At 44.0% G+C, this 56555-nt stretch overlaps 3 protein-coding genes and 1 long non-coding RNA gene across 5 annotated transcripts; 2 read left to right on the top strand and 2 right to left on the bottom strand.

Annotated features, from left to right (window-relative positions):
* Positions 1-2415: 2415 nt before the first annotated feature.
* Positions 2416-16808, bottom strand: LOC119212445 (G protein-activated inward rectifier potassium channel 1-like). 2 transcript variants are annotated; one of them, XM_037462831.2, is made up of 3 exons: positions 13590-16808; positions 8211-8427; positions 2416-8068 (listed from the first exon to the last, which is right to left on the bottom strand). In XM_037462831.2, the coding sequence occupies exons 1-3, from the start codon at positions 14352-14354 to the stop codon at positions 7434-7436; spliced, it is 1617 nt and encodes a 538-aa protein (XP_037318728.2). In that variant the 5' UTR covers positions 14355-16808; the 3' UTR covers positions 2416-7433. The 2 variants fall into 2 exon arrangements, with proteins under 2 accessions (XP_037318728.2, XP_037318729.1); XM_037462832.2 differs by lacking the exons at positions 2416-8068; positions 8211-8427 and adding an exon at positions 12032-12513.
* Positions 16809-17198: 390 nt separating this feature from the next.
* LOC119212444 (zinc finger protein 281-like) lies at positions 17199-24575 on the top strand. The gene is made up of 6 exons (XM_037462829.2): positions 17199-19446; positions 19576-19689; positions 19829-19952; positions 20496-20579; positions 20674-20792; positions 21099-24575. The coding sequence occupies exons 1-6, from the start codon at positions 18994-18996 to the stop codon at positions 22704-22706; spliced, it is 2502 nt and encodes an 833-aa protein (XP_037318726.2). The 5' UTR covers positions 17199-18993; the 3' UTR covers positions 22707-24575.
* Positions 24576-31347: 6772 nt separating this feature from the next.
* Positions 31348-33927, bottom strand: LOC119213199 (G2/M phase-specific E3 ubiquitin-protein ligase-like). Its single transcript, XM_037464334.2, has 4 exons — positions 33655-33927; positions 33331-33506; positions 32949-33108; positions 31348-31361 (listed from the first exon to the last, which is right to left on the bottom strand). The coding sequence occupies exons 1-4, from the start codon at positions 33815-33817 to the stop codon at positions 31348-31350; spliced, it is 513 nt and encodes a 170-aa protein (XP_037320231.2). The 5' UTR covers positions 33818-33927.
* Positions 33928-37252: 3325 nt separating this feature from the next.
* Positions 37253-38709, top strand: LOC134107868 (uncharacterized). Its single transcript, XR_009942842.1, has 2 exons — positions 37253-37376; positions 38430-38709. It is a non-coding gene; the product is annotated as an uncharacterized LOC134107868 (long non-coding RNA).
* Positions 38710-56555: the final 17846 nt, after the last annotated feature.

The raw sequence follows: 56555 nt of genomic DNA, 5'->3' as shown, positions 1-56555 counted from the left end.
AACATTTTTTTATCAAGCAGCATAATAATAAACTCAGGTTTATTTTCACGCCTCCAAGGGGATGGAGAGACAGCTGATTGGATTCCCAGGAGTGCGACGCAATCCAGTCGTCTTGCAATCATCCAAATTGCACAAACCAGCTTCTTTGGAACAATTACCTTACAGTCTAATTGAGCCAGATGGCAAATAACAAGACTCTGGAAATGTATTTGAGAATGATCCTTTTCCCCTGACAAGTATCTCCTCGTCACAAACAGTCAACAGCGGTACGGCGGTGGTTCTCGAAGGCATCTCACTCACTAGTCTAGAGCCGCTCTCTTCTTCTGCCGAGAACCACCACCACGTGGCGCGCTGAAGTAACATTGACACAAGACTCCGGGTTGGAAAACAGCGTCATAAAATAGTGGCGTGTGCAGATCACACCGACCCGCTTTACTGCCACGAGGTATTAGTCACTGAAGCCTCCCAAGGACATACTGTAAAGCTCTTTTAGGATGTATTTAGTCTCCTGCAACAATAGACTCATAGAAGATCACATGTTATACACTTTATTTATTATCACTCTATTGGTGCCGTCCATTAAACGGTCACTTCTGGGAAGTCGCAGCGCACAGTACAATTTGATCAAAGTTAATCTGTTAAAAATGAAAGCAGGCTGGGCTTTGAGGACAGGGCGCCTTAAGATGTGCTTTCTAATCACAGATGGCCATTTTTCTCACCAACTGGGGACTAATGGGAATCCCTTGAGTACAGGTTTTGTCACTGCATTAGTTCCTTTAATATGACCCCCCCGGCCCCCCTCCCCATGGCTTTCAGTGTAGCCACAGATGGTCAGTGCAAGTGCACAGCAGGATTATGTGAACAACACGTGGCAGAGAACTGTCGACCATATTTGTTTTTATTTTATTCTTTATTGAAGAAAGCCTCTTTTTTTGTGTCCCGGGGATAAATGTCGCTTCTGAATGCTTTGCACCGAGCTTATTCTTATTTAAGCTTTTTCTTGAACGAAAAAAGAAGGCTTCTTCAGGGTGAAAACTGTGCAGAGCTGAAAGTTATAGTACAAGCAATCAGCGCCGTGAAGTGGACGACAGATGCGGCGATTGGCTGTCGTCGAGGTCAATCCCAAAGGGACCTGCTGGGTAAATAATGCACAGCTAATTGATTGGAGCTATTCCCAACTGCCTGGGATACAGCAGCCGCTGTAATGAATTAGAGAAGTCCATTGCTCAGAGACATAAGGCCCAAAAGGAGTGTACACACACACACACTCACACACGTGTAGATAGTCTTTAAAGCGTTTTCATTCTAATCGTATGTCAGGTCTTGACGTTTTCCCTCCTGCCCGATGTCCCACTGAGTTCACAGCTACCCTGCTCTGCTGGCCAAACAAAGAAAAGCAGCCGGCTCCGCTGTTCCAGCAAACCATTACCCTGATAAGGGGATAATTTGGATGTAAAGGTCAGTCCCCGTGGTTCAAATGACTCACTGCCGTACCAATTTGTCCCCAAATCATGCAGCGATTAGCCCCCACCCAGAGGATTGAAATCAGCCCGACAGGAGTCGGATGAGTGGGAGGGTTCAGATGCAGCTCTGTGGCACAACTTATGTGCCGGCCAGCGCTGCCATCCTCTTCCCCAGAAGACAGGCCGGCCACAACGCCGTGTGTGCACTCAGCATTACTGTTGTTTGCCAGATTGGACAGAGCGTGTTTGCGCAGCTGCTGTTTTTTTTTCTTCCTCGAAACTGGCGAATGTGCAAGACGGCGTTTTATTGGTCATCATCGTGCTGCACTGATAGCAAATCTGTTCAGAGTTTCCAGATCAGTTTGCAGTGGAGTGTTTTGTCCTCGGAAGTGAAGGAGGGGGGAGGGGGGAGGGGGGCTGATTCTGCAGTTTTTTGCAAGGGGGGTGAACATAGAAAGAAAGAAACCAACTCAATTTCTTTTTCAATTTTACTAAAAAATGCAACGCAATCAGCAATGACGCCTGAACACGTAGTGCAGTTGTGAGTTGATGCATACCTGGTGAAATAGTAAATGAAGAATTATTTAAATAAATAATTTACAGTACAAACAATTAAAAAGGTTAGCTAAAAGTAATTGATCAATAGTTGTCACAGAACAAAACCAATTTCAACCAATAAAATAATGACATCCATCCATCACTCTCCAACTTTCAGACACAAAGGGCCATTTAGGCCCGCCCACTCTGTCCTGTCCAATCAAATGCGTAATATTTCACAATCTCATATCAGCTCTTCTGGGAATTGCTTCCTTGCGTCTTGGTATAATTAAGGTCTGAATTATTTATCAAATTGAATGTGCATGAAACATCCACCTCTCAATCAGCCGTCACGGCACTGCGCTGAGTACATCTGTGTGCTCAGCTAATCTGATTTTTTTTTTTTTTTTTGAGGTAATTTAATTAGACAGGATACACCTGAACAAAGCTTGGAAATACTGATCAGTAGGGCCCATTAAAGCCAGTGTACCAACATGCACTATTACCGACATTTGAATGCTGGTCATTTGCATCGTACAGTCCCTGGAGATCATTCCGCTTTCACTGCTCCGCTTGCAACAATGACTCAAAAAACCTCCCTCTTCAAAGTTTAGACAACGATGGAAAACAAGGCGAGGAGCTGCGACGTCTTCATGTGCCAGAACGTATGCTAATTCTCTGAAAATATGTAAATCATCTGGGCCACGAACTAGACTTCGTTCTCGAGCTTTCGAGTCTTTGAAGATTACTAAATGATCCCACGGAGCATTCACTGGATTGTCTCACTCAGGTAATACAGAGAGGAGAAGATGGGTTCATTTGACAAAGACTGCAGACCGCGTGAGCAACAAAAAGAGGCCCTTTTCTGTGAATCCAAATGCTTCAGTGTCATCGACAGAGGTCGCCGAGTGCCGGAGCTGCATTTTCTTCTTCTATTTAGCAGAGACAGGGAAATGTTGCCTTTGTCACTCACCCAAGGTCTCAACTGAACGAGGGCTTGAAGCAGAGCTGCAGCGACATTTGAAACCGGTGCGATCTCGCATGAATGTGTGATGAATAACACACGTTTACAACACAAGTGACCAGATATTCTCCAGTTTGTTGCAGAAAGAAACCAATTAAATAGGATCCCTCTTGGACTAACCTTTGCTCCACGAAGCTCTCAAGCATTGCTCTTCAGCATCCACTATTCAGGTCATCTTCTTCAAACACTGTAGCCGAGCGAAGTCACGCTTTGCAGAAAGGCCTTCCCCGGGCGCTGCTTTTTACTTATTAAAGGACCCAATCCAATATTCATGAGGCACGGCCGCATTTTCACGGGAGAGACGCGTACGCGCTCTTATGTTCCTGCCGTGTGTAGCAATTTGATTCCGACAGGCCGTAAATGGTTCTGTCTGCCTCGCTGACTCGTCACCAAAAACCACCGGGGGGGGTGGGCCGGGGATTCCCTGAGAAGAAGAAAAAAAATAGAAAAGTGTGTGTGGTGAAGAAGCTGCGCTCCCGAGGTGCACATCTGCTGATGTGAGTGATTTTTGTATTCGCGGCGGCGGGGTTTGAGAAAGTCTTGGTGGGAAAAAACCCAATTAGGAGGGCAAGAGGGGGCATGTAATGAGATTCTGTCACTCTGTAATGGAGTGACAGGGCTCGTAATGAGACAGGCACGCGTCGAGCGTTGGTCTCTGAGCAGATTTCAATCGTTGTCCTGGGAAACGCGAAGCGGGGTACAACACCCTCCCCTGCTGGTTAGATCATTGGGGGAAAGCGCCAACTTCATTTCATCGCACAGTTTCTACTTAATAATGACATAATGACCTACATAATATGTTGGTTTGTTCGTCGATTAGTCGGTTGTCAAAAATAAACGAATCGAGGAAGAAATACACATTTTTGTTTACAGCCCGCCAATGATAACGGTTTTCAGCACTAAACTCTTAAATGAAACATCAATAAGGCTTATTATGAGGGAATTGTTCACTTTTCTTCCCGTGCAGCAGACACAAAGCAACATAAGCGTTCACTTGGAGTCACATTTCTGCCCATCTGCTGAATGTCAGACCAATATTTATTCTCCTTTTAGCTCTTTTTTTTTTTTTGGTGTCCCCTAGCTGCCGAGGGCTGTGTAGCTTGTTCTTTTTTTATAACTGACAAAAATCTGCAAGCGGTGTGTCTGAATCAAAGTGAAACCCAAAGTCACATGCAAGTAAAATGCTCCAGAGACGAGTTTTTCTGACCCAATTTGTTTATTGCTCAGGTTTATAGCAAACATTTGAAAAAAAACATATTTTGTTTAAGTACTTTAAGTTATCATACTGCTGAAAATGGAGTCGACCGTTGAAAAAACACTTCTGATATTGCATTGCTTTCAGTCTTATGTGATATGGTTGAAAAAGCTTGGACGGATCTGGAAATAACCACTTTTTCCAGCAAAGACATTTCTTTCTTAGACGACTCATCTTACATCTCTCGGTGTGGAAGGACATCAAAGAAATAAAGAGCACTTGAACTGATGCGTTGTGACATTGTGAGAAAGCAAAGAGAGGGAAAGCAGTCGGGAGAGCTGAGTGCTATTTACCAAGGCTGCCCAGAGCGAGCCTGTGGGCACGACACAGCTCATATCCACATGCAAATAACGCCGGCTCTGACCTCTCATATTGATCAAAGGGACACTTTGGAAATAAGAAAAGTTTCTCCAATGACCATTGGGACACTATCAGCGAGACAAAAATAGAACGCGGAGATTTTCTATGTAAAAGATGACAGTTTTCTCCCCCCTTTGCAGTGTTAAAGGAGTTTTAAATGTACTTTTACCCATGTCAAGAGGTCAAACCACAACAGCGCTTGAAGCCCTACAAACCGTAATGGTCTCTCAATCCGCCTCATTCGAAGGACGGAAAAAGCTACAATTTCGGTTGCTTCATCGACTATGGATGAGCATCTGGTCAATATGGACGTGTGATGTAAGCGCCGGGCTCCCTGTTTTTCTGCATCTCATGGAGTGGACTCCTCTGATAGGACACCCAGGTGATTTATTAATGGGACGCAGATGCCTACATGATAAGATTTCCAACGACGTGTGGACCTGCAAGGAAACATGTAGTTCTATATGCTGCTATATCACTGTACATTCATTAATGTAACATTAAGGTGAGCAGAGGCCACATTCTCATTTAAAGAGTTTGCTTCCGCAAACAAAAGTCAAGTAAAGGAGTTGTGTGATGACTCGGCAGAGAGCCTCGAGGGACCCATCAATTGATCTACGGGGGTAAAACATATTTAAAAACAAAACACAATGCAAAACAGTAGTATTGCATTATATTTTATTCATTTCGAGTTGTCACCTCGTGCCTGAACTGAACAACCAGGACTTTGAATGAGATTATGCAGCGTTGACTTCAGACACAAAGACATTTGAACGATTCCCATCGCGCTGAAAATAACAAATATTTCAGCATTTGCCAACTAAAAGAGTCATATAAATGAATGGAAATCACCCATTTCAAACCTAATTTAATGGCCTGATTAAGATGAGAAAATAGTGCAAAACACATATTGCATGTATGTACAATTGAATTGAAAATGTGACAAAACCAAACAGATTTTGATCAACATTTAAATCCATCATGGTGGGGGATCTATTCTTTCCACCCCTCATTCCTCTGAGTTCATAGTATCTTAAGCTTAAGACGTGGACGAGTGAGACCTTTTGCGTTTTTTTTTAACTATTCGTCGCAATTTGAGTAATCGACTGTTCTGAAACCTGCCTTCCTCTTCTGGGGCACTTTCGTCTCGACAGTCACAAACAAGAGGAGAATCAGCCACTGACCCCAAACCGGTGACTTTGCAGAAGAACTAAACTGATTAAGTGGAGCTGCACTCAGAAAAAAAGGGCTTTTATTTCAAGTGAGCTTACCAGACACGGTTTGAATACCCACCAGAGGATTTGGCCGTGAGTTTCCTTTCTGACCTTCTGCCCTCTTGAAATTTGCATCAAAATGAAAACTTGCAGTCCCATTTAATGCGTCAATATTTAATGCATGTTGGTTTAACCATCGCAAGGGTGACACACAAGCTGCTGGGGTATTTTATAAGGCTGAAATAACACCAGCTGCAAAGCAAAAGATGTACCCACAGACACACTTCTGATTTTAAATAATTTATTATCCAGCACTTGCATTATGAAGTTTTATATCCACTTTATATAAGTAATAATACATACAGTCCCCTGATGTCAACCCTTCATTCCAAAATATACAATTTTACATTTTAATAAATCAGTTTTCAATTAAAAAGTCCAAAATGGACCTGTGATTACATTTTGTCATCCAATGGTTGTTATGGGCTAATGCAAACAGGGGTGAAAATAGTTAAAATTGTACAGTAGAAATTATAGAAATAAAATGAGCATTCAGATTAACAAACAGTTAGGAAATCTCGGGTTGATTGACTGCTTCAGTTACTGTAGATAAGCCTGTTCAAATATGTACTTTCGCACACGTAAGCAGTTCGCAGTGATAACAACTCATGTATGTACCACTACATTTTTATCACAAAGGTAAACAAGGAAGGTTTTTTAAGCGGTTCCTTAGCTAATTAGTAAGGCAAGGCTAAGGAATTTAATGCAACTCGGCCTCCAGCTTGTTAGCCAGACAACTTACTTTGGAGCACATAAACCCTCCTTCTCCATCCACTCCTCACACCTTTGCTCCAGTGGTTTTGATTTTGGAAAGCAACACGGCGCCATCGAACACCTTTAAATGCAGGAGGGTGTCTCCTACGGTGAGGATCCACTCAACGGAAACAAGTGGATTTTGCCATCGTTCTCGTGAAGTTGAAAAAGCTCATCTTGAACCGTTTTCCAATCATTGCCTCTCGGTCCTGCAGCGCCAACAACACCGCGTGAATCGATCCGCTCGGGTCTCCAAAGGTTGAGGAGGAACTTTGCGCCTCCTTGCTTTCGTTGCGCATTAAGTCCCCCTGAAGAAACCTCACGCTCGACCGGCCCGCGGTGCCCCACAGTTGCTAAGCTGTCGACAAGGGGGAATATTCAGGTCTTCTTCATGACTGCCACTTTTGTGCTGTAGATTCAATTTAAAAAGTGGATATATTGGTCTTTGATGAAACTCTAAGGACAGATATGAAAGAAACAAGAACCAGGGCAGACGTGTTAGAAGTTAGTGAGGGGTGGAGGGGGGGGGGGCACAGATGGTGATCTATCAAAAATGACTCACAGTATGAGCGGAAGGATGGCTTATTGGCGTTGTCCTGCCACTGGTGGCAATATACAACTTAGTAGTAAAGAGCCCGTGAGTCAATGTAAATTACTTGGCCAAAATCCACAGAAAAGAACTGATATCTCAGTCGTTTTTATTTGTATGCAATGCCCACAAAGGCCCGATTAGATCCTTCAAAGCCTCAAAGCGTAGCCTGCAGGAGTCAGCGGTCGGCGTTCATTCTGCGCAGCTTGGCCGGCAGGTTGTCCTCTTGCCGGCTCCCCACGAAGAAGATCTGAACCGGGGCCGGGGTCGGCGCGTCGACCCCCCGGCCCCCCGCGTCCAGGCACAGCAGCTGGAGCTGCTCATCCGGCTGCTGTGCCTGCCTCCCGACCGGGATGGAGCTCGACCTCAGCCTCTGGATGCTGAGCGGAAGGTCCCCCGTGCTGGAGGCCTTGCCCCCGGGCAGGGCCGGCCCCGCGTTCAGTCCCCGCCTGTGGAGCTCCTCCTTGGTGGAGCTCATGCGCTGGAGTTTGCTGGGCAGCCTGGAGGCCTGGTCCTCGGCGTGGTCGGCGTAGTCAGCGGACAGCAGCCGCTCCCTGCGGCCCGCACGCCCGCCGTTGCCCGACTGAGGGGAGGAGGGGGCGGCGGCGGCGGGGAGGGAGTTGGGCGACGTCAGCGAGGACTTCTCCTCCTGCTCTTTGACGCTGTGGGGAGGCGTGTTGACCGCAAAGGTGTTGTGGAACTGGGAGTAGTCCACCCGGAAGAAGCCCTCCTCCAGGGACATGACGGGGAGGAAACGATGGCCCCACAGAACTTCGTCTTCGGTGTACGATGTCCTCGCCTGGCACGTCATACCTACGTAAAAAGAGAAGAGTAGGTAGTGCTGGGAAATAGTTTTTGGAGAAGATCTTGTACTATTGAATAATCAAAGAACATGAAATGAAATAGTTTAAGTAAATAAATGATTGAGAAATGTTGAATAATAATTTGCACTAACCGGTGGTTTCCACGATGCCCTCAAGAATGACAACAATCTCAAACTCCTCATTCATTAGTGAGCGCTGCGACAGATCAAAGAACGGGCTCTTGGTGTTGATCTCATGGCAGATGGTTAGAGGCGACACCAAGAAGAGCTGGTCCGCCCCCGTCCCGAAACCCACGTCCAGCTCGCACTGGTCCAGAGGCAGGAACTCGCCCTCCGGGGTCTGCCGAGACTGGAAAAACACAGATGACCAGGACATTTATCCCTTTCACATTCTCCTTTAATGAGGATAATTCATGATCTTTCTTTAAAATCTTCATTTGTCAAAGTGTTTAAAGATGAACCTCCGATTTTTTATACCCGTACCTTCAAAACACACCAGCGGGAGGAAAAAGCATGTTTTATTTAAAGAAATCATCATCGCTGGAAGATGTGAAAAACATAAATGTTATTGTGGGATTGTCATCTTTCCGACGGTCATGGACACATCACGTGTGAGGTTGCTTATGTCAGAAAAAGGAACCAAGGCAAAATGTATTCTACATGAATACATTTGAAAAAGATGAAATTATGCACCAGCTCAAAATATATACCTTTATATATACTATGTATATGTCTATATATACATATAGCTTCTGGAGACCATTTGGTAACACCTATGCACACACATAACCCACATGTTGGGTGTGTAAACCCTGTTGTTTACATTTCTTTGTAAAATTAATTATCAAAGGAATTTAACGTTTTTTATTCATGTTCTATGGCACAAAATACATGCCGATTCCATAGAGCTGCAGGATTTGTACATTTCAGGTTAAATCAAGGCCAAAGAGAGAAAAAATATGCGAGAAAGGGCCCATAAACACCTTTGGGTTCGGAGGGTTAAAGTGACGGGTGGCTTTTTACAGCCTGTTTCCCGCTCAGTTCTCACATTATTTCCCCTCTCTGGCCTTTGCTGATTCGTTTTTTTTTTACTTAACTTTAGGAGACACGTGACGCGGCTGCATGTTCAGGGAGCACCGATCACTGCTGCAGCACGACGGGGGACTCTGTCCCTCAACAAGTCAGGGATCTGTGCGCACAGACGTCTTCCTGTGAAATGTCACACCCTTCTTTCCTCGACATCGCTGTGAATACAAATTGCCAGTTTGTTTGCCATCTGCGGACCGAGTGGCTCTCCGCTCACTGGCCGGGGAGGTTACTCCGCATCAAAGTTGTTTGAACGCAGCCATGAGACAATGACACTTACTTTAGGTTATGAATATGCTTTTTTTTTTTTTTTAACGGGTGTTGATGGTAGAATTCAAAAGGGTCAGAGCAGGGTTTTTTATTTTTTTATTCTTTTGCCGTCCGGGTGAAACGACCATGTTTTCCTTTTGTAAATCATTCACCCCTAAAGTATCAGCTTCCGTAAGAGGCTTTCAACTGACAGGGAAAGAGGTTTTTGTAAGCTCACTGAGAAGTTCAAGGCTTCTCCCTAATTCCTTGTTTTAATTTAACAGCGGAAAGAGTCCTTCATCCCACGGAGGGTTTTGAAGGGCTCTACTGGCAATGGGAGGAAAATGTTAGTGTCTCTAAGTTCACATGTTTGCGTGTGTTCTCTGACGGAGATGTTGGAGACCAAGGCCAACCAGGGTGTGCATTCAGGTCGCATTATTTTGCAGCATCCCTGTGAAGCCTGTGGCATAAGACACAAACAAGACCCTCTGGTCCCGAGGCTTTTTAATGCCTGCTATTGTGCTCTTAACTTAACTCACTCTTAACTTAACGTCCAATCGCCCTCTCGTCAGGGTAAAACCTCCAACAAATCCTTCCACACATTAGCCGTCGCTGCCAGTTATCCGTGGGCTACACCTTTTTTTATCTCGACATTTGAATCATTTTTGCGGTAAATCTTTCCATATTGTCCGTTGATCTCTTTTGGTAAAAGCGTGACATCGTTTTTAAAAGCCTGTTGTGATATGACGATTAGTTTCACCAAATACTTTTAAGAGGTAAATTGTCATGCAGCTACTGCAGGCAGTTGTCCCATTTGCCTGCAATTCTAACACACGTTAATGAGATTGGAAACCAATATCCTGGGAAGACTTTTTTTTAATTTATCAAATTCTAATCATGGAATCCCATACAACAAAATGATCCCTCTGCCAAGGATGGAGGAACCTACTTGACGCTGAATGGTTTAAACAAGGGGGGGGAAGCTTGGTGTTCTCTTACTGCCGCTAAGCAGTCACTGCCACGAGGGGGAATTTAATGGCCTTTGGAAAAGGCCCTGCTTAAGAGGGAGCGCTTAATTTACCAAGCCACCTGAGATTCAGGTTGAGTGAAAACAGACCCTTTCCCTGGTGAGTCACTTCCTCCTCAGTGACAGTGTGTGTGTGTGTGTGTGTGTGTGAGAGAGAGAGAGATGCAAAGGAACACACACTCAATGATGTTGAACATCGGGAAGGAGTGCGTCGTTGGTCCTGTCCACTCACCTCCTGCTGAGGAACAAACAATTGAGACGAGCATCCGATGACATTGACGGGCGCCACCCATCTGGCCCCATCTCAATCTCGGTCTTTTTGTTTGAAATTTGTATTTTTTATTTGACAAGTCTTTTTCCCTCCGTGCCCTGGCGGCATGAGCTCGTTCAACGTGTTCCGTCAGATGACAATCGTATTCCGCCAGTGCTGCAGGGGTCAGTGCACCACTGCATTCTGTTGATTTATTAATGAAGGCTGCAAGATTAATAATTCATATTCAATGACAGTTATCTCTTTAAGTCAATATGCATTATGGATGGGGAGAAATGGACGGCTCGCTCAAGGAATATTGTTTCCACTGATGACAAAGTTTGTTATGGAAGTCGAACTCAAACTACAATAAAAAAAATAGCATCTGCTGAAAAGGTTGGGTCTTTTGTGTGTGGGTGCATACATCAGTTTAGAAAAGAGGTTGCTCTAATTATTTACTACAAAATGTTTGGCATTCACTGCCAGGAGTATTTGGTTCTAAAGCCGTAAGTGTGTGTGATCGTACATTTTAATGAACTAAAAGATCCCAATCACTTGTACTACTCATTTTATTGTAACAGCAACATGCGGATGCTGAGGAATTGGGTGGCTCAAAATATTCAGTAAAAACTTGGCAATGTCAGGGCGAACACTGTCGTTGACAGAAGACTGAAAAACACACTGCATCGTGGGTTCGATTCAATCACCGTTTCCAGGATCATTACGAAAAAAATGGGCACAAAATGAAGTTCAATAGAGCTGGAATATTGCACCAAAAAATACGCTTCATTCTTTGACTCCATACTAGTTGTTGTACATATAATCCTTTTGTTGCTGTTTAAATAAAGATCATGACCAACTCCATCCACGTATCCAGGTCCCACAAAGATTTACGGCCCGCGCGTGCCCCTGGAAAATTGATTGCAGCGTCCTTGTCAGAGTGCGTTTACAGCTCCGTCGTTAGGATCTACTGCGCCATGCCTCGTTTCCACAGTCAGCTCTGTGGGACTCCCATCGCGACGGTGACCTTGAGCCGTGCATCCCCTGCACACAAGCCGTGGCGATGTTCCTGCGGGTTGATGTACAGTACTCGGAGTATTTTGACTACAACAGCCCACTTTAGTCTGACACCACGGCGCTCTAATGCATCACTGTCTTCTAACATAAAAAAAGACGCATCCTGCACAATAAAGCCTTCTTGGCAGCAGACTTTATCGAAACTCAAAATAAATAAGTGTCTGATCTTTAACTATTTCGAATATTGTCCCACGGTCCATGAAACATACAAACCTGAGAGAGTGAGCTTAGAAAGCACAACTTGACTCTGTTTGCCCTCGGGGGGGGGGGGGGGGGGGGGGCAAGATTGTTGGCACATGCACGTGATGCTTTTTAGGAGATAATTAGCAACATCCCGGGCTGTCTGACCTTCAACCGACACGTGAATAACTGCTCAGAGGTGAATTAATGAAATATCATCCTTTACTGGCGGAAATCCCAGATCAGCACCATGACATAAATCTGACTGCTCTTTGAAAGAGAGCCAAGGCCTGGAAAAACAGATGGGTGAGAAAACAGCAAACGTTCCCCCTTTCCGGTAATTATATTATTCTCAGGCATAGATTAGTTTACTTCTTAAAACATCCCCCCCGGGGGTAAAGGCAAGATTGAGCGGGGTGCAGTGCATAGCTCAAGTACTGGTTATAGCTACTCTGCAACAGTGCTGCAGCAAAGCCTGGTCAGCTTTTAATGTGTGAATCAGACGGGCTTTCGACAAGTTTTCCCCTTTTCCACTTCAAATAAAGACCATCAGCTCCAGGATTAGCCTGTGAGAAAGAGAAAAAAATTCTGTTGGGGCTGCATGTGCTAAAAGGACGGGATTTTACTGAAGCGATTGATATCTGTAATATTGGGTGAGACAAGACAATTTTGATCAAGGTCAAACATGACAGCATGCCCATGCACAGGTAAATGTCTGCTTTGGTCTGTTTGAAATCACCAGATGACGACTATCACAGAATATTAATCTCTCTTCATTTAACTATTAGCCTCAGGAGAGGTAGAAAAGTTGATGATTGATTGAATTGTGCCGCTATTATGCTGTGTTTTATTGAAGGTAATTAAAACACAATATTTTCAGTGCCTTGCTTAGGATTTTAATTAAAAAGTAAATCCTAATTAAATTAAATCAAATACTTGCTGTAGAAAAAAGCTGGAACATTCTCGATAATAAATCATTGAGTCGTGGTTTTTCATTTCCAATGTGTTAAACTGAGAGACTTATTTCTGTAATGGACGCTTGCACTCTAATCAGATGATAAATGACTGACCAGAACGCATTTTAAATGATATCATCTGTCCGGATGAAATCTGAGAACGACCCAAAGCATTAAATACAGCCACATGAATAACATACTGTGATTCTCCCTTCAGGACCAGAAAGTGAACTGTCAGTTGGGATTGTCTTGCAACTCTGCAGAGACGAGCAAAGGCGCCCTAACCCTCCCTGTCACAACAAAGCACCGCTGCCCTTTGGATGTGCACAACATGTGGACACTGCGTCCAGGACCGATCCAGCTGCTGAAGTAGTAGCTGCAGGGGGGCAGATGTTAACGGTTACTCATTAAAAATAGCCCACGTCTTATGTTAGAAACAAAGCCCCTGCAAATCACAGTGATCCTCGGGGAATGCAACCAATTCTGGGGGTGAATGGAAATGCAACGCTTGACTTGGAGAGCCCTCCTAAAACACAAAGAGCAATTTTAAAAACAAATGAAGCGGGTTCCGGTTGAGCTGAGTCTCAAACCCGGCATTCCAAGAGTCTAAAACTCCAATGTGTGCCCAAAACGCTCCCTCGGTTGTTTTTTTTGGATACATTGCGCACCTCGGCTGCGTAACGTACCTTGATGAGTTTGCACCGGATCTGCGCAGAAACCATGTGGCTGTTCCGCAGGTTGCCCACCCGGAACATGAGGCACAACTTTCCGTCCCGCTGCGAAATGACCGCGTCCTGGCTGAACATCAGCGTCTCGGCGCGCTTCTTGGGCTGCGACATCTTGATGAACATGCAGCCGATGAGAAAGGCGTCCACGATGGACCCCAGCAGCGACTGGAAGAGGAAGAGGATGATGCCCTCCGGGCACTTCTCCGTGATGTAGCGGTGGCCGTAGCCAATGGTCGCCTCCGTCTCGATGAAAAACAGGAACGCGGAGGGAAAGTTGAACACGTTGGCGACGCACGGCGTGTAGGACGAGTCGTGGCCGCCGTGGCTCAGGTCGCCGCGGATGTACGCGATCACCCACCACATCGAAGCCATGACCAGCCACGCGACCGTGTAGGTGAGGATGAAGATGAGCAGGTTCCAGCGCCACTTGAGGTCCACCAGCGTGGTGAAGAGGTCGGAGATGTAGCGGCTGGTCTCCCCGCCAAGGTTACCGTGCTGGACGTTGCAGCGGCCGTTCTTCTCCACGAACCGCTGCCTCTTTTTCTTCACCTGTGCGGAAAAAGTCATGTCCTGGTTGGTGTTTACCACCTGGTAGTCCTCGCCAAATTTCCTCCGTAAGGCTGCCATGGTGTCAATCGCCCTGTGACAGGCGACGAGTACTCGTGGAGGAGCGGGGTCTTTGCGCAACTTTGGTAACCCCTGCCCAAACCCGTGCAGGAACATTCAGGGCGCAACTGGCATCGTGGAGGTGGAGATGCGCCTCTCTCCTGAATCGTAGAAGAGCAGAGATTCTGCGCCACGCATGCTTCAGACTCTGTCCTTCACGCGAACGAGTGGTGACAACTTTTTGTTCAGGTCTCATCCAAGGAGGGATAATACAAATGAAGAAAAAAAAAACCACTCACACCGTCAACATTGAATTGGAAACAAAAGCTGCATTCAAGCAGCTGGGTGCAATGGCCGTGTCCTTGGTAGATCCAGGTGCTGCTTCAATAGACCCGCGGATGTGAATAGTTCTGCTATAAGCGCTGTGGCTCCACTGAAGGCTGTAGACGAATTACAGCCGGGGGGCGAGTTCCTATTGCAGGGTGGAAGTGGGGTGGGGGGTGGGTACAGGGAGGATTCTTTTTTTTTCTTTCATCGTGTTCCCCAAAATCATCAGTGAGTGTTCAATGCAACCGCGGAATAAACCTTGGGCATCTTTTTATTCGTATTTATTTATTTCTAATGATCCCAATCGTGAGGAAACACAATACTATGAAATTCTTTATTCTCAGCATCCGTGGTAGATATTTGGTTCCCCCTAGTGCTACTGGAGGGAAATTAAACCTGGAGAGGGAGGTTTAAATGTGACCATTGTACACTGAATGAGGGTGGTCCAATTAAATGGCCAGCCTCACAATGATGTCTCCCTATGAATATTAAGGATAGATGTGCTAACAATTTTCCTCTTTAATCATATCAGAATTTTCAATTTTTCATCAAGATTCAAGTCAGTTGGAATTTGGCCTAAAGGCCCTGCGGAAAATGAAGCGTGCAATTTCCTGTATGAAAACAAAATGTATGAGCAGAAGACTTGGCATGTTGTAGTTGAACAGCAGCAGAATCAGATCAATGAAGTCGCATTTAACTTTATTGTTTCAGCTCCTTCAAAGCGAACATGTGATTGTGTTGTGTTGGTTCTAGTGATTTAAGATAAAATGTTTTGCTTTAGCCCCCCAACATTCTCAGTTATGCACACTGTGGAAACTATATAAACATCTTGGAATCAGATTTTGACACGGTACTCTACAATGTGGGGGCCACAACATGAGGTCCTAAGGCGGGACTCACTTTGATTGATTTTTACTGCAGTGGTACGAATTCCCTTGGGAAATTATGACATAAATCAAATGACCTTAAATCTATTCACAGTGAAGCTGTGTGGGCGTTCTGGGGCTCTGTGGTGGTTGTCTGGCTGTATTTTTATATATAGATACACCAGTCGGACACACCAGATTGGTTTTGAAAGTTAAAAAAAAGGTCACTGCAAATGTGCCCAATGTACATTACAAACAGTTTCTTCATCAGATTTATTATGCAGTTTGGTGTTTTTCCTTTGTCTAAAAAAAAAGAAAATGTTATTTATGTCTATTGTGATTGTGGCCCTGCACACTCTCTGACTTTATGTTACCTGAGCTGATGAAAGTTATTTTGTTAAGTGGGAGAGCATTGGTCTCAGATTATATCTGATGGATTGAGTTGAGTTATACATCCATCCATCCATCCATCTTCAAACAGCTTATCCTGCACACAGAGTAGCCAACTTCTGGGGCGAGAGACGGGGTACACCCTGGATCGGTCGCCAGCCAGTCGCAGGGCTACACAGAGACAAACAACCATTCACACTCACATCCACACACCTAAGGGCAATTTAGAGTTCCCAATCAACCTAATCCCCAGCACATATCTTTGGACTGTGGGAGGAAGCCGGAGTACCCGGAGACTCCACACAGAAAGGCCACTGGTGCTAACCACCACACCACCGTGCCGCCCTGAGTTGAGGTATCTAAGGGCAAAAAATAGAATCTGTGCAAGCCTGAGTAGAAAGCTATTGAGGAATAAAGAACATTGATAATAGTGTATTATGAAGCTATAATTACAAAATACAGACTAAATTTAGAATTTGGGCAGCCCAATCGACGGAAAACCCAAATCTTAGTCAAACATATGAATAATGTACCAAAAAAAATAAAATAATGTGAAGGTTAAAAATGAAAAAGACAATACAAAAATAAACAAACAAATTAATCAATCACGTAGATAACTCGTATTTCCAATACTAATACTTTTACAACAACTTTTTTTAAAAATCCACATCATGGGGATTTAAGGAGAAACATTAACGCATATTTGTTCCGAATTACGTGCAAAGACAAAGCGTCGCGCGACGTCACGTCTCTCTAAAATTACGGCGTCTGCTCCGGTTAATGTGACGTTACCATACGGGACGTAAACAAAAAAAAAGAAAAAAAAGAGGTCTCCCTCAGACCACCTCGAGCAGTTTCTCGCCTGTCTCCTCTCGCGACCCGTCCGCGCGCGACACCCACAATTCCCCGCGCCAGGACAAGATGGACGAAAGCAGCGACCGCCGGAGAACAATGTTTTGGCAATAAACCCCCCCCCCCCTCATCCCCTCAACCCCCCAGAAAGCGGCGAATACGGAGGGAATACAGGCACGTATAAAACCATCTGCGGTCATGTGTAGGTGAGTGAGAGAACAAAAAAGGGGCTTTTATTTGCGTGCGAAGATGCGAGGTCCACGCGGCGTGATTGTCCGGCTCCAGCGCTAGCTGGGTGATGCGCCGAGAGCATCATTGTTTCTGTCGCACGGGCCGTAATGCGGGTTTTTGAGACGGAGCGAGCTAGCTGCTAGCTAGCTAGCTAGCTCGTGGCAGCTTGATTGTTATAAACACAGCTGCTTCGAAGCGTACGGGTTTTTATTTAGCCGGGTCACTGGACGTGAAGTCCACATGTACCGCTATTGCCGTCGCCATTTGATGTACCGGTGAGCACTGCCCGGGTGTAATTCACGCTTCATGTTAGGCTAACAGTTAAGCGTTGCTCGAAACCAGACATGTTTGATTTCACGAGCGTCATCAAAGCTTGGAAATTGGAGAATGAGCAATTATGCTGTTGACCTGACCCATTTGCTAACTTGCTGTTTAATTTCACTTTATCCATACCTGTGCTGTTTTTTCGGCTGATTGGGCCCTCTTGCTTGGTTTTCTGGATGTTTACCCTAAGAAAGTAGTCGTTTAAATAGACAACATATGCGTTAAAAGCTTGCATTTATGAACCCTTTTTTAGCATGGCTAGCTTTTTAGCATCGCTATGTAATAAGCTAAACGATACGCCGCATTGATCATACCGGTTCAAATCTGACCTTTTTATTGACGACATATGTGGCTCATTTGTGACCAACGATTCGTTTACTTTATTTATAAGACATATCTGGGTTTAAATTGTGTCTTGGCGTGTTGTTTTGATGGAAGACGTAAAGCTGCGTTGATTGTCTCATTGTGGCTAACCAAACCAACTAGCTTGCTAGGCTAACTAGCCTGCTAACTACTATGCATCACAAAAGCTCCTCCGCTTGCTGTAGGATTTGGTGTCACGTAGCCAAATGGTCGGCCGGTCTAGACTAAACAATAACTTCTCATTCCTGCCTTTCTGAGTTGGAACCTATGTCTCCAGCTTTTTCTCTCACGTTGGCTCGTTAGCTAAAGACGACGAGCGGTGGAGTTCCGCATGCATCAAAGTGCGAAAACAATGGGGATGTATTTCCGACCGCGATCACATCATTTTGGTTTGGCTGCAGTCAGAGACACATGTGCTGCTAATTGCCACTAGCTGAACAATACGCGATGGGATTGAATATTTCAGAGGCAGGTTTTTCTTTCTTCTCCCTTTGGTTGAACCGAATTCTAAGAAACGTTCCGGTTCTGAAACTTGTACCTTCGTACAACACAAAATATTGGATGTATTTCATTCATAATGGGGTTTGTCCCTCTGGAACTTTAACCACATTGTCTATTATATAATTATGGGCCTAAGAATATATAGATTTAACGTTATATCAGTGTCTTCCATTAATACGAGAAAAGATTGCTTAATATTATTGTACATTGCAATGAATCTTGTATTTTATTGATGGTTGACCTCATTTTTAGTATGAAAATATTTCCATTGTCATGATTAATTCTCCAAGTATTTGTGACATATTGATTTGAATATAATCTAATCGTAGGCCTGTTAAATAAACTGTGCCAAGCCTCACATTGAGAAATTAATGAAATTGCCTCAACTCCCATGTATTTAGCTACGTATTCAGTGTATTAAGTGTTTAGTGTAATCTACACTTTTGATGCAACCATTTCAATATGTATAAAGGGATATATCTATTTCAGTATGCTCTGCTATATTTCACAAAGTTACTCAAAGTAACATGTTTATTTTAATTCTAAGGTTTCTGAAAAAGTTTCCATTCACTGTACGTAGTGCTTCAGTTATTTAAGCCTCATACATCCGATTAAGTAATTAATGGGTTGCAGAACATTCTACTCCACACAGTACACACAAAGCTATGTAGCAGTGACTAAATTTACTTCACTGGGAAGACTTACTAGAGAGGAGATCTAAAACCACAAACTACAAAATGTGGACGTTACTTTGTATTTGTTTGTCTACTTCAGGTCTGAAATCATCACTACTTACCAAGACATAATGGTTTATCTCCCCTCTCTTATAGGATATTCTTCTCCTGCATTCTTCATTAGATTAATTGCCCTCCTTCTTCCCTGCACAACACAAAGCCACCACTATGAGTATTATCCAAGACAAATTAGGCAATGAGTTTTTGCGCAACGGCGGCATGGATCCCAACTTTGCACCAGGTATGCTTATGTTTAGTCACCTGCCGCCTGTCACCAGCTTTACACGGCTGGCCTCCCAGTCCGTTATGGGCGAGCTTCCTCAGGAGATGATCCTGAAGAAAGAACGTGACTCGCCACCAGAACACCAGGGCGCCACCGCCTTGAACACTGGGGGCTTCCTCCACAGCATGGGCATAAAGCAGGAGCGGCTAAATGAGTTGGATTACCATATGCCGCTCTACGGCGGAGGAGTTGGGGTGAACTGTTCTGGAGGGGGTGCGGGGAAGAGTGGCAATGACATGCCGGACATGTCTTTCGGCAACCACCACCATCACCAAAACCACCAGAACATGCTTCTACACGACCTCAGCCTCAGCAACGTCCGTTCCCTTGGAGAACAGGTGAGAACGACTTGTTTCAAGGTAGATATTGCTAATATTATAAGATACTTGTTTCCTCTGGCAACAGTCCGTATTCATCATTATCAATAAAATATATAAATAAAAAATAAACTTTTTATTCGTCCTCAGATGCCCGTAAGACCGGGCAAAGAGCCAAAAGAGCCTTCAGGGAGAAGAGGGCGAAGAAACAACGGGGACGGGCAGGGAGGCAAAGCACGGAGGAAACGCAGCGATGCCGCAAAGGTTATTTTAATCATTTCCTCCCTTTCAACAGAAAAATAATTTGTGCACATCATTTAATCAGTTGGACTTCATCACATCTGCGCCAACGTGACTAGTAAAATTCAACAGTATCTTACTCAAGCTATTTTTCCCCTCATAGGCCATGATGTTGGATGCAGATGGAGCCTGCATGTCCCCCAACTCAAAACCACATATCTGTGAGCACTGTAATGCGGCTTTCCGCAGCTCCTACCACTTGCGCAGGCATGTGCTCATACACACAGGTGAGAGAATTTCGCTGCTTGTCAACCTTAGTTAATAAACATGTCACTTTGAGAAGATTCAGACATTACATTTCACTCTTTACTACCCTCCACTCGTACTTCTTGGAGCCTGGGGCCTCACATGAAAACAGACATCTCAAAAAGCCAGAGATGATTCGATGGTTACTCATGTATTTCTGGGCTTCTTAGTCATTCTTTTTGCTGGGAAATCTTCACTTCCTACATTTACTCATGAATTAAATGAGGCCATTAAAGGAAAACTCATCTCTTTTTACAACCTCAGTTTATGTTAAACCCATTCCCTTGTTTAGTCATTATTTCTTTCAGTGTAACTTTATCTGGTATAAGTTGGTCTAGAGTATTGATATATCAAACATGTGTTCCCATTCGCATTATCTCGTTTTCATGTGTTATCATACACCAGGTGTTTGATTAAATGTCAGAGGTTCATGTCTCATGGCGGCCATATGGTAAACAGCGCTATTAGACAGGCTGGTAGTTAATTAATGTGGTGAGCGGATTGTTGTACTCTTGATCGCACAGGGGAGAGGCCTTTCCGGTGCAGTCGGTGTGACATGAGCTTCATCCAGAAGTATCTGCTCCAACGGCACGAGAAGATTCACAGTGGTGAGTTTCAGCATGTGGAAGTTTTTCAGGATGGACGAGTATCCGTTTGTATAAACCTTTGTTGTGACACAAGATCTCGTCTGTCTCTACGTAGGAGAGAAGCCTTTCAGCTGTGACCAGTGTAACATGCGCTTTATCCAGAAGTACCATATGGAGCGACATAAAAGGACTCACAGTGGCGAGAAGCCATATCGCTGCGATACCTGCCAACAAGTAGGTCATACGCGAAGTAGTACCCCTGTTTTGTACTTCAATATGACTTGTGCAAGTTGGCTTTGTGCATTTTAAAATCTATTTTATTTAGTGTGTGAGCATTACTATCATCACCATGTGGGAGATCCTAAATTCTGTATTTCTCACATGTATTCCCGTTATTATAAAGCCCTATCTCAATGGGATTGGTTTTATATGCAAAAATGATCAATCAATGGAGATTTCAGACTTTAGAACTGCGTCTATTCATCCTGTGGAAACTAAGTAAATCTTTCTCCCCTTTCGCCCCCCCCTCTCCACTTTTAGTTTTTCTCAAGAACAGACCGGTTACTGAAGCACAAACGGACATGTGGAGAAGCCATAAAGAAGGGCCTGGACCCAAATATGCTGGAGCTCAGCGAAGCAGAGCTAGGACAGGGCAGCTATTCACACTCTCAGGGAAACCCTACCACCTCCGGACGCAAGAGGGCCAAGTCCAAAAATGGTGAGGGCAAGAAGAAGAAGAATGCGTCAGCGGCATCGTCGTCAGGGGGGATGGCCCTGGGTCTGCAGGACTTCAGCATGGAGCACCCGTCAGGCTCCGGCCCCAACATGCAGGGACGCGCTCCGAAGTTGGTCTTCAAGAAAGCCGGCCGCAAGGCCCAAGACAAGGGAATGCTGTCTGTGGGCGATGGCGCTGATGGACAAAAACGCCTGTGCCAGAAGCCCGACTCCATGGATCACTCGGAGGTTACTGGCCTCGATAACATGGGTCTCCTCCAGGGAGGCGGGGGCAACAAGCAGGGGCCCACCACCAGCAGCAACTACGACGACGCAATGCAGTTTGTGAAAAAGCGGCGCTACCTCCATGCCGTTAACAATGACTATGGCGCCGGCTCACTGCACATGGCGTCCCAGGGCGGAGGTGTCATCCAGGGCTCCTTGGGGCCTGAGCCCACGCTGGCCATGCTGGACTCCTCGCCTTTGGACCTCAAGCACGACAAGTCAGGCATTCCAGATGAGGTCCTGCAGAGCCTGCTGGAGCATTATAGCCATAAGCCGGAGGGGACACACCACCACGACGTGACTTTTGACCTGTCAGACCACCCGCATCACGTGGACCTCCAGCCCGCAGCCCCGGTGACCCCCGAGCTGGAGGACGACTCCCCCAACGGTGGTGACAAGACGGCCGTGATGAGCGAGTACTCAAAGTTCCTCCTGCAGGCGCTGGAGCGCACCAGCCACAGTGGGCCGTTCCCCAGTCTCGGTCCCACGGGGCCTTTCCCACTCCTGTCCAGCAGCTCCAGTCCCACGGGGCCCCTGTTCTCGGACAAACACGTGTACACGACGTCCCCGCTGGATTGCGTCTACCCACCCGCTGTCTCCTCTCCCCTGCCCATCGTCGCCCCTCTATCAAACTCCTCCTCGACCTCCTCCAAGTCCCACTATGCCATGCTGGTCGGCTCCCCCTCCCATGCAGGCTACCACCTCGGCTTGGAGCCCGGCAGCCACCAGCAGCTGACTCCATCCCAGGAGCTGACCGAGCAGCTGGAGAAGCAGCACTCCCCCGGCACCTTCAACCTACCTCCCCAGGACCTGACGGCGTCGTCAGAGGGCTCCAAGGGGCAGCAGCAGCCCAAGGCCGGAGGGGGGGGCGCCGCACCCGCCAACGGTTCCAGTTACCCAGACCTGTCCCCACTGAACCCCCCTAAGGAGACCACGTACCAGATCGAGAACTTCGCCCAGGCCTTTGGGTCACAGTTCAAGTCTGGGCGGGTGACCCCTCTGAGCTACGGCAGTGATCCCGGGGCAGAGGTCGACCACCGAATACGGACTCCAGTGTCAGAATTCTCAGGGTATACCAGTTTGTTAGCGGATGTCGGCGAGCCAGTGAGTACAGGATCAAAAACCCAGACAAGCCAAAGTTTCAGATAAGGGTCAAACAAGGTGAATCCGGTAGGCGGCGGTCCTGTTACTGTCCACAGTCCCTTCCTAATTTTGTTCTTGTAGCAAAGTTTGTTTTTAAACACTGCCATTAAATGTTAATACAAGAATGACCAGGGAGGGTCTTTCATGGCCTCAAATGCAATTTTTAAATATTCTCATTTTTATTATGTATTTAGTCGCTTATTTTTTTGTTTAAGAGTAGTGATTTTGATATGAACGTACCGTAGATTTAAATGTAATTTAAAACATTTAGAGGGTAGCTATGAACTTGCTTGATTTTTTTTTTCTCAGAAACCTTTTGTTTTATCAATCATCAAACCATTGTAAAGTAATAATGAATAATGTTGAGAACTTCAATAATAACATTTGTTGCAGGGAAAGGCCCAGAATTCAAATTGCAAAAAAAGTATATATTGTCTGTTACAAGAAACTCAGGAAAAAAGGCAAAATTGTGTAATAAGACTTTGTATTATGAGATGCAATTAGCACAGTTTCTACAGGTGTACTTTTAGACTACAGAGCTTTGATTTAGTGTTTTTTGTTTTGTTTTTTTAACTCGTCGACAACATATTACAACAAATGATCACGTGTGGTTTCTACTGCATGGAGCTTTTGTTGAGTTTATGGTACTGCTGTGTCAATGTGAAGACATCGTGGACACGAGGTAGTCGACGCTGTGGTGGAGTTCAGCGCACAGCGCGTTCTCCAGTGAAGAGGACGCTCGAAGCGGCACGTCAGCTGACGGCGCCCGTCTAGCCGCGCACTGCGCGGGTTGTGGCCAGTAAGAAAAAAAATGAATAAATAATCAACCCATTGCTGTTATGGCGGCCGTCTCTGAAAGTAATGAACATCCACCCCTGATCTTTTTATCATGATGTTGCTGAATTGGTTTAATTTTTTCTCTCTAAACAAATCACCACTTTTCTACTCCGCTCCTTCCCGTTCCTTTTTGTGTCAATGGAATCAAACAAGCACTTTTTTTAAACAAATCATTATCGGAAGCAACAACAACCCATTCAATTTGCAAATGTGATACGTGATTATTATGCTGATGCTTATTATTTTAAGAGGAGAAAACTGTGAACTGGGCTTGGGGGGGGGGGGGGGGGGGATTATTGTTTAATGGGTTTTGATAGGGGTTTACTAGGCATGACCATGGGTGTCTAAATGTGTTCTGTTGCTTTTTCTCAAGGGTAGAAGAAGAATTTTAATTGTATTTTGTTTTCTTACGGTTTATCGGGTGATGTAAAAAGATCTGCCATAATTTTGTTATACAATATTTTGAGAGTACCTCTTTGTATTTAAGTATTTTTGAGCGCGGGGCTGACATGCTGGAACCCTTGTACCTTTGAGCCCGTGGGTCTGCTGGATGCACCCCAATCCCTTTTATTTATTCTCCACCAGCCACAACAGAACTTTACTGGCAAGTAATCGCCAGACCTGCACCCCTACTCCATATTCCATCTACTCAATGATTTCCTTTAACCTCACTTTGTAGTAATCGCAAGAAACCGCTTCGATAACACAGTTGGGGAAACAGAAAATGTAAGTTATTCCTGCCCACCAACCGACCCATCGGCCCAAAATGCAGCCCTGCACTCACGAGAATAAACAATGGCCTTGTTTGTCTTCTGTGGCTGAAGCCATTCTGTCCCGGCAGCCAGGGTTGATATTTAATTTAGTTGATTTCCTGTGAGCCCCCCCCCCCCCCCCCCCCCCCCTTTCCCTACGCCTGTGAGCTCCACAGCCAAGAGACTTTGAAGCTGTTCAGATCGCAGGGAACAAAGACTGACTGACTGACGGACGGACCACCTCACCCCAGACACACTATGCTTTTAAAGGAGAGAAAGTGGGTGAGAGTTGGAAGAAGAAAAAAAAATGAGACAAAAAGATTGACCTAAATATACCTCATATCACTAAAGCGTAAGAAAGCAGGGACATGCGTTTCATGTATGTAGTGGAAACATTTTGTAGTATAGGTTTGACATATTGTATAATCATTTAACACTGCCTGTGTTTACAATTATAGAGCAACGGACTCGTCGAAAATGGAAATGTATTTTTTTTTTTTCTGTTAAAACAAACGCCAAGCAGTGTTGCATTCTAGATGCCTCATAGAACATTCATTTCTCTCAATTATATCCCTTATTTTTGTTACTTGCCATTACGTGTTTTGATATGATCTCTAGAAGGATATTGTTTACAAAAATGTACAAAAACACTAAAAATGTGTGTTCTCAATTTCTTTTGAGTTTTTCTCCGGTATGCATGATAAAGGCATTTTTGTATGGCTTTTTTTTCTGACTGTCACCTCAATACCAAATTTTGTAGCAGAGGCCTCCCCATCCCTTTGTCTAATTTGTTCTAGACCCACTTGTGATATGATTTCCCAGGCTGTACCTGTTATTGAGATGATGAATGGATTAGAGAAGCCAATAAAAACTTTTTGTTACAAAAACGTACACTGTTTGTGTTTGCTGAAGAAAAGAAATGTGGTAAAATTGTCTAAGTAGCTGAAACTCAAATAAGAACTAATATTAAAAAAATCACAGATTCTTTATTACTGAAGTACAACAAGTATTGGCCATGTTAAAATGGTTTGCATTCTCATTCGTTTGCAGGTAGAGCTTTTTGCAGAGTTTAAAACAAAGCATTTGATACATTTCAGTGGAGCAAACTAAAATTAAAGCCATGGTGTCATTTCTGAATTTTTCGCTGGATGCTACGAGCTGCTTCACGAGAAACTATTCTGAAAACATGATAAAAACAAGAGCATTAAGATAAAAACATAAAAATGTCATGCTGACAAATGTGTACTAATCCAAATGATCGGTCATCATATGCTACATATATAAGTGTAGCTGGAGCAATGTCATGGCCAATCGATTAAAAAGGGCCTTAATGTTGTCACATTTTTTGCAGGCTTTTAAATAAGTTATATGTCAGTATAACTTATATGTTTAGTGTTTGTGCTTTTTGTTCCCCTGTCAATAGGATGAAGTTGATGACAAGTATTCACAAATATAATACATTAACAGGAGAAATTGCGGGCCAAAAAAAAATCTAGAGGTTGATGCCTCAACAAAAATAACTGCTCTGATGCGCCACAACTTCACAACAACCGGGAGTTTTTCGCGCGTCATTGACTTAGCAGGCTGTGATTGGAAATCGGGACTGGAGCTGTCCCGAACGGGACAAATTACCCATAATTCGGGATGTCCCGGGTAATACGGGACGGTTGGCAAGTCAAGGAGGGACAGAGTGAGCAGGAGAGTGTCATTGAAACGGTAAGCAAGTAGCTACATGAACAGGGAGGGAGTGTTAATCAGGGCGGAGATGATGACAATTTAACAGTTACCTAAATTAATGAATATTATAATAAGGCAACAAACATAATCATTGTCGGCAGGGCCGGGTCTAGGCAGGGGCAAGAGTAAAATAAATGTTGTGCCCCCTCAAACTAAAGTGTCAATTAGACATGGTAAAAGGTGCTGGAGCCCAATGCCCCCTCAAGATTTGTGGCTCCCCCCTCATACATGCCTGTCTAGACCCGGCCCTGATTGTCGGTTGTTGCTATTATAAAGTCTGAGTGTCAGGTTGTCATTTGTCAAATTGTCACTTAAAAGTTACTGCAATGGCCACTGAGTTAGCTAAAGTCAAATAACACAGCATAAGCTATTTTGCACTGTTTTTGTAGCTGGCAGAGTTGAGAGTTCACTTATTCAATTGCAACTTCGGTTATTCTAATGTAAACATTTAAAACTCATAACAGCCCTTCTTCTCTAGAAAAAAACTTAAATGATGCCATTTGATTATTTTAATTATTTACACGTTAGAAGAGGTCGCTAACGTATGTTATTTGGGGGTTAAAAACCCGCTTTAACTAGATATTTTCTAATGTTGCATCTGAATTTCCAATATCATCAATATGCAATATTACGGCATGTGAATACTCTAAATTGTATTTATATATTATCAGGACGTTTTGTGTGAGTAATTTGTTTGTATAGGTTTTTGTACATCTTTTTTGTGTATCTCAACAATTAGAGGTAAATTTTGTTTGGTGTCATATTAAAGAGGGGTTTGTGCTCTTTAAAGGGATAGTTCATCCATAAATGAAAATTGTGTCATCATTTACTCACCCCCAAGTTGTTTCAAACGTGTATGAATTTCTTTATTCTGATAAACAAAAATATATATTTTGAAGAATGTCGGTAATCAGACAGTTGATGGACCCCATTGACTTCCATAGTATTTATTTTTTCTACTATGGAAGTCAATGGGGTCCATCAACTGACTCGTCCTCGAAAGACTTCAGACTCGACTCGGACTCGAGCTTTGGGACTCGTGAGCATCTCTGGTGTGCTGTCATTGTACCCACGACGACTCGTTGCAACATATTCATAAAACCCGCCGGTGACAAATAGCTAGTAGGTTTGGAATGTCCACAGGAATATCCACTGTTGTACTACTGGGATGTTAAGCTGGTCCCAAAATGAGTCAAATGGGGACAATTGTGATTGTTGTTGGGTGGAAAGTCAGGTACATCATTGGAACTGTAGAATGTACAATTGAATAAAAGCCTTGATGATTTATGTATTTACATACATGGTTCATTTTGTATTTATAAATATAGATTCATATAGTTCAACAGTTTGACATACAGATTGTATACGAGGATTGTTTATATCTCGGTTAAATTAGGCCTAATCCAACTGATTTAACTGATGTAAGGCAGAGAGGAAGAGGACGTTCAAATCCATTTTTCCAAAGATTCTAAAATACATTGTTTTATTCAGTATCGTTTTTTATTTCATGTGGAAGCCTTCACATTTCACCCATTTGTTCTTTTGGCCCAAATGAATGGACACCGGTGCTTGAACCATTTCCCACCCTTTTGAAAAATACCTGTTTTAATCTGGATGCAATTTCAACGGATATTTCCATCGAAGCAATATAATATTCAGTCCTAGACTTAAGTCCTATATTAATACGCATCTGGGATCAAAGTCGAATCGCAGATAACAGTACTTTCCTGGCTGTAATGGAATGATCCCCTACAAGTTCACATTCAACTATGGAATTATTTTGCAGTATTAACTGGAAAATGTAAAACACACTTCTTTGTAAAGCCCTCTGAGGCAAATTTTGTGATTTGCGATTTTGGGCTATACAAAATAAAATGAATTGAATTTAATTGAATTTTGTTTCAACTATTAAGTTGATGTCTTATCAACCTCACATTTTAGCTTGTTGTACGTGGTATACACCAATACATTATTGTCTCACATCTTGTGATATATTTGTATCAAAGGTCACATTATACTTCCTTCTACTCAGTTTTATTGACCTGCAGATCTCAGCGGGTCGAACCGCTTTCTGTCATAAACACATAAAAAAACGTGCAAACAATGTAATCTTTGTCCCTCCCATTCATCGCGCCCTCCATAAAAAAAACGCATGAAAAGTGCTGCATGCTCCAGAAGAAGCTGAACATCGTCTTTGTAGTTGTCCAAAAAAACATCCGCAGTTTGTCAATACAGTATGAGGGGCCGTTTAGGACTTAACTACTGAGACACTCTCATACACACTACTGAGACACTCTCACACACACTATTGAGACCCTCTCATACACTCCTGAGACACTCTCATACACACTATTGAGACACTCTCACACACACTATTGAGACACTCATGCCATCTCACTAGTGTGCGTGAGAGCATCTCAGTATACAGTGTGAGAGCATCTCAGTATACAGTGTGAGAGAATCTCAGTATACAGTGTGAGAGAATCTCAGTTACACCGGAAGGCATCTCAGTTACACCGGAAGCGCTGGGACTAAGCAGTCACCCCCCTCTTCGGCCGTAACGTCCGTGCAACCCCCCTTAACCTGAAACAACTTTGACACCCCTGATTTACAGCCTCACGAAATATTGTCCTCTTTTATGATTTAATCGATTATTATCCTTTGAAGTCGCTTTGAAGCTGATGTCCTGCTGCCGGTTTCCATGACGGTCTCCCCACGAGACCTTTAATTAAGACACGGTTAGTTTTATTGCACAATGATAGACAGTACAACAAGCGCGCACACTATGTATACAGTATAGTTTACGTATAGTTTATTAAGGTTATGAATTTAAACTCTGCTCGCAAAATAGCTGGTAAACAAACACCAGTCTCAGATTAAAAGTTATGAACACTCATTCTAGTTATACTATCGTATATATAACCGCTACGGAAAAGTGGATCGAAGCGGAGCATTTCACAGTCTGGCCGAGAACAGGCTGCTGTCTGCGGCGTGAGATGAGGCTGACCGCCCGGTGCTGGGGGCATCACGTGGTCCCGTTAACTACACCTCACGTCTCCGACATCCTCCATGGAATTTTTTACGATGGCTGAATGTTAACAAACCGACCGCAGAAATGTTGCTTAAACACCTAATTTCTCGCCTGAAAACGTCCTAAAATGACATTCTGTCGTTGAATATGGTAGTATTTATACACTTGGAAGGGCGAGGCATATGAAGGAAGGGCGTATGATTGGCGCATTGCGCTGTTCAAAATCAGCGCTCTTTGCTTCCGCCTTCCGGTGTAACTGAGATGCCTTCCGGTGTAACTGAGATTCTCTCACACTGTATACTGAGATTCTCTAAACACTGTATACTGAGATTCTCTAACACTGTATTATGAGGGGCCGTGAGGGACATTATTCAGAATACCCTCTCACACACACAACTGGAATGCTCTCACACACACTACTGGAATCCTATACGCTCACACACACTACTGAAAAGCTCTCACACACACTACTGGAATGCTCTCACACACACCACTGGAATCCTATACGCTCACACACACTACTGAAAAAGCTCTCACACACACTACTGGAATGCTCTCACACACACTTGTTGAGTTGAGCTGCAGACCGAGCCCCTCTCTGGCTGAGAGGCGGGGCTTGGGTGTGTCTCCCAGGCTGGAGGCAGGAGAGGGAAGGTAGCAGGTGGAGATAGTTTCAAAATCAGAGTGAATCAGAGGAAATCACACACAGGACGGTGAAAAGCAAAAGAGTGAAAACCGACATGGGAGAGCTGGGAGGAAAGAGACTGCAGGAAAAAAAAGCTTGCAAAGACTGGAGAGGGAGCCGGTGAGCTGTACTCGGGTTATCATTATCAATTCTAAGTACAAGAGAAATGCTACATGGTTTTTGGAATGTGTGGGTTGAGGGTTCAGCTGGAAAAGATTGGGTGAATTGTTTGTGTGCATTAACTTGGGTTAAAAGCTGCAAATCTTTGTAAAGGTAAAGATCACCATTGGATAGCGTTAAATTTATTTATGTTTGCTTCTACTTACTTTAGGCTAATTTCCAATAGATTCAAATTAAGTATGTGATGTTGGGTATGTGAGTTGATTATGGGTTCTTGGGTATAGTTTTTGATATTCTATTTTGTGTTTGTATTTGAAGGTTTTTCAGCTGGTTTGACCTGGACAAATTTTCATCCTTTTTAAGAATAAAAAGCCAGAAAGCAAAAAACTGATTCTTGGTCATTTTGAGTGGAACCCAGTGAATACTCCGTGCAAGCTGCCCTTTCAAGTGGGGAGCTGCAGTTTTCGAACCTCACAAAAGTGAGAACTTGACACACACTACTGGAATCCTATACGCTCACACACACTACTGGAATGCTCTCACACACACTACTGGAATGTTCTCACACACACTACTGGAATGCTCTCACACACACTACTGGAATGCTCTCACACACACTACTGGAACGCTCTCACACACACTACTGGAACGCTCTCACACACTACTGGAACGCTCTCACACACACTACTGGAACGCTCTCACACACACTACTGGAACGCTCTCACACACACACTACTGGAACGCTCTCACACACACACTACTGGAACACTCTCACACACACTACTGGAATGCTCTCACACACACTACTGGAATGCTCTCACACACACTACTGGAACACTCTCACACACACATATGAAATGCTCTCACACATACTAGTGAAATGTGCTCATGTTGTGGAATATAACGGTTTAGTGGTGAATACGAGCATAACAATTAAAAAAGAAGGCCTTCCTTTCAACTGAAGGAAACAGGAAGTCCACACCAGGAAGTGCATGTGCTCTTACTGGATTTGAGCTAGTACTTCAACCACAATGCGTGTTTACCTGATCCTCTTTTTTTTCCACGTCCAAACTTCATTTTCTGAGGTGAGAGGAAATGAAGAGGATATTGTACATTTTTTTACTAGTGCTCTGCAATGCATTGAATCATTGCAAAGTGAGGAGTCCAACAATTCCAGTGAGGAGAAGCTTTATAGAGAGCTTGATGATCATACACGAACTCTATCTGCATTTTTTGCTGTGTCCAGATATGGTCCTGATGATGGTGATGTGAGTAATCTACTAGGATCATTGTTTAGATGCTTCCGCAACTTGCTTCATGAACATGAGGCCAGACAGAGATCCAATGATGTGATCAACATTTTGATACCCCCAACAATTTTGACTGGCCATCCAGGTCGGCCCCAATACAGCATAGCCGCCGAACAGATTGCTCACTGTGTATCCATTGGTATGACATGGCAGAGAATTGCATCGTGCTTTGGAATCAGTCGAAGAACCCTATACAGACACAGACAAACTCTGGGAGTTGGGCCATTAAGATTTGCAATATTGTCAAATCAAGACCTGGACAGCGTTGTGACTGATATACTACAGAACACTCCAAATGCAGGTGAAGCATACGTTCCTGGAAGCCTGAGATCACGTGGCTTAAGGGTTCAGCGTTGGCGCGTCAGACAGAGCCTCGATCAAGTGGATCCCATCGGGTGGTCATTTAGACGCCGTCATGCCATACGCCGAAGGGTCTATAGTGTTCAGGCCCCCAACCAATTATGGTAAGTTGATTTGTAACTGTTTTGTATTATCAAAAAAAAATCAACACTTTGATATACTTTGCAAGCTTTACATATATCCTTTTTAATATAATGTACTTTATATCTCCCAACAGGCATTTTGACGGCAACCACAAGTTGATGCGATGGCGGATGGTCTTTCATGGCTGTGTTGATGGCTTCAGCCGGACCATTATATACTTACAGTGCTTATCTAATAACAGAGCCTCAAGTGTCTTGTCATTATTTTTGGGAGGAGTAGAGAACTTTGGTTTGCCCTTACGGGTCAGATGTGATCATGGTATGGAAAATATACATGTTGCCCGTTTTATGTTAGAAAGAAGAGGACTGAACAGTCGTAGTGTTATTACAGGGGTTTCAGTACACAACCAAAGGATTGAGAGACTATGGGCAGAATTGAATAGAGTTGTATCTAGACACTTTATTATTTTTTACTTCATGGAGGAACATGGTATACTGGATTCATTGAATGAACTACATCTATTTTGTCTGCATTATGTTTATTTACCAAGAATTGAAAGGGCAGTAACAGAATTTATCAACCAGTGGAACAACCACGGCCTGTCCACACAAGGGGGGGCGACTCCTCTTCAGCTGTGGCATACAGGGGTCATAAACAATGTCGGAATCCACCCCATTATAAACGGTATTTTTATGACGAGAACTACTATGGCATCGATGAAGAAGGGCCATTACCTGAACTTCAAACCAATAATAACGTTAGAATTCCAGACATTGATGTAACCATTATTGAGACTACGATGAACAGTATTCTACAAGTAGATCCACTTGAAAACGATGGGAACCATGGAATAGATGCGTTTTCTTCGCTTCTGAATTTTCTTCTATAATATTGTTATGTAAGGTTTTGTTAAAATTATTTTGTTTACTTGATTTGTGCAGTTTTCTCAGTGAATTACAAGACAGTTATGTTAAAGTTTCAATATTGTTTTATTAAAACCAAATGAACAAAAACGAGACAAGCGGAGACGGAGACAGGCAGAGGGAAAAACAGACATAAGAGACGGACAGATAAGAGACAAATGGGGGACAAACAGACAGACATGCGAAGAGAGACAAGAGTGTTTTCAGTCCATCACAGAATCTGTACAAATGAAATGGAATGGAATTTTGAAGAATTTAATTAGGGTTCCTAATTCACTTGTGCATTATCAATTTACTTAGTTTTATATGAAGATAATACATTTTGTTGGTCTATGGGTAATATTCTGATTGCTATTCCGAATAATCTGACTGCAAACAACCAACACCTCTGAATACCTTTGAAATGGACCTTGAACCCTGTGGATGACCTGGAACATGACAATGTCATCTACCAGCAAGTCCCTGTCTCTTTTTGATCGCATCGGCCTCAGACATCCTGCATTGGCCAAGTAGTCAAGCAGCGGGGCCTTTGACATCTCAAGTTCCTCAAGGGTAGTACTTTCAGATACCTAGCATCATAATGAGTATAAATAAAAATTAATAAGGAAAATACACTTTTCTGACTACAGTGATCTGTTGAATAGTGGAGGAATTAAAACTATAGGAAGTGAGCATTCAGCAATGAGCAGACTGGGATACATTGATACTCCCTCTCAAAATGGAAAACGGCAAGAGAATATTGTAATGTAACCTAATTCTAATGCAGGATACCATTTAAACTTCCAACTGACCTTTTTGACTTTTTCCAAAAGTTCCATGTCAGCTATGTCTTCTAGCACTGGTTTTGCTGAACCATTAACCAGAAGAGAATATACTGTTGGTGAGAGGAAGTTTGGTGGCGGACCGCCATGTACCAAGCTTACAGCAATGGCTCTGCCAGCTGTGTAGTACCGGTCCTCTCTTAGAGCTTCAAAACAACGATATAAAAGGAAATGTAATATTGATTAATACATAACTACCACATAAAATCATGGATTTCATTGTGCCATTAAATACATTGTAAATCAAATCAAAAGCTAAAGTTATATATCTCCATAAATTAATATGATCATTACCAGCACTGTCAAGAGCAAAGTTCTTGCTGTTTTCATTTCCTTCAAACATGGGTGACCTGGCCATGGTCTCCATCAGCAGCCTCAAGAATTCTCTCCTTGGCCCTCCTAAATCAATCCCTTCCTCGTTTCTCCCCATGTCATCTGAGAATTTTACAGTGATCATCAAGTTGGGGTCATAGGACACCCTTTGGAATCCTCTCACAGCTCCGTCCCAGACAGCAGAGCGATTTATATTAAATTTGCATTGTTGTTTTGTGCTTATTTTGCTTGAGAGTTCCAGCTGTATCTCTTGAACCGGGGCGTTTTCTGCACTATGAAGAAAACATAAAAAAAAATTATTAGATATGACATAATAATCTAAAGATAAAATAGTTCATATCAACTATCTGATCACATCATCCTCAATGACACATTATCTGTTTGTGCTACTCACGTTTGACTCTCCATACTGGCAATTAGAGCCTGGTTTAATTCCTCATCATCTGAATAGTCATCAGGAAGAGCAGCCATAAGTGTTAAATATGAAGAGTAGTCTTCATTATGACTGCTGGTGCCAGGGTTGCCATCATTTCTTGCAAGGCAGCCTCCATCGTGGCCACTAGTGCCACTTCCTTGCATTGCTGTAGGCCTTTCAACAACACTGCTGTTGGCGTGTTTGATGCCATAGCCATGTTCATCACCACTGCTAGTGCCAGGGTTGCCATCTCCATCATGACTGCTAGTAGGGTCATCCTTACTTCTCATTGCTCCATCACTTGTAGCAACGTTGGTGGTGCTAGGTCTGCCAGTGTAGATTTGTGGACCATCAACTTCCAAACAGTCATCATCCTTGACTGTTACACAACTGCTTAATGTTGATCTGGTAGTGATGTGGAAACATTCATTTTCTTCGTCAGAGTCAGTCTTAAAAAGAAAAGAAGACCAAAAAAATATATATCAAAAGTAAATATTACAACTTTGAAATGAAAGGGTTAGATTGCTCTAAAACCTTTGCTTTAATTAAATATATATTGTATACTGCTAAAAGTAATAAACCGTATATATTTATTTTTCAAGACACATTTCACTAAATATAATTGTATTAAAAACAAATAAAAAAAGGAAAGAACGTACTAAAAGGATCCTTGATGGTCTCACATACAGGCCTTTGGTTTTAAAAACCTTATGGATTAGCATCCCATTCAGCTCCTGGCCCTCCTGGAGTTTCGGGGACACCAGCTTATTGCCAGAAGCCATTAGAAACTGGAGGCTACAAAGAAGATGGGGATATTACAACAACAACAAACGCTTTTAGGCTATGTAGTTTGTTGTACAATGGTGAGAGTGTGTCTCTCTTTGGTTTCTTGTTCTTATTAGATATGCGACAGTCATGTAAACTGTATAACAAATGCTATTGTACTAGGTTTGTAATAATGATGATTGCACTCGTTGACCTGTGTTTGTTTTTTAAAGATTATTATATAATTAATTACAAAGCAAGAAAAAAAAAGTCTTTACCTGACATCCTCTGGAATGTGCTCACCAAAACTATCTCTGATGCGTTCCATAACAGTCTGTTGGTCCCAGGCCTTCTGGAATTCAAAGGCACTGAGGATGTGCCCATGTTTGTGTAAACGTAATTTTGAACCTTGTCTGCACACTATTCCCCATGATGGATTGGGAAGTAATATTACGTCCGTGTTGAAATGGTCATGCTGCTGTGACCGAGCTCTGAAATAAGAATAACTATTAAGATTAAATGAAAACAGCCAGTGCGTATTAAGTCATGCTACCATAGATAAATACAATTCACAGATCACAGTCGTAGAACAACGTACAAACTTGTATAGACAATAGATATTTTAATGACGTCCAGTTTGACAAGAGCCTAATACTAACCAACCAACCCTCCAGTTGCCTTACATTATATATTTCCTCTTGTTTTCCCGCAAATATTTGAAAGAGCACTCAATTATAAACTCCTGCTTTTTTCGTTGTTGCTTTTTCATATTTTGGCAGACAATGAAAGAAAATATAACGTGAGGCAGCAGTAGTCGGTTCACAGTCCAGTTTGTCCCGAAGACTATTTCGTTCAGCTATCAGCAGGTCGTAGATTTGCTTCACGTACATTCCCGTAGCGCCACAGTGCATTTCCTTCAACCCCATCGCGGATATTGCAGGTGTAGTCGAAAGACAAACCGCTGCATCCTTTTGCTTGTTATTTGCTCGGCGAAATTGCTAGCCGATTTTCATCATTCATTTCATACACCAATACACCACATTCCTGGTTTTAGTTTAACCCAATTCCCACACTTACTCCTTTTGAGTTAGATATCGTTCGTTGCATTCATTCAGTAAGCTAGGCTCGTGTCCTGGGGGTGATCTAGCCAGCTAGCAAACTGCACACGAAATATTTCAAACTCTGATACGTATATTTACCTTTTTCTCCTCATGCCTTTAGATGTCCACGTGCCGAAGTGCTGTTGCGCTTGATAGCGGGGCGCACAGTCTCTCCCGACTGGACCCGCAGCGGACAGCGTTACGCCGCTACGCTCATGCCATGCTAATATATTGTTAAGTAACGCCGCTGCTTCAGCTAAGTTACTTGAAGGTTGTTGAGCAGTTGGTTGAGCTGACATTATTGCACAGACCTTCCGTTTTAACTGAATCAACTTCCGTTTTAACTGAATCAACTTCCGTTTTAACTGAAACACCTTCCGTTTTAACTGAAACACCTTCCGTTTTAACTGAAATTTGTGTTATGTGTGTGTGAGAGCTTTTTCAGTAGTATGTGTGAGAGCATTCCAGTAGTGTGTGTGAGAGCTTTTTCAGTAGTGTGTGTGAGAGCATTCCAGTAGTGTGTGTGAGAGTGTTCCAGTAGTGTGTGTGTGAGAGTGTTCCAGTAGTGTGTGTGTGAGAGTGTTCCAGTAGTGTGTGTGTGAGAGTGTTCCAGTAGTGTGTGTGTGTGAGAGTGTTCCAGTAGTGTGTGTGAGAGCGTTCCAGTAGTGTGTGTGAGAGCGTTCCAGTAGTGTGTGAGAGCGTTCCAGTAGTGTGTGTGAGAGCGTTCCAGTAGTGTGTGTGAGATAGAAGTGTGCTGTATCTGTACCTATTGGTAAGCTCTGTGGTTACGATGTAGGAAAGACCTTTGCCTTAGCCAAAGAGGGCACTGGCAGAATACAAACTAGGTGCAAAGAACTGCAAACCCGAGCTTTAATACAAATCATAATCCAAAATCTTTCCAAAATCCAAAGGTTTTTTATGAAAGCAATACGGATTTTTTCAATTGTTATTTTGGAACGACGACTAAACAAGTCATGTTTCTCATATAAATTCATGCCTCTTTGGATTTTCTCTTAATCACATCTGACAGCAGGTTCATGGTTGCTATGGTAACCCTGGCTCAGCTTGGCTCATTATATAGCTCTTATACTTGAACATTAACAGAAACAAAACATGAGAGACGGATCTATGTCATGGAAGATTGATTAACAGATATGTTTTCTCGGTTAAGAAGGCGCACCGAGTCATCTTCTATCATCTATGGGCGGGAAACGTACTTTAGCACCGAGTGCCGCCCTCCGAGGAGTGGCTATTGATTAAAACACCTGAGCCCTAAAAGCCCCGTCCAGTCATAGCCCTCTCTGCCGTTCTTGCTTGTCGTGAAGTTTTGTCAGTAAATTATTTTTGGATGGCTCAAGAAATCAAACCGGTCTTTGTCCTTTGGCTGGTTGTGGCCTGTCTAGGTGAGTTGGCCTGTTTTCTTTAATATTTACTCTAAATCCTAAATATTCTCTACCTAAAATAGAGATACTTGCATGTCACAGACTCTGTTTAAATATGTTTTACTAGATAAGTCAATAAAAGAGAAGAGAAGATCAAACAAAAGTAGGGCAGATTTATTGTATAGTTTATTAAATCAAAACGATTGGTACTCGCAAGTGAAAAATGGAAAGTGATAATGCAGACCGAGGGCTGAGCATCGGTCCCTGTAACCAGTGTATCTATTCTATCGACTCTATGGTGGTTTCATATTTAATGTCTTTTATCTCACTTTTGTCTCAATTTTAATTTTAAAGATTCTTAATTTTTAACTACTTTGATAACAATAGAACCGCAATGCACAGCCTTCAACACACTGAATGGCTGCACCTTAAAGCTATAATTCTCTTTGATATGATTAGTCCTTTTCAAAAAATAATGTCTGTAAACCTAGTAATAAACTAATAAAGGTGATGATCTAAGAGTTGCATAATAATGAATTAATATCGGTCTTTTAAATAGATACCCCTTCAAATCTTTAGAATGATTAATTATATAATCCTCATTCCCAAACCTAATACGGCCAATAAGAGCATTTAATAAAAGCCAGAGTAGGGCAGCTCATGACTTGACATCCAAGGGAAAAAGACTTGGCCATCAGGAGTTGTAGGCGTTAAGACATGAGGGTACTTCTGGTAAAAAATGGCTTAAAAATCAGTCCTATTGAGACAATTTTAAGCATCATGGACCTATAATTCATGCATCTGTTTGGAAATATGTACATCTTTCCATCTCGGCATATCATTTCATGAAGGTACACTAGATTTACATTATTTTAATGAAGAATTTAAAACGTCATTCTCTGTCTCTAGAATTAGGAATCCTAATCTTTCCCTATGGTAACTCATACCATCTGAAAAATGGCGAGATCTATTAAATAAATTGTTTTGCACAGTTTTTCTTTGTCTTTAGTGGTTGAAAACTTTTTCAGCTTATTGTAATAAACTAACTGCTGCATTTGTGCCCATCCCCAACAGCAGCTCAGAGTGGCAGAACTGTTGCAGAGACTAACACAGGAGACAAAGAAACATCAACTGCACCTAAAGAACCTGTAACAAAAGAAGCGGCGACTGCAACTGTAGAATATACAAAGACAGGTGCGGCGACTACAACTGTAGAACATGTAACAACAGGTGCAGCGACTACAACTGTAGAATATACAACGACAGGGGCATTGACAACAACTGTAGAATATACAACCACAGATGCAGCAACTACAACTCTAGAATCTACAACAACAGGTGTGGCGACTACAACCCTAGAACCTTCAACCACAGATGCAGCAACTACAACTGTAGAATCTACAACAACAGGTGTTGCGACTACAACCATAGAACCTTCAACCACCGATGCAGCAACTACAACCGTAGAATATACAACTACAGGTGCAGCGACTACAACTGTAGTACCTACAACGACAGGGGCATTGACAACAACTGTAGAATATACAACCACAGATGCAGCAACTACAACTGTAGAATCTACAACAACAGGTGTGGCGACTACAACCCTGGAACCTTCAGCAACAGGTGCAGCGACTACAACTGTAGAACCTACAACGACAGGGGCATTGACAACAACTGTAGAATATACAACCACAGATGCAGCAACTACAACTGTAGAATCTACAACAACAGGTGTGGCGACTACAACCCTAGAACCTTCAACCACAGATGCAGCAACTACAACTGTAGAATCTACAACAACAGGTGTGGCGACTACAACCCTAGAACCTTCAACAAGTGCAGCAACTACAACAACAGGTGTGGCAACTACAACCCTGGAACCTTCAGCAACAGGTGCAGCGACTACAACTGTAGAACCAACAACGACAGGGGCATTGACAACAACTGTAGAATATACAACTACAGATGCAGCGACTACAACTGTAGAACCTACAACGACAGGGGCATTGACAACAACTGTAGAATATACAACCACAGATGCAGCAACTACAACTGTAGAATCTACAACAACAGGTGTGGCGACTACAACCCTGGAACCTTCAGCAACAGGTGCAGCGACTACAACTGTAGAACCTACAACGACAGGGGCATTGACAACAACTGTAGAATATACAACCACAGATGCAGCAACTACAACTGTAGAATCTACAACAACAGGTGTGGCGACTACAACCCTAGAACCTTCAACCACAGATGCAGCAACTACAACTGTAGAATCTACAACAACAGGTGTTGCGACTACAACCATAGAACCTTCAACCACCGATGCAGCAACTACAACTGTAGAACCTACAACGACAGGGGCATTGACAACAACTGTAGAATATACAACCACAGATGCAGCAACTACAACTGTAGAATCTACAACAACAGGTGTGGCGACTACAACCCTAGAACCTTCAACCACAGATGCAGCAACTACAACTGTAGAATCTACAACAACAGGTGTTGCGACTACAACCCTAGAACCTTCAACCACCGATGCAGCGACTACAACTGTAGAACCTACAACGACAGGGGCATTGACAACAACTGTAGAATATACAACCACAGATGCAGCAACTACAACTGTAGAATCTACAACAACAGGTGTGGCGACTACAACCCTTGAACCTTCAACCACAGATGCAGCAACTACAACTGTAGAATCTACAACAACAGGTGTGGCGACTACAACCCTAGAACCTTCAACCACAGATGCAGCAACTACAACTGTAGAATCTACAACAACAGGTGTGGCGACTACAACCCTAGAACCTTCAACAGGTGCAGCGACTACAACTGTAGAACCTACAACGACAGGGGCATTGACAACAACTGTAGAATATACAACCACAGATGCAGCAACTACAACTGTAGAATCTACAACAACAGGTGTGGCGACTACAACCCTAGAACCTTCAACAACAGGTGTGGCGACTACAACCCTAGAACCTTCAACCACAGATGCAGCAACTACAACTGTAGAATCTACAACAACGGGTGTGGCGACTACAACCCTAGAACCTTCAACAACAGGTGCAGCGACTACAACTGTAGAACCTACAACGACAGGGGCATTGACAACAACTGTGGAATATACAACTACAGATGCAGCGACTACAACTGTAGAACCTACAACGACAGGGGCATTGACAACTGTAGAATATACAACCACAGATGCAGCAACTACAACTGTAAAATCTACAACAACAGGTGTGGCGACTACAACCCTAGAACCTTCAACAACAAGTGCAGCAACTACAACTGTAGAATCTACAACAACAGGTGTGGCAACTACAACCCTGGAACCTTCAGCAACAGGTGCAGCGACTACAACTGTAGAACCTACAACGACAGGGGCATTGACAACAACTGTAGAATATACAACCACAGATGCAGCAACTACAACTGTAGAATCTACAACAACAGGTGTGGCGACTACAACCCTAGAACCTTCAACAACAGGTGTGGCGACTACAACCCTAGAACCTTCAACCACAGATGCAGCAACTACAACTGCAGAATCTACAACAACGGGTGTGGCGACTACAACCCTAGAACCTTCAACAACAAGTGCAGCAACTACAACTGTAGAATCTACAACAACAGGTGTGGCAACTACAACCCTGGAACCTTCAGCAACAGGTGCAGCGACTACAACTGTAGAACCTACAACGACAGGGGCATTGACAACAACTGTAGAATATACAACCACAGATGCAGCAACTACAACTGTAGAATCTACAACAACAGGTGTGGCGACTACAACCCTGGAACCTTCTGCAACAGGTGCAGCGACTACAACTGTAGAACCTACAACGACAGGGGCATTGACAACAACTGTAGAATATACAACCACAGATGCAGCAACTACAACTGTAGAATCTACAACAACAGGTGTGGCGACTACAACCCTAGAACCTTCAACAACAGGTGTGGCGACTACAACCCTAGAACCTTCAACCACAGATGCAGCAACTACAACTGCAGAATCTACAACAACGGGTGTGGCGACTACAACCCTAGAACCTTCAACAACAAGTGCAGCAACTACAACTGTAGAATCTACAACAACAGGTGTGGCAACTACAACCCTGGAACCTTCAGCAACAGGTGCAGCGACTACAACTGTAGAACCTACAACGACAGGGGCATTGACAACAACTGTAGAATATACAACCACAGATGCAGCAACTACAACTGTAGAATCTACAACAACAGGTGTGGCGACTACAACCCTGGAACCTTCAGCAACAGGTGCAGCGACTACAACTGTAGAACCTACAACGACACGGGCATTGACAACAACTGTAGAATATACAACCACAGATGCAGCAACTACAACTGTAGAATCTACAACAACAGGTGTGGCGACTACAACCCTAGAACCTTCAACAACAAGTGCAGCAACTACAACAACAGGTGTGGCAACTACAACCCTGGAACCTTCAGCAACAGGTGCAGCGACTACAACTGTAGAACCAACAACGACAGGGGAATTGACAACAACTGTAGAATATACAACTACAGATGCAGCGACTACAACTGTAGAACCTACAACGACAGGGGCATTGACAACAACTGTAGAATATACAACCACAGATGCAGCAACTACAACTGTAGAATCTACAACAACAGGTGTGGCAACTACAACCCTGGAACCTTCAACAACAGGTGCAGCGACTACAACTGTAGAACCTACAACGACAGGGGCATTGACAACAACCCTAGAACCTTCAACCACCGATGCAGCAACTACAACTGTAGAATCTACAACAACTGGTGTGGCGACTACAACCCTAGAACCTTCAACAACAGATGCAGCAACTACAACTGTAGAACCTACAACAACAGGTGTTGCGACTACAACCATAGAACCTTCAACCTCTGATGCAGCAACTACAACTGTAGAACCTACAACGACAGGGGCATTGACAACAACTGTAGAATATACAACCACAGATGCAGCAACTACAACTGTAGAATCTACAACAACAGGTGTGGCAACTACAACCCTGGAACCTTCAACAACAGGTGCAGCGACTACAACTGTAGAACCAACAACGACAGGGGAATTGACAACAACTGTAGAATATACAACTACAGATGCAGCGACTACAACTGTAGAACCTACAACGACAGGGGCATTGACAACAACTGTAGAATATACAACCACAGATGCAGCAACTACAACTGTAGAATCTACAACAACAGGTGTGGCAACTACAACCCTGGAACCTTCAACAACAGGTGCAGCGACTACAACTGTAGAACCTACAACGACAGGGGCATTGACAACAACCCTAGAACCTTCAACCACCGATGCAGCAACTACAACTGTAGAATCTACAACAACTGGTGTGGCGACTACAACCCTAGAACCTTCAACAACAGATGCAGCAACTACAACTGTAGAACCTACAACAACAGGTGTTGCGACTACAACCATAGAACCTTCAACCTCTGATGCAGCAACTACAACTGTAGAACCTACAACGACAGGGGCATTGACAACAACTGTAGAATATACAACCACAGATGCAGCAACTACAACTGTAGAATCTACAACAACAGGTGTGGCAACTACAACCCTGGAACCTTCAACAACAGGTGCAGCGACTACAACTGTAGAACCTACAACGACAGGGGCATTGACAACAACCCTAGAACCTTCAACCACCGATGCAGCAACTACAACTGTAGAATCTACAACAACTGGTGTGGCGACTACAACCCTAGAACCTTCAACAACAGATGCAGCAACTACAACTGTAGAACCTACAACAACAGGTGTGGCGACTACAACCCTAGAACCTTCAACCACAGATGCAGCAACTACAACTGTAGAATCTACAACAACAGGTGTTGCGACTACAACCATAGAACCTTCAACCACCGATGCAGCAACTACAACTGTAGAACCTACAACGACAGGGGCATTGACAACAACTGTAGAATATACAACCACAGATGCAGCAACTACAACTGTAGAATCTACAACAACAGGTGTGGCGACTACAACCCTAGAACCTTCAACAACAAGTGCAGCAACTACAACTGTAGAATCTACAACAACAGGTGTGGCAACTACAACCCTGGAACCTTCAGCAACAGGTGTAGCGACTACAACTGTAGAACATACAACGACAGGGGCATTGACAACAACTGTAGAATATACAACCACAGATGCAGCAACTACAACTGTAGAATCTACAACAACTGGTGTGGCGACTACAACCCTGGAACCTTCAGCAACAGGTGCAGCGACTACAACTGTAGAACCTACAACGACGGGGGCATTGACAACAACTGTAGAATATACAACCACAGATGCAGCAACTACAACTGTAGAATCTACAACAACAGGTGTGGCGACTACAACCCTAGAACCTTCAACAACAAGTGCAGCAACTACAACTGTAGAATCTACAACAACAGGTGTGGCAACTACAACCCTGGAACCTTCAGCAACAGGTGTAGCGACTACAACTGTAGAACATACAACGACAGGGGCATTGACAACAACTGTAGAATATACAACCACAGATGCAGCAACTACAACTGTAGAATCTACAACAACTGGTGTGGCGACTACAACCCTAGAACCTTCAGCAACAGGTGCAGCGACTACAACTGTAGAACCTACAACGACAGGGGCATTGACAACAACTGTGGAATATACAACTACAGATGCAGCGACTACAACTGTAGAACCTACAACGACAGGGGCATTGACAACTGTAGAATATACAACCACAGATGCAGCAACTACAACTGTAGAATCTACAACAACAGGTGTGGCGACTACAACCCTAGAACCTTCAACAACAAGTGCAGCAACTACAACTGTAGAATCTACAACAACAGGTGTGGCGACTACAACCCTGGAACCTTCAGCAACAGGTGCAGCGACTACAACTGTAGAACCTACAACGACACGGGCATTGACAACAACTGTAGAATATACAACCACAGATGCAGCAACTACAACTGTAGAATCCACAACAACAGGTGTTGCGACTACAACCATAGAACCTTCAACCACCGATGCAGCAACTACAACTGTAGAATCTACAACAACAGGTGTGGCGACTACAACCCTGGAACCTTCAGCAACAGGTGCAGCGACTACAACTGTAGAACCTACAACGACAGGGGCATTGACAACAACTGTAGAATATACAACCACAGATGCAGCAACTACAACTGTAGAATCTACAACAACTGCTGTGGCGACTACAACCCTGGAACCTTCAGCAACAGGTGCAGCGACTACAACTGTAGAACCTACAACGACAGGTGTGGCGACTACAACCCTAGAACCTTCAACAACAGGTGTGGCGACTACAACCCTAGAACCTTCAACCACAGATGCAGCAACTACAACTGTAGAATCTACAACAACGGGTGTGGCGACTACAACCCTAGAACCTTCAACAACAAGTGCAGCAACTACAACTGTAGAATCTACAACAACAGGTGTGGCAACTACAACCATAGAACCTTCAACCACCGATGCAGCAACTACAACTGTAGAACCTACAACGACAGGGGCATTGACAACAACTGTAGAATATACAACCACAGATGCAGCAACTACAACTGTAGAATCTACAACAACAGGTGTGGCGACTACAACCCTGGAACCTTCAGCAACAGGTGCAGCGACTACAACTGTAGAACCTACAACGACGGGGGCATTGACAACAACTGTAGAATATACAACCACAGATGCAGCAACTACAACTGTAGAATCTACAACAACAGGTGTGGCGACTACAACCCTAGAACCTTCAACAACAAGTGCAGCAACTACAACTGTAGAATCTACAACAACAGGTGTGGCAACTACAACCCTGGAACCTTCAGCAACAGGTGCAGCGACTACAACTGTAGAACCTACAACGACAGGGGCATTGACAACAACTGTAGAATATACAACCACAGATGCAGCAACTACAACTGTAGATTCTACAACAACTGGTGTGGCGACTACAACCCTGGAACCTTCAGCAACAGGTGCAGCGACTACAACTGTAGAACCTACAACGACAGGTGTGGCGACTACAACCCTAGAACCTTCAACAACAGGTGTGGCGACTACAACCCTAGAACCTTCAACCACAGATGCAGCAACTACAACTGTAGAATCTACAACAACGGGTGTGGCGACTACAACCCTAGAACCTTCAACAACAAGTGCAGCAACTACAACTGTAGAATCTACAACAACAGGTGTGGCAACTACAACCATAGAACCTTCAACCACCGATGCAGCAACTACAACTGTAGAACCTACAACGACAGGGGCATTGACAACAACTGTAGAATATACAACCACAGATGCAGCAACTACAACTGTAGAATCTACAACAACAGGTGTGGCGACTACAACCCTGGAACCTTCAGCAACAGGTGCAGCGACTACAACTGTAGAACCTACAACGACGGGGGCATTGACAACAACTGTAGAATATACAACCACAGATGCAGCAACTACAACTGTAGAATCTACAACAACAGGTGTGGCGACTACAACCCTAGAACCTTCAACAACAAGTGCAGCAACTACAACTGTAGAATCTACAACAACAGGTGTGGCGACTACAACCCTGGAACCTTCAGCAACAGGTGCAGCGACTACAACTGTAGAACCTACAACGACGGGGGCATTGACAACAACTGTAGAATATACAACCACAGATGCAGCAACTACAACTGTAGAATCTACAACAACAGGTGTGGCGACTACAACCCTAGAACCTTCAGCAACAGGTGCAGCGACTACAACTGTAGAACCTACAACGACAGGTGTGGCGACTACAACCCTAGAACCTTCAACCACAGATGCAGCAACTACAACTGTAGAATCTACAACAACAGGTGTGGCGACTACAACCCTAGAACCTTCAACCACAGATGCAGCAACTACAACTGTAGAATCTACAACAACGGGTCTGGCAACTACAACCCTGGAACCTTCAGCAACAGGTGCAGCGACTACAACTGTAGAACCTACAACGACAGGGGCATTGACAACAACTGTGGAATATACAACTACAGATGCAGCGACTACAACTGTAGAACCTACAACGACAGGGGCATTGACAACTGTAGAATATACAACCACAGATGCAGCAACTACAACTGTAGAATCTACAACAACAGGTGTGGCGACTACAACCCTAGAACCTTCAACAACAAGTGCAGCAACTACAACTGTAGAATCTACAACAACAGGTGTTGCGACTACAACCATAGAACCTTCAACCACCGATGCAGCAACTACAACTGTAGAACCTACAACGACAGGGGCATTGACAACAACTGTAGAATATACAACCACAGATGCAGCAACTACAACTGTAGAATCTACAACAACAGGTGTGGCGACTACAACCCTGGAACCTTCAGCAACAGGTGCAGCGACTACAACTATAGAACCTACAACGACGGGGGCATTGACAACAACTGTAGAATATACAACCACAGATGCAGCAACTACAACTGTAGAATCTACAACAACAGGTGTGGCGACTACAACCCTAGAACCTTCAACAACAAGTGCAGCAACTACAACTGTAGAATCTACAACAACAGGTGTGGCGACTACAACCCTGGAACCTTCAACAACAAGTGCAGCAACTACAACTGTAGAATCTACAACAACAGGTGTGGCAACTACAACCCTGGAACCTTCAACAACAGGTGCAGCGACTACAACTGTAGAATCTACAACAACAGGTGTGGCAACTACAACCCTGGAACCTTCAACAACAGGTGCAGCGACTACAACTGTAGAACCTTCAACCTCTGATGCAGCGACTACAACTGTAGAACCTACAACGACAGGGGCATTGACAACTGTAGAATATACAACCACAGATGCAGCAACTACAACTGTAGAATCTACAACAACAGGTTTGGCGACTACAACCCTGGAACCTTCAGCAACAGGTGCAGCGACTACAACTGTAGAACCTACAACGACAGGGGCATTGACAACAACTGTAGAATATACAACCACAGATGCAGCAACTACAACTGTAGAATCTACAACAACAGGTGTACCGACTACAACCCTAGAACCTTCAACCACAGATGCAGCAACTACAACTGTAGAATCTACAACAACAGGTGTTGCGACTACAACCATAGAACCTTCAACCACCGATGCAGCAACTACAACTGTAGAATCTACAACAACAGGTGTGGCGACTACAACCCTGGAACCTTCAGCAACAGGTGCAGCGACTACAACTGTAGAACCTACAACGACAGGGGCATTGACAACAACTGTAGAATATACAACCACAGATGCAGCAACTACAACTGTAGAATCTACAACAATAGGTGTGCCGACTACAACCCTAGAACCTTCAACCACAGATGCAGCAACTACAACTGTAGAATCTACAACAACAGGTGTTGCGACTACAACCATAAAACCTTCAACCACCGATGCAGCAACTACAACTGTAGAATCTACAACAACAGGTGTGGCGACTACAACCCTGGAACCTTCAGCAACAGGTGCAGCGACTACAACTGTAGAACCTACAACGACAGGGGCATTGACAACAACTGTAGAATATACAACCACAGATGCAGCAACTACAACTGTAGAATCTACAACAACAGATGTGGCGACTACAACCCTAGAACCTTCAACAACAAGTGCAGCAACTACAACTGTAGAATCTACAACAACAGGTGTGGCAACTACAACCCTAGAACCTTCAACAACAAGTGCAGCAACTACAACTGTAGAATCTACAACAACAGGTGTGGCAACTACAACCATAGAACCTTCAACCACCGATGCAGCAACTACAACTGTAGAACCTACAACGACAGGGGCATTGACAACAACTGTAGAATATACAACCACAGATGCAGCAACTACAACTGTAGAATCTACAACAACAGGTGTGGCGACTACAACCCTGGAACCTTCAGCAACAGGTGCAGCGACTACAACTGTAGAACCTACAACGACGGGGGCATTGACAACAACTGTAGAATATACAACCACAGATGCAGCAACTACAACTGTAGAATCTACAACAACAGGTGTGGCGACTACAACCCTAGAACCTTCAACAACAAGTGCAGCAACTACAACTGTAGAATCTACAACAACAGGTGTGGCGACTACAACCCTGGAACCTTCAGCAACAGGTGCAGCGACTACAACTGTAGAACCTACAACGACGGGGGCATTGACAACAACTGTAGAATATACAACCACAGATGCAGCAACTACAACTGTAGAATCTACAACAACAGGTGTGGCGACTACAACCCTAGAACCTTCAGCAACAGGTGCAGCGACTACAACTGTAGAACCTACAACGACAGGTGTGGCGACTACAACCCTAGAACCTTCAACCACAGATGCAGCAACTACAACTGTAGAATCTACAACAACAGGTGTGGCGACTACAACCCTAGAACCTTCAACCACAGATGCAGCAACTACAACTGTAGAATCTACAACAACGGGTCTGGCAACTACAACCCTGGAACCTTCAGCAACAGGTGCAGCGACTACAACTGTAGAACCTACAACGACAGGGGCATTGACAACAACTGTGGAATATACAACTACAGATGCAGCGACTACAACTGTAGAACCTACAACGACAGGGGCATTGACAACTGTAGAATATACAACCACAGATGCAGCAACTACAACTGTAGAATCTACAACAACAGGTGTGGCGACTACAACCCTAGAACCTTCAACAACAAGTGCAGCAACTACAACTGTAGAATCTACAACAACAGGTGTTGCGACTACAACCATAGAACCTTCAACCACCGATGCAGCAACTACAACTGTAGAACCTACAACGACAGGGGCATTGACAACAACTGTAGAATATACAACCACAGATGCAGCAACTACAACTGTAGAATCTACAACAACAGGTGTGGCGACTACAACCCTGGAACCTTCAGCAACAGGTGCAGCGACTACAACTATAGAACCTACAACGACGGGGGCATTGACAACAACTGTAGAATATACAACCACAGATGCAGCAACTACAACTGTAGAATCTACAACAACAGGTGTGGCGACTACAACCCTAGAACCTTCAACAACAAGTGCAGCAACTACAACTGTAGAATCTACAACAATAGGTGTGGCGACTACAACCCTGGAACCTTCAACAACAAGTGCAGCAACTACAACTGTAGAATCTACAACAACAGGTGTGGCAACTACAACCCTGGAACCTTCAACAACAGGTGCAGCGACTACAACTGTAGAATCTACAACAACAGGTGTGGCAACTACAACCCTGGAACCTTCAACAACAGGTGCAGCGACTACAACTGTAGAACCTTCAACCTCTGATGCAGCGACTACAACTGTAGAACCTACAACGACAGGGGCATTGACAACTGTAGAATATACAACCACAGATGCAGCAACTACAACTGTAGAATCTACAACAACAGGTTTGGCGACTACAACCCTGGAACCTTCAGCAACAGGTGCAGCGACTACAACTGTAGAACCTACAACGACAGGGGCATTGACAACAACTGTAGAATATACAACCACAGATGCAGCAACTACAACTGTAGAATCTACAACAACAGGTGTACCGACTACAACCCTAGAACCTTCAACCACAGATGCAGCAACTACAACTGTAGAATCTACAACAACAGGTGTTGCGACTACAACCATAAAACCTTCAACCACCGATGCAGCAACTACAACTGTAGAATCTACAACAACAGGTGTGGCGACTACAACCCTGGAACCTTCAGCAACAGGTGCAGCGACTACAACTGTAGAACCTACAACGACAGGGGCATTGACAACAACTGTAGAATATACAACCACAGATGCAGCAACTACAACTGTAGAATCTACAACAACAGATGTGGCGACTACAACCCTAGAACCTTCAACAACAAGTGCAGCAACTACAACTGTAGAATCTACAACAACAGGTGTGGCAACTACAACCCTAGAACCTTCAACAACAAGTGCAGCAACTACAACTGTAGAATCTACAACAACAGGTGTGGCAACTACAACCATAGAACCTTCAACCACCGATGCAGCAACTACAACTGTAGAACCTACAACGACAGGGGCATTGACAACAACTGTAGAATATACAACCACAGATGCAGCAACTACAACTGTAGAATCTACAACAACAGGTGTGGCGACTACAACCCTGGAACCTTCAGCAACAGGTGCAGCGACTACAACTGTAGAACCTACAACGACGGGGGCATTGACAACAACTGTAGAATATACAACCACAGATGCAGCAACTACAACTGTAGAATCTACAACAACAGGTGTGGCGACTACAACCCTAGAACCTTCAACAACAAGTGCAGCAACTACAACTGTAGAATCTACAACAACAGGTGTGGCGACTACAACCCTGGAACCTTCAGCAACAGGTGCAGCGACTACAACTGTAGAACCTACAACGACGGGGGCATTGACAACAACTGTAGAATATACAACCACAGATGCAGCAACTACAACTGTAGAATCTACAACAACAGGTGTGGCGACTACAACCCTAGAACCTTCAGCAACAGGTGCAGCGACTACAACTGTAGAACCTACAACGACAGGTGTGGCGACTACAACCCTAGAACCTTCAACCACAGATGCAGCAACTACAACTGTAGAATCTACAACAACAGGTGTGGCGACTACAACCCTAGAACCTTCAACCACAGATGCAGCAACTACAACTGTAGAATCTACAACAACGGGTCTGGCAACTACAACCCTGGAACCTTCAGCAACAGGTGCAGCGACTACAACTGTAGAACCTACAACGACAGGGGCATTGACAACAACTGTGGAATATACAACTACAGATGCAGCGACTACAACTGTAGAACCTACAACGACAGGGGCATTGACAACTGTAGAATATACAACCACAGATGCAGCAACTACAACTGTAGAATCTACAACAACAGGTGTGGCGACTACAACCCTAGAACCTTCAACAACAAGTGCAGCAACTACAACTGTAGAATCTACAACAACAGGTGTTGCGACTACAACCATAGAACCTTCAACCACCGATGCAGCAACTACAACTGTAGAACCTACAACGACAGGGGCATTGACAACAACTGTAGAATATACAACCACAGATGCAGCAACTACAACTGTAGAATCTACAACAACAGGTGTGGCGACTACAACCCTGGAACCTTCAGCAACAGGTGCAGCGACTACAACTATAGAACCTACAACGACGGGGGCATTGACAACAACTGTAGAATATACAACCACAGATGCAGCAACTACAACTGTAGAATCTACAACAACAGGTGTGGCGACTACAACCCTAGAACCTTCAACAACAAGTGCAGCAACTACAACTGTAGAATCTACAACAACAGGTGTGGCGACTACAACCCTGGAACCTTCAACAACAAGTGCAGCAACTACAACTGTAGAATCTACAACAACAGGTGTGGCAACTACAACCCTGGAACCTTCAACAACAGGTGCAGCGACTACAACTGTAGAATCTACAACAACAGGTGTGGCAACTACAACCCTGGAACCTTCAACAACAGGTGCAGCGACTACAACTGTAGAACCTTCAACCTCTGATGCAGCGACTACAACTGTAGAACCTACAACGACAGGGGCATTGACAACTGTAGAATATACAACCACAGATGCAGCAACTACAACTGTAGAATCTACAACAACAGGTTTGGCGACTACAACCCTGGAACCTTCAGCAACAGGTGCAGCGACTACAACTGTAGAACCTACAACGACAGGGGCATTGACAACAACTGTAGAATATACAACCACAGATGCAGCAACTACAACTGTAGAATCTACAACAACAGGTGTACCGACTACAACCCTAGAACCTTCAACCACAGATGCAGCAACTACAACTGTAGAATCTACAACAACAGGTGTTGCGACTACAACCATAGAACCTTCAACCACCGATGCAGCAACTACAACTGTAGAATCTACAACAACAGGTGTGGCGACTACAACCCTGGAACCTTCAGCAACAGGTGCAGCGACTACAACTGTAGAACCTACAACGACAGGGGCATTGACAACAACTGTAGAATATACAACCACAGATGCAGCAACTACAACTGTAGAATCTACAACAATAGGTGTGCCGACTACAACCCTAGAACCTTCAACCACAGATGCAGCAACTACAACTGTAGAATCTACAACAACAGGTGTTGCGACTACAACCATAAAACCTTCAACCACCGATGCAGCAACTACAACTGTAGAATCTACAACAACAGGTGTGGCGACTACAACCCTGGAACCTTCAGCAACAGGTGCAGCGACTACAACTGTAGAACCTACAACGACAGGGGCATTGACAACAACTGTAGAATATACAACCACAGATGCAGCAACTACAACTGTAGAATCTACAACAACAGATGTGGCGACTACAACCCTAGAACCTTCAACAACAAGTGCAGCAACTACAACTGTAGAATCTACAACAACAGGTGTGGCAACTACAACCCTAGAACCTTCAACAACAAGTGCAGCAACTACAACTGTAGAATCTACAACAACAGGTGTGGCAACTACAACCATAGAACCTTCAACCACCGATGCAGCAACTACAACTGTAGAACCTACAACGACAGGGGCATTGACAACAACTGTAGAATATACAACCACAGATGCAGCAACTACAACTGTAGAATCTACAACAACAGGTGTGGCGACTACAACCCTGGAACCTTCAGCAACAGGTGCAGCGACTACAACTGTAGAACCTACAACGACGGGGGCATTGACAACAACTGTAGAATATACAACCACAGATGCAGCAACTACAACTGTAGAATCTACAACAACAGGTGTGGCGACTACAACCCTAGAACCTTCAACAACAAGTGCAGCAACTACAACTGTAGAATCTACAACAACAGGTGTGGCGACTACAACCCTGGAACCTTCAGCAACAGGTGCAGCGACTACAACTGTAGAACCTACAACGACGGGGGCATTGACAACAACTGTAGAATATACAACCACAGATGCAGCAACTACAACTGTAGAATCTACAACAACAGGTGTGGCGACTACAACCCTAGAACCTTCAGCAACAGGTGCAGCGACTACAACTGTAGAACCTACAACGACAGGTGTGGCGACTACAACCCTAGAACCTTCAACCACAGATGCAGCAACTACAACTGTAGAATCTACAACAACAGGTGTGGCGACTACAACCCTAGAACCTTCAACCACAGATGCAGCAACTACAACTGTAGAATCTACAACAACGGGTCTGGCAACTACAACCCTGGAATCTTCAGCAACAGGTGCAGCGACTACAACTGTAGAACCTACAACGACAGGGGCATTGACAACAACTGTTGAATATACAACTACAGATGCAGCGACTACAACTGTAGAACCTACAACGACAGGGGCATTGACAACTGTAGAATATACAACCACAGATGCAGCAACTACAACTGTAGAATCTACAACAACAGGTGTGGCGACTACAACCCTAGAACCTTCAACAACAAGTGCAGCAACTACAACTGTAGAATCTACAACAACAGGTGTTGCGACTACAACCATAGAACCTTCAACCACCGATGCAGCAACTACAACTGTAGAACCTACAACGACAGGGGCATTGACAACAACTGTAGAATATACAACCACAGATGCAGCAACTACAACTGTAGAATCTACAACAACAGGTGTGGCGACTACAACCCTGGAACCTTCAGCAACAGGTGCAGCGACTACAACTATAGAACCTACAACGACGGGGGCATTGACAACAACTGTAGAATATACAACCACAGATGCAGCAACTACAACTGTAGAATCTACAACAACAGGTGTGGCGACTACAACCCTAGAACCTTCAACAACAAGTGCAGCAACTACAACTGTAGAATCTACAACAACAGGTGTGGCGACTACAACCCTGGAACCTTCAACAACAAGTGCAGCAACTACAACTGTAGAATCTACAACAACAGGTGTGGCAACTACAACCCTGGAACCTTCAACAACAGGTGCAGCGACTACAACTGTAGAATCTACAACAACAGGTGTGGCAACTACAACCCTGGAACCTTCAACAACAGGTGCAGCGACTACAACTGTAGAACCTTCAACCTCTGATGCAGCGACTACAACTGTAGAACCTACAACGACAGGGGCATTGACAACTGTAGAATATACAACCACAGATGCAGCAACTACAACTGTAGAATCTACAACAACAGGTTTGGCGACTACAACCCTGGAACCTTCAGCAACAGGTGCAGCGACTACAACTGTAGAACCTACAACGACAGGGGCATTGACAACAACTGTAGAATATACAACCACAGATGCAGCAACTACAACTGTAGAATCTACAACAACAGGTGTACCGACTACAACCCTAGAACCTTCAACCACAGATGCAGCAACTACAACTGTAGAATCTACAACAACAGGTGTTGCGACTACAACCATAGAACCTTCAACCACCGATGCAGCAACTACAACTGTAGAATCTACAACAACAGGTGTGGCGACTACAACCCTGGAACCTTCAGCAACAGGTGCAGCGACTACAACTGTAGAACCTACAACGACAGGGGCATTGACAACAACTGTAGAATATACAACCACAGATGCAGCAACTACAACTGTAGAATCTACAACAATAGGTGTGCCGACTACAACCCTAGAACCTTCAACCACAGATGCAGCAACTACAACTGTAGAATCTACAACAACAGGTGTTGCGACTACAACCATAAAACCTTCAACCACCGATGCAGCAACTACAACTGTAGAATCTACAACAACAGGTGTGGCGACTACAACCCTGGAACCTTCAGCAACAGGTGCAGCGACTACAACTATAGAACCTACAACGACGGGGGCATTGACAACAACTGTAGAATATACAACCACAGATGCAGCAACTACAACTGTAGAATCTACAACAACAGGTGTGGCGACTACAACCCTAGAACCTTCAACAACAAGTGCAGCAACTACAACTGTAGAATCTACAACAACAGGTGTGGCGACTACAACCCTGGAACCTTCAACAACAAGTGCAGCAACTACAACTGTAGAATCTACAACAACAGGTGTGGCAACTACAACCCTGGAACCTTCAACAACAGGTGCAGCGACTACAACTGTAGAATCTACAACAACAGGTGTGGCAACTACAACCCTGGAACCTTCAACAACAGGTGCAGCGACTACAACTGTAGAACCTTCAACCTCTGATGCAGCGACTACAACTGTAGAACCTACAACGACAGGGGCATTGACAACTGTAGAATATACAACCACAGATGCAGCAACTACAACTGTAGAATCTACAACAACAGGTTTGGCGACTACAACCCTGGAACCTTCAGCAACAGGTGCAGCGACTACAACTGTAGAACCTACAACGACAGGGGCATTGACAACAACTGTAGAATATACAACCACAGATGCAGCAACTACAACTGTAGAATCTACAACAACAGGTGTACCGACTACAACCCTAGAACCTTCAACCACAGATGCAGCAACTACAACTGTAGAATCTACAACAACAGGTGTTGCGACTACAACCATAGAACCTTCAACCACCGATGCAGCAACTACAACTGTAGAATCTACAACAACAGGTGTGGCGACTACAACCCTGGAACCTTCAGCAACAGGTGCAGCGACTACAACTGTAGAACCTACAACGACAGGGGCATTGACAACAACTGTAGAATATACAACCACAGATGCAGCAACTACAACTGTAGAATCTACAACAATAGGTGTGCCGACTACAACCCTAGAACCTTCAACCACAGATGCAGCAACTACAACTGTAGAATCTACAACAACAGGTGTTGCGACTACAACCATAAAACCTTCAACCACCGATGCAGCAACTACAACTGTAGAATCTACAACAACAGGTGTGGCGACTACAACCCTGGAACCTTCAGCAACAGGTGCAGCGACTACAACTGTAGAACCTACAACGACAGGGGCATTGACAACAACTGTAGAATATACAACCACAGATGCAGCAACTACAACTGTAGAATCTACAACAACAGATGTGGCGACTACAACCCTAGAACCTTCAACAACAAGTG

The sequence above is a fragment of the Pungitius pungitius genome, chromosome 21 (assembly GCF_949316345.1).
Source record: "Pungitius pungitius chromosome 21, fPunPun2.1, whole genome shotgun sequence".
Lineage (NCBI taxonomy): Eukaryota > Metazoa > Chordata > Actinopteri > Perciformes > Gasterosteidae > Pungitius > Pungitius pungitius.
The sequence above is the reverse complement of the archived record's forward strand: the minus strand, read 5'-3'. Positions and strand labels throughout refer to the sequence as shown.

Bases quoted from the DNA above. Each gene is read 5' to 3' on its own strand.
- LOC119212445 (XM_037462831.2), bottom strand. From the start codon at position 14,354: ATGTTCCTGCACGGGTTTGGGCAGGGGTTACCAAAGTTGCGCAAAGAC. The intron at 8,428-13,589 runs GTACGTTACGCA...GTGTTTTTCCAG, and splicing joins TCCGGTGCAAACTCATCAAG to TCTCGGCAGACCCCGGAGGG. The intron at 8,069-8,210 runs GTTAGTGCAAAT...CTTTTTACGTAG, and splicing joins GGGCATCGTGGAAACCACCG to GTATGACGTGCCAGGCGAGG.
- LOC119212444 (XM_037462829.2), top strand. From the start codon at position 18,994: ATGAGTATTATCCAAGACAAATTAGGCAATGAGTTTTTGCGCAACGGC. The intron at 19,953-20,495 runs GTGAGAGAATTT...TTGATCGCACAG, and splicing joins GCATGTGCTCATACACACAG to GGGAGAGGCCTTTCCGGTGC. The intron at 20,580-20,673 runs GTGAGTTTCAGC...GTCTCTACGTAG, and splicing joins GCACGAGAAGATTCACAGTG to GAGAGAAGCCTTTCAGCTGT.
- LOC119213199 (XM_037464334.2), bottom strand. From the start codon at position 33,817: ATGATCACTGTAAAATTCTCAGATGACATGGGGAGAAACGAGGAAGGG. The intron at 33,507-33,654 runs GTAATGATCATA...GTTGTTTTGAAG, and splicing joins CTTTGCTCTTGACAGTGCTG to CTCTAAGAGAGGACCGGTAC. The intron at 33,109-33,330 runs GTCAGTTGGAAG...TTATGATGCTAG, and splicing joins TTTTGGAAAAAGTCAAAAAG to GTATCTGAAAGTACTACCCT.